Source organism: Leptodactylus fuscus, chromosome 9, assembly GCF_031893055.1.
Source record: "Leptodactylus fuscus isolate aLepFus1 chromosome 9, aLepFus1.hap2, whole genome shotgun sequence".
In the NCBI taxonomy this organism is placed as follows: Eukaryota; Metazoa; Chordata; class Amphibia; order Anura; family Leptodactylidae; genus Leptodactylus; species Leptodactylus fuscus.
In genome coordinates this window covers 23,625,367-23,697,455 of record NC_134273.1, presented here as the reverse complement: position 1 = coordinate 23,697,455, position 72,089 = coordinate 23,625,367, and the positions used below count along the sequence as shown (strand labels likewise).

Sequence of the window (72,089 nt, the reverse complement as noted above, 5' to 3'; positions counted from 1 at the left end):
TACAGGCACAGGTATATACAGACACAGGTATATACAGACACAGGTACATACAGACACAGGTAAATACAGACATAGGTACATACATACACACAGGTATATATAGGCACAGGTACAAACAGACACAGGTAAATAAGACACCGCTACATACAGACACAGGTACATACAGACGCAGATACATACAGACACAGGTACATACAGACACAGGTACATGCAGATACATACAGGCACAGGTACATACAGGCACAGATACATACGGACACAGGTATATACAGACACAGGTAAATAAGACACCGATACATACAGACACAGGTATATACAGACACAGGTAAATACAGACATAGGTACATACATACACACAGGTATATATAGGCACAGGTACAAACAGACACAGGTATATACAGACACAGATACATACAGACACAGGTATATACAGAAACAGATACATACAGATACAGGCACAAGTACATACAGACACAGGTACATAAAGACACAGGTATATACAGACACAGATACATACAGACACAGGTATATACAGAAACAGATACATACAGACACAGATACAGGCACAAGTACATACAGACACAGGTACATACAGGCACAGATACATACAGACACAGGTATATACAGACACAGGTAAATAAGACACCGATACATACAGACACAGGTATATATAGACATAGGTATATACAGACACAGGTACATACAGACACATACAGACACAGGTAAATAAGACACCGGTACATACAGACACAGGTACATACAGACGCAGATACATACAGACACAGGTACATGCAGGTACATACCGACACAGGCACATACAGGCACAAGTACATACAGACACAGGTATATACAGACACAGGTAAATACAGACACATACAGACACAGGTAAATAAGACACCGGTACATACAGACGCAGATACATACAGATACAGGTAAATAAAGACACAGGTAAATAAAGACACAGGTACATACAGGCACAGATACATACAAACACAGGTACATACAGACACAAGTAAATAAAGACACAGGTACATACAGGCACAGATACATACAGACACAGGTACATACAGGCACAGGTACATACGGACACAGGTACATACGGACACAAATACATACAGGCACAGGTACATACAGGTATATACAGGCACAGATACATACAGACACAGGTATATACAGACACAGGTAAATAAATACACACGTACATATAGACACAGGTACATACAGGTACGGATACATACAGGCAAAGATTCCTACAGACATGGGTCCATACAGGCTCAGATACATACAGACACAGGTAAATAAAGACACAGATACATACAGACACAGTTACATACAGGCACAGGTACATTCAGACACAAATACATACAGACACAGGTAAATACAAACACTGATACATACAGACACAGATAAATACAGACACAGGTACATACAGATACAGATATATACAGACACAGGTATATACAGACACAGGTAAATAAGACACCGATACATACAGACACAGGTATATATAGACATAGGTATATACAGACACAGGTAAATACAGACACAGGTAAATACAGACACAGGTACATGCAGATACATACCGACACAGGCACATACAGGCACAGATACATACAGACACAGGTATATACAGACACAGGTAAATAAGACACCGATACATACAGACACAGTTACATACAGGCACAGGTACATTCAGACACAAATACATACAGACACAGGTAAATACAAACACTGATACATACAGACACAGATAAATACAGAAACAGGTACATACAGACACAGATATATACAGACACAGATACATACAGACACTGGTACATACAGACACTGGTACATACACATACAGGTACATACACACACAGGTACATACAGACACAGGTATATACAGGCACAGATAAATACAGACACAGGTAAATACAGACACCGATACATACAGACACAGGTACATACAGACACAGATACATACAGACACAGATACATACAGACACAGGTACATACAAATACCAACTAAGAGGAAGATGAGACTCCATGGACTGTTATACCCCAAATCAACTCAAGGGCCAAAAAATTAAACAGTGCTGCTGCATGGTAGGTGGCAGCACAATGCACCCAATATGAAAAACGTATGTTTTTGGGGGTGTCTGGATACTTTTGATCACATAGTGTAGCTCTCGTTGTTTGTGTCAAATGCGATTTTCTTTTTCCAGGCATGTTGAAAATTGGCAAACTGCCAATTTGGATTAAAGGTCTTTGCCCATGTCAGTTTGTCAGCAGTGCCTGAAGCAGATCAGATAATATGCAAATGTGTGAACACTGAGGGTCAGCATGTGTTTACACAGAGAGATAACTGGCTTTCTCAGAAGCTGAGATAAGAGCAGTGCAATATAGTATGTGAAAATAAATTCATAACAGTTAGAAAGCCATGTCATTTATTGGGATAAAAAGTAGCCTATATTTTAATCGAGGTTACAATCTATGTGTCAAATTTCATTCAAATCCGTTCACCTGTTTTTACGTGATTGGCTAACAAACATCTAAACACACAAACTTTCACATTTATAATATTAGTAGGATAGGATTATAGCAGATATGTAACAAACAAGAAAAATTCTGTAAAAAATACAATAAAAGGTGGTACACAGGTAATCTTCATCCCATGACATACTTGAGAAGGTCATAGTGATTTCAGGATAGGGGTATCAATAATATCATCTTGGGACTCTATTGTAAAGTACAAATATGTATGATAAGTATGATCCCATCTATGGGTATATACAGCATCATAGCATATAGTGTATGTAACATAGGTGTATGTTATGAAAAATATAAGGCATATATAAAATAGTGTCCCAATATGTGGATATATTAGTGTAATCTCAGGTATAAGTGTTGTCAGGGTCTGAGGTTAGTAGGTGGGGTGGCATAGACACACAAGTCCAGATTTTAGTCCAAAAAGTTAGAGTTTTATTTTTACTCCACAAGAAACAGTGCAGCAACCTGCCCGGCTAGGCTCTAACTAAACACATAACTAGGGTACCTCACCTATAATAGCAGATTCAACAGCAAAATTAAACGGTACAAGACACAGCTCCCACAGTGTGACCTTCCAGCTGGCCCTGCAGCCCAAGCTCTGTCCAAAGTCTTGCTGCTGGAGCTGACCTTTTAAACCTCATTGATGAGGACAATCCACAGCAGCTGACACGCTGCAGAAACATCCACAATGTGTGGACTGGAGGGGGTGTGGAATGACAGGTCCCACTGCCATTCCTAAAAAATCCAGCCCAGTACTGAGCATGTAACAAAATGCTCAGCGGACAAAAGCTGTCTGCTGAGAACAAGTCATTCCTGGACTTTCTCTCATCTTGCCCTTCTGAGTAGTCTGGGCGAGATGTACACCCCCTCCATTATTTTGCCGGCCATTGGCTTACAGTGTATATAAAGTGATTAAAGGGATCCTATCATTAAAACACAATTTTTTGTGACTAACACGTAGGAATAGCCTTAAGAAAGGCTATTGGTCTCCTACCTTTAGATGTCTTCTCCAGGCCGCCGTTCAGTATATAATACGGTTTTCGTCGGTGTGCAAATGAGTTCTCTTGCAGCACTGGAGGCATCCCCAATGCTGAGAGAGAAGTCTCTCCAGCGCCGCCTCTATCTTCTTCAGGAACGGCCTCTTCATGCGTCTTTTTCCGGTGCTGGCGGTCAAACTTCTAGGCCTCGGGCAGAGCAGACTGCACATGCCCACGGCCACAAGAAAAATGGCTGCTCCGGATGCTGATGAGTTGAATACATAGGCGATTAAAGCAGGAGCTATCACAGTTCAGTTCCTGCTTTAACGCTGCGCTCCGGCTTCTACATGTGTAGGCGCGATGTGATGATGTCACATCACGCCTAAAACTATGTGAGTCAGTGAGACTGAGGAGAGAGCTGCTGGGGAGTGTTGGAAGGTGAGTATAAGTGTTTTTTGTGCTAAACATTAAGGTGGAACATAATGAAGGGGGCCCATGAAACTGGGGGCAGATGAAGGGGGGGGAGAACGGCATGGAACTGTGGGCAGAGATGGGGGGATATGAAACTGGGGGCAGATGGAAGCAGGGTCGGACTGGCCCACTGGTGTACCGGTGAATCCCCCGGTGGGCCCCAGGCCCCGACTGTTAAATCCTCATTTTACTAATGCAGATACATGGGTCGGGGCCCCCAATCGAGCACCTGACCAATGCATCTGCATTTGCCTCAGAACACAGGGGCCGCCATTAGCTGATGCTGCACATAGTGTCCTCCCGATATATAGGGAAAGTATATACCGGAGGACACGTGTGCAGCTTCAGCCTCAGCTATAATGGCTGCTCGTACTCCTCTCACTGAGCTGCTGCTCTCCTGTGAGGACCTGCTGTGCTGCCCGCACTTCCTGCTTCCCTCCCCCTCCCCCTCACAGTGAGTCGTCTCTCACATCGGATCGTGTGGGGAAGACAGGAGCTGTCTCATGCAATGCTGTGCTCTTCTGGAAAATGTAAGTATATCCTTTTGGTAAAATCTGTCTATGTAATATGTATATATGTGTACATTTGTGTACTGTATGTGTGTTGTATATTGTGTGAGTACTGTATCTTTGTATACAGGTATGTATACTGTATACAGGTATGTATACAGTATACTACAATAATGTTTATGGGTGAGTGTATGTATGTATATATGTGAGTATATATAGTATTCATACATTCATATAAGTATATATATGACATATATGGTATCAGGGGTGTAACTACCATAGAGGCAGCGGAGGCGGCTGCCACAGGGCCCGGGCCATTAGGGGGCCTGGTGACAGCCGCTACCGCTGCGTTTTTTGTTTTTTTTAATTGCCTGTTACGGGCCCTATTCACTTGCCGATCCTGGCTGGGCTGGGATCGGTAAGTGACACTGCGGGTCCCACAAATACCATCATTATACTCGGGGGTCTTTGCAGACCCCCGAGTATAATGATCGGCGGATCGGGAGAGGTAAGGGACATAACAAACAGTGTTACTTACCTCTCCACGATCCTGCCAGGCCTCCTTCCTGACGTCTCTGACGTCACATGAACCCGGTCTGCGTCCCGGGTCATGTGACGTCTGACGTCCTTTCAGAAGGACGGCAGCGGAGAAGACAACGTTGGAGTCGGGGACAGGTAAGAAACAGTAATTTATGTTTTTATTCCCCCGGGTCTCCGATTATTATACTCTGGGGTCTGAAAAGACCCCAGAGTATAATAACTGTTTATGGGTGTCCATAGTGGGACATAATACTGTGTGCAGGGGCCACTATGGGGCATAATACTGTGTGCAGGGACCACTATGGGGGATAATACTGTGTACAGGAGCCACTATGGGGCATAATACTGTGTGCAGGGGTCACTATGGGACATAATACTGTGTGCAGGGGTCACTATGGGACATAATACTGTGTGCAGGGGCCAGTAAGGGACATAATACTGTGTGCCGGGGCCACTATGGGTGATGATACTGTGTGCTGGGGCCAGTAAGGGACATAATACTGTGTGCAGGGGCCACTATGGGACATAATACTGTGTGCAGGGGCCACTAAGGGTCATAATACTGTGTGCAGGGGCCACTATGGGACATAATACTGTGTGCAGGGGCCACTATGGGGGATAATACTGTGTGCAGGAGCCACTATGGGGGATAATACTGTGTGCAGGGGCCACTATGGGGGATAATACTGTGTGTAGGTGCCACTATGGGGGATAATACTGTGTGCAGGGGCCACTATGGGGGATAATACTGTGTGCAGGGGCCACTATGGGGTATAATACTGTGTGCAGGGGCCACTATGGGGTATAATACTGTGTGCAGGGGCCACTAAGGGTCATAATACTGTGTGCAGGGGCCATTATAGGGGAAAATACTGTGTGCCCCCATAGATTAGATTTCCGCGCGGTCTCTGTACGGAACATGTGGACAGGAAAGTAGATCATGAAGTACTTTTCTGTCCGCATGTTCCGTGTGGACACCGCACGGAAAGCACACGGACTCCATTTTAATCTATGGGGTCCATGTGCTTTCACAGCACACCACTTGCTAATGCGTTCAGTAGTCTGTTCGGGGGCCACCATGCGGACTCCCCAAATGGATTACTGAACGCAGATGTGAACCAGGCCTGAGTGTGTAGGTATATATTGTGTGCAATCCCATCCACACATTGCAGAAAAATACATGCAGTAGAGGTGTAAAAATAAAAAAAAAAATAAAAAAGTATACTCACCTGTCCACAGCACCCCGTTGTCCCCGCCTGTGTCTGTTCGGTCTCACGGTCTCATTTCTGGAAATTCTTTACCTAACTAGTCTCAGCGATCACATGAGGTGCAGGACTCCCAGCAAGGAGGCGCCAGTACGAGACTGAATGGACACTGGCAGCGCACAACGGAGCGCCGGGGACAGATGAGTATGCTTTTTTATTTGTTTTTTATTTTACATTTCCCACCCGGGACATGAGTTGCTCCAATTCCTGGACAACCACTTTAAGGGCTAGTTCACACGGGGAAGTTGGCAGCGGATTTTGAGGTGGAATCCGCCTCAAAATCCGCTGCCAAAAATGACTCCCAATGACTTCAATGGGAGCTGCTCGCTTCTTTTTTCCGCTAGCTAGTAGCGGAAAAAAGAAGCGAGCTGCCCTATCTTTTGGGTCTAATCCGGAGCGGAATGCCACGACGGGATGCCTGGCATCTGCGACAGAATGTTCACATGCAGAGTTCATGTATCTCTGTGTGAACTAGCTCTAAAGGATTTATTCATCTTTCTAATATTGATGGTCTGTCCTTAGAATAAGCCATCAATATTACATCCACGATGATACAACAGCCAGGACCTCTGCAGATCAGCTCTTCCAGGACCAAGCAGCTACAGGGAATAGTAGCATTTCTAGGAGCCGCGCTATTCACTTGCCATACAAGGTGTATACATTTAGATAGTGCACATGGTATAGTGGGTGAGCAGCATGGCTCCCGACATGTTATTACTTTTAGAAGTCGTGTTTTGGTACCGCTGATCTGCAGGGTCCTGGGGGTGGGCCCCTAGAAACAATTCCACTGGTGGGCCCTAGACACCCCAGTCCGACCCTGGATGGAAGGGTGACATGAAACTTGGGGCAGAGATGGGGGGACATGAAACTGGGGGCAGATGGAAGGGTGACATGAAACTGGGGACAGAGATGGAGGGCTGGACATGAAACTGGGGGCAGATGAAGGGGTTATATGAAACTGGTGGAGAGATGGAGGGGGACATATAATTTGCGGGTGACTGTAGTAGGATTATACTGTGTGGAAGCACCTGAAAAATGAATGAGAATGGGTGGAGTCAACATAAAAATGGGTGGAGCTAAATTTGCGCGCCGCACATTTTGTCCCTCTTTCTGATCTTCATAAGTTGGTAGGTATGCCGGAGCCATCAGCAAAGGGGGACATGACTTTGGGATGGCTGAACCAATAACTCCTGCAGTTTCTTCTTCGTGCAGTAGTTGTGTAGATTTATACAGGCTGGTTCAGCTTTAGGAGTATATATCGGTGTATATTCAGCTTTAGGAGTATATATCGGTGTATATTCAGCTTTAGGAGTATATATCTGTGTATATTCTGTTTTAGGAGTATATATCGGTGTATATTCAGCTTTAGGAGTATATAGATAGGATAATCCTTTAATAGTCCCACAGTGGGGAAATTTCAGTATGTTTCAGCTGCATAGTAATACAGATACATGGTAATACATAGTAAATATTACAGAAGTAGTAGACACACATATGCTTAGAAAGATATACTAGGAGTCCATAGCAGCTTAGGAACAGAGAAGAAAGAAGGAGGACATTCATAATCATTAGTTCTCTGTGCGGAGTGATCTTCGCTTGGTCTGATGTAGATTATACAGCCTGGCGCGGTTGGAAGGAAGGAATTGTGATAGCGCTCCTTCTCACACTTGAGGTGAAGCAGACGGTCACTTACAGTGTTGCCAAGTCCCATCAGGGTCCCATACATGGGGTGGGATTTGTTCTCCCGCATGGAGGTCACCACAGACAGTATCCTTCTGTCACCCACCACCTGTACTGGGTCCAAGGGGCTCCCCAGGACAGAGCTGGCCCTCCTGATCAGCCTGTCAAGTCTATTTCTGTCCCTGGTTGATATACTGCTCCCCCAGCAGGCTACACCGAAAAAGATGGCAGAGGCAACCACAGAGTTGAAGAAGGCCCTAAGAAGTGTCCCCTGGACTCGAAGGCCCTCAGCCTCCTGAGCAGGTAGAGTCTGCTGTGGCCTTTTCTGTGCAGCGCCTCCAGGTATCAGCCCAGTCTAGTTTATTATTGAGGAGCACACCCAGATACTTATAGGTCCTGACTATCTCAATGCATGTCCCCTGGATCTCCACCGGGGTCGGAGCACCTCTCCGTTTACTAAAGTCCACCACCATCTCCTTGGTCTTCCCAGCATTAATCCTGAGCTGTTTCTGCTGGCACCATTCAACAAAATCCCGATTTAAGTCTCTGTATTCCCTATCGTCGCCATCAGTGATAAGGCCGACTATAGCAGAGTCATCGGAGTACTTCTGTAAGTAACAGCTGGAGGAGTTGTGCCTAAAGTCAGCAGTGTACAGTGTGAAGAGAAATGGGGCAAGAACTGTACCTTGTCGTGCCCCATATCGGTGTATATTCAGCTTTAGGAGTATATATCTGTGTATATTCTGTTTTAGGAGTATATATCTGTGTATATTCAGCTCTAGGAGTATATATCTGTGAATATTCTGCTTTAGGAGTATATATCGGTGTATATTCAGCTTATTCAGCTTTAGGAGTATATATCGGTGTATATTCAGCTTTAGGAGTATATATCGGTGTATATTCAGCTTTAGGAGTATATATCTGTGTATATTCTGCTTTAGGAGTATATATCGGTGTATATTCTGCTTTAGGAGTATATATCTTTGTATATTCTGCTTTAGGAGTATATATCTGTGTATATTCAGCTTTAGGAGTATATATCTGTGTATATTCTGTTTTAGGAGTATATATCTGTGTATATTCAGCTTTAGGAGTATGTAGTGCTTAGTGTGATACTGTAGGGAGGGAGGAGTTTTTTTTAAAACTCGTTTTATTGAAGGAGAAGTAACATAAACAATGCAGTCAGGAAAATACAGGCAAAGAAGTTGAAAAATAAAATACAAAGAAAATTTCAAACAAACAAACAAAGATCTGCCACGCCGCCGACCCACCTCGGTCCGCCATCAGAACACACAGAGGGAAATGCAGCAGTAAGCAAAGCAATACGACAACTCCTACTCAAGGTGCAAAGGCGCCCAGCACTGATCGCATGGAGGGAGGAGAGTACTGGGTAGCAGGAGAAGCACACCATGCACCCCAGACCTTAAAGAATTTCTGGGGGCAGCCCCTACCCTTATATATTACTTGATTAAACGAAAGGATGGAATTGACCAGTCTCCGCCACTGAGACACCGATGGAGACTGCGAGGCCATCCACCGGAGGGCAATGGCCTTCCTGGCATAAAACAGACCCTCCCGAAGGAAGATCCGGACGTGATGTTGCCACAGCTCCTCCTCAAACACACCAAACAGACAGACCTTGGGAGAGAGCGGAACAGGATGGCCCAAAACATCGGCCAGAAGGTCCACCCTCCCCCTCTCCAGAAGGCCTGCACAACTGGGCAACTCCACACCATGTGCCAGAAGTCCGCATGAGGACATGGGCACCTGAGGCAGTTTGGGCCTGGTAGACAACCCATCTTAAAAAGACGGGACAGGGTCAGGTAACACTGATGTAAAATAAATATTTTAATCAGTTTATTATTAGCCGAGGGTGAAACGTACAAAGAAGTTACTGTAGGGAGGAAGGAGTTTAGGAATAGATGTCACTTCATGTCTTATCCAACTTCTCCTTTCTCACCACAGGGACTGGAGGAAACATGTCTGCTGTATCAGGGAGTATAATACTGGGGTTTATCACCTCACACAGCACTGGTGTCACCACATTCACATTACACAGCTCTACTAGTGTAGTATCACCAACTATACTGTATATACTGCAGTATTACCACAAGATGTATGCAGTCACAGAGTCCCCTCATGTATTTACCTCACACACATGACTGATATATCATATATACTACAGTATTACCTCAGGATATATACAGTCACAGAGTCCCCTCATGTATTTACCTCACACACATGACTGATATATCATATATACTACAGTATTACCTCAGGATATATACAGTCACAGAGTCCCCTCATGTATTTACCTCACACATGACTGACATATCATATATACTGCAGTATTACCTCAGGATATACAGTCATATAGTCCCCTTATGTATTTACCTCACACACATGGCTGACATATCATATATACTGCAGTATTACCTCAGAATATATACAGTCACAGAGTCCCCTCATGTATTTACCAGACAGACATGGCTGATATATCATATATATACAATATATATATATATATGTATATATATACTGCAGTATTACCTCAGGTTATATACAGTCACAGGATCCCCTCATGTATTTACTTCACAGACTGCTGATATGGCTGATATATCATATATATACACTGCAGTATTCAGCCACTGAGTCCACTGATAATGAAGGTTGTTCCTGAGTCCTGGGGACTGAGGGTCTCTCTATGGTGGAGCTGAGAGGACACATGTAATGGAGGTCCTGTGGTGAGATAGACAGCATGGTATGGTGTGGTGAGGGTAATGGCGGGCACACTGATACTCCCTGTATAGGCCTACAGCTCTGCTAATACTGATCATGCTGGGGATAAGTTAAAGTTGATCATTTCTATGTAATTTCTCAGGGCTGTATACAGGTCATACTGTATATATTAGCTATACTGTATACAGGTTATTTTTAATTGGTCAGGGGTTCTTGGAGTTAGTCGAAATTGTAAACGGTGGGGAAACATGATGGTTAGTTTCCCCTAGTATTATTTATCTTGGTCTGGCTGGTCTTTGGGCTCCTGCTGGGGGGTGTCCTGGGAAGTGGGTTATTATATATGGAAAACTGCCATTCTGGGTGTTATAGTACCCCTGAGCCCGTGCTTGCGGCTGGGGGTAATTTGGTGTGGTGGAACAGATTGAGGACATTTGGGATATGAAAAGACCAAAGAACGCATTCTACAGCGTTTCTATGGGAGATCTGGGTGGAAGGGGAAATTTTAACCCATAGGGCACAATTTTCTCATCAAAATCTGCTACAGGCAACTGGGTCTAATAGATTGAAATTCCAGTACATAAAATTAATTTTAGTGGCAGACTCACTAAAGTACCCCCACCCCTTAACTCCACACCCAATCTTGTATTCACACCAACACCTAGCTGACTAGTAAAAGACCTGTCTACAACTAGATACCACACACTAGCTAGAGCCTACATTACACTCTCAAAATTCTAACCCCCACATTCACACAAAACGTTAGATTTAAGCCTGACGCGTTTCTGCGTTTATCGGCTCATCTGAGGCAACAGGGAAGTAAACGATAGCGACAGCCTCTATTTTAGATAGTAAAGGTAGTGCCCTAACAAGCAGCAACATTCTCTGCCCGATCAGCCGTGATATCCAGTTCCTTGTCTTATAGTTAAGATGTGCTGAAAATTGTCTTGTGCAACCAATTCAAGAACCAGTAAGTAACAAAAGCTCTCATCTATGTCATGACCTGATTGTTTGTTGGTGTACTGTTCTGTCGGGGATTTGATCCGGGCTTCTGTGATCGGCTGCTGGGTTCCCTACCATTGAGCCATCAGTGCACATAGTGTTCTGGACTTCTGAACACACTTGAGGTTATACGAGTCTAACCTCAGGTGTTATGGGTCGCCATCATCCTATGGGAGGATCTGGGGGCCTTTATTAGGAAGAGGGCTGGCTCCACCAGTTGCCGGTTTTTGTGGTCCCAACCTAGAATTCTTGGCCTTAGGAGGAAGAGGAGTTATTTGCTTGTGCTTACTGACTAAAAGGAGTTTGAGTGTTGTTTGTGTGTGAGTTGGTTTTCCCTCCACACTTCTACTCTGCCCTTCCCTTCACGTCTGTTTGCTTGGCACTATCCGGTTGTTTGAGGTGGGTTCCAGTTTATTTTTCCCCAGTCTCGTGTTTGCCCTTTCCTCACCTCTCCACTGTCCCTCTCCTCATTCCTCTTGTTTTGTACTTTGTTGTGCTGCGTGTCAGTTGTCCAACACCTCCCGTCCTGTTTGTTTGTCTGCAGCTGCACCTTTATTTCTGTAGGGGTCACCACCCTAGAATCCCCAGTCCCTAGCTTTCTTGCAGCTCTTGCCCTGTCTGTCTGTCAGGTCTTCGTGCTAGAGAGCCAGGAGTCGTCGGGGCCAAGGTTAGCTTGGAGACAGCTGACCACCACCCGTAGGCAGGGCCTAGCTAGCCACCGTAGTGCCAGGGATAGTCTCCTTCCCCTGTCTCCTTAGTGGTGCTATCTGCAGCCTGCAATCTGTGTCTGGACTCTGACACGAACGTGACAATCTATTAAACTCTACTAATACAATGAAACACTGCGCATTCACTGCCATTTACCTTGATTAAGGATTAATTATGCCGGAATTTGGAAAGAAGACAGAAATACATTGTAATGGGAGCAAATACAAAGCCTAGGACATATCAGCAGACACTGGGATCCGGCTGACTGGCCCTGAATCCTATAACAAACACAAGGAGATTATTTCTTTAAAAAAAGGTATGTTAGTGCATACATCGCATGATGCCGGGCCCCTTTCCATTAGCAATGCTCTCTACAGGCAGCAAAGATGAGTGCCACTATCATGGTGCTGCAGGGCCCCCCTGGCCATCTCATGCAAGCCCCCTACCCCTCCAAGCCCAATCGCAGTTAGTATGTACTGCTCAAAGAGCTGTAAGAACCAGGTCAGCATAGTCTTCTTTGCTTTTTATAAGTACCGTATGTGTTCTCCATGTTTGTAAGGTGCCATCTAGCGGCTGTTATTGGTAATTTATTATTGCTTAATTCTTTTGTTTCTCCATCCGTCTACACAGAAACAGGTCCTTTTACTTTCTAGTCTATTCCTTTGTAGGAGCATAGTCAATAAGCTGTAATCTAATGGCACATATAGCCTCATCTGTCCCTTGATATCACTGCTGCCACAGAGTGCAGGAAAGGTGAGTAACATTGTTTTTTAATGTTTCATCACCTCCCCTAGGGCTCCAGGGAAATAAGGCTTGGGTGGCACGCATGCTGGGGATTGCTGACCCCTGGTATAGATAGACATATATAGATATATTTAGGAGGTTATTTAGAGTTTTCTGTGTATATTCATTAGATGTACACAAATGGGATAAATTGATTATTTATATTATAAAATTTTGATTTTTTTTTTATTGCCCATTTGTGCTGCATTGTCCTTTGTGTTTTTAATTTATTTTAATTGTTAATTATTTTTTATTTAAATCCCACAACTCAGTTCATTACTAAAGATCAATTAAATTATATTCTTAGGAACCTGATGCAACAACAACGGAGAGTTAGTCCTGGGCAACCAGAATCCTCAAACACCAAGCCAAACAGTCCCGAGTATACAATGCTCTCCTAACCAGAGCAGAACCAGGCCCCAGAGGTCTTCGCCAGAGCTCCTGATGGTGTAGTTGAACTTGGTAAATTCTGGGAACCAAAACCACAACTGCCCAGAGACTGCTGCACACTCAGTGCACCCCTAGTAGCAGAGGACCCAGAAAACCCAGTAAAACTAACTTCAGCAGATGAAGAAATGGGAAGAGCTGGTCAGCAAGGAAAGAGATGTTCTGAAGAACACCAGGAGATAGCGGAAACACTGCAGGAAGGTCGTACAGGCCAAGTCGGTACAGAGGAGGTCTTGGACGTTCCAGGGAAAGCCCAGACGAAGTCAACAAGCCGGGTCAGTACACAGGAGGTCACGAGGTAGCAGGAGGGAGAAGCAAATGCGTAGTTAGGATAGCCGGGTCATACAGAAGAGGTCACAAAGTAGTCAAGGAGAGGTAGTCTGGAAGGTAAGCCGAGGTCAAAAAACAGGAACAGAGAAGGAGGAGCAGGAAGTACAGGGTCAGGAGAAAGCAGAAGCGTAGGGAGAGCTGTCACCAGATGAACTGAATAACTAGTGGTGGACCGGAGCTAAAACGACGCCTAAATAGCTCCGGCTGCTGCTGACCCCCACTGACCCCGAAGGAGACCGGAAACACCGCAGACTATTGTGGAGGTTCCGCCCCTCCTTCACAAGGGACCGGAATCACCGAGCCGGCGCAGAAGACAGAGCGTACCGGCCGGGAATAATTATTGGATATTTGTATTATTTGATTTTGGGTTCCTGTTGTTTGTAATGATTTTTGTACATTAGGAGACTGATTATCCCTTTTTTTTTTTGTTGATTCAGTAATATTTTTAGCCCAGAAAACTCCTTTTAACTGAAATGCAAAAAATTAAATAAAAAGACAAAAAAATCCTATAATTAATAAACAGATCTTTGTATTGATTAAAAATAACCTTTTCTTGGTGCCACATTCGTTTTAAGGGGTTTGATAAATTGTCAGATGCCTATGAGCCCCTTTGAAAACAAAGGCAAATATGTGAAATGCTAAACGCAGTAAGGGTGCATGCACACTACGTAACGCCGGGCGTGTATGAGAGCCGTACACGCCGGCATTACAGCAGACTGCCGAACACTTCCCATTCACTTCAATGGGAGCGCTCGTAACAGCGGCGTTTACGAGCGCTCCCATTGAAGTGAATGGGAAGTGTTCGGCAGTCCTGCTGTAACGCCGGCGTGTACGGCTCTCATACACGCCCGGCGTTACGTAGTGTGCATGCACCCTAATACTGTTTGCGCTTTCCCATGGCCCATTCAACTGCAAATATAATCAGTAGTGTTGAGCGAATAGTACATATGGGAGCGAGGTATTCAATGAATAGTTTCGAATACTATTCGCTCATCTCTAATAATCAGCAAAGAAGCAAATGATCAGTCAGTACAAGCGGAGGGTGAAAGGAAGAGTTTGATATCTAAAGTACCATATAACACTTAAAGGTATAACAGGAATTGCTTCTAGTTTGCTTTTAGTTCCTGATTTCTTGGTTGTTTTTCTTCAGTATTATGAACCGCTTCTTCTTGGCGAGATCTTTATAAGGTACATTCGTGTCCCAGAGATATTCAGGAGAAAGGACCTTGGTAGGTTTATTGTACACTAGATATCTATTGAGATGAGATTCTTCTTGCCACAAAGCTTCAATATTCTTTTTCTTGTCCTCTATAATACCATTCTGGCATGCCACACTGAGTCTTTAAATTTCATCGAGTTTTCCACCATACAGAGCTCCCGCATAATAGAAGTCTCCTTCCCCATCTGGTATATATGCTGCAGATATTGGTCTTCGCTCATAAGTAAAAGACTCTGGTTCAGTAAAGATATACCCTGGATGGATGGTAGCCACCAAGTCTCCGAGTATTTCGACTCCTACACGATCCTTGAATATCATATCTACATCGGCGCACACCAGGTAGTCTATCTCATTTGGCATATACTCCTTGGTGTAGACTGTGAGGATTTCCATTCTTCTCATGGACACGTCCTGCCAGCGTTGGTCAGCAACCACGTTGTGAAGTTGTAGGATGCGACCATCAGCCATTTTGGGTTTAACTACTTCATCGACCTTGTCAGTGAACACATAGTAAGTAACTTTGTGACCGACCATGAAGTAACGCTCTGCAGTTTCCAGGAATGGCTGAAGAAAGCGAATATACCTGAAAGGAGAACATTTACACCATTATTAGTATAATAGACTGTAACCTGAAGCTATTTAGTATTTTCATTTTCCTTTAGCTTATAGAAACATTATGAGATCAAGAATTGAATATAATATTTTTCATTTTGATTAATTCTGTAGGTGGGTGACAGTTTGGGTATGAGTATCGTGAGAATATGTGGATAGAAGGGTGAATTGATGGTTGGGTGAATTTGCTTAAAAGTAAAAAATCTAAATTTTTGGGCGATTTTTGAATTTAATCTCAATTTTCTTGATTTTGCTAAGAGAAACTAAAAAAAAAAAAAGGTTCATTGAGCTGGTGCCAGAATAAGTTGTTGGATATACAGTATTTGATGCAGGCTTCGCTGAGCTGTGTTGGGTTGTCTTCTACTGAACCTCTGGAGCTATTATTGTGATAGAGACTAGGCCCTCTGGAGGATCCTCTGATTCTCGGGTGGGTCAGTCCAATCTTAGATACTAATCTAATCTTTACCAATGACACAAACAGCAATAGTACAACACAAAAGAATATAAATAACCACTAACTATCTATGATCTTATACACAGTTATTTCTGTCTACTGCTAGATTTATCTTGTTTTCACTCCCTTTGTCTCCTGTCTATCTAGGCCATTTTTATCCATACCTATCAAGAGAACAATAGAATTGCCTGTTGTTTATTCCCATCAGCTATATACTATTATAATTACATAACTTTGCAGATAAATTCTCTAAACTGACAGTTGTAATTTGTTGGACCAAACTCAAGTCAAGAAATGGAGGTGAGGTTGAAGGAACAGAGCTTATCCAGGAGAGCATACTATGCTGTGTGACGGCCATTGTGGAGCATATTATACTATGTGGAGGCCACTGTGGAGCATATTATACTATGTGCAAGCCACTGTGGTGCATATTATACTGTGCGGGGCCACTGTGGAGCATATTATATTGTGTGTGTGGGCCACTGTGAATTATTATATAACATGTGGAACATTATATTCTGGGGGTGGAGGGAAGGGGCCGAGCTCAAAATTCTTGCTGACAGCCCTTTGTGCTATGTCTGCATCACAGCTCCCTCACTACAATCTTGCACATATGTGTAGTGCTCCATGGTGTTGTCATTCCCCATACAGTACTGTGCATGAACCACCCATGGAGCTATTGGGGCATGCACACTACTACAGTGGGAATGGAGGCTGAATGCACATTAATGAGAAATAAAATGAACTTTTTTGATTTTAGCAAATGGCTGCAATGAAACAAAGAGTGAAAAATGTAAAGGGGTCTTAATACTTTCCCTCTATACCCACTGGATGACTATCCTGGGAACATACTCAGTAGCGCTGGATATATATATATATATATATCTTACTTATGTAAGATGTCAGAGAAGGAGCTGGGGTGTAGGGTATTAGCAGGAAGCTATTGGGTGGGCCTCCAGAACGAGTTCTGCTGCTGAGCCCTAAGTCCTTCAGGCCAATACTGAATATGAAAGATAAATCTTATGTAAACAACAGTCGGATTGAAGTTATGTACACACTATTGAGAAACTCAATACTGAAATAGTGGACAGGATGTTCTGAATTAAAAAAAAAAAAAATTCATATGTTTTTTAACCATTCCCGTGTACATCCTTTCAGGGTTTTCCTATTTTGTTTGAATGAAAATGATAAAGATAGTCCGCACTCAACCGGAGCTCCTTTAAAATTTAACTTTTAATTCGCCATTGTTACGATATCGTGACAAAAATACAAAAAATACCAAAAAGTCATAGCAGGAAAAAAAAACATACATAGTGATTAAAAACTGCTGACGCGTTTTGAGGTGTTCTGCCTCTTAGTCATAGCGCATCTGACACTTTAGACAAGCCCCTTCTTATAACTCCTCAGACACTTCCCTTTACTCGTGTGTATGTAATTTCTTAATTAGGTATTTCTTCCATTGTTAGTTTCTTACTGATCTCAATAAAGTTGTTTGTAAAATCAGTAGCGCCTTTCTTTTTTCCTATGTTTGACTATCCAAAATGTATTATGCACATTTTAATAATTAATCAATTTACTTATTGGGTCCACAGTTTACATATAAAACAGTTTGCTAAGAAATAACTGCATTAACCCCTTAACACTAAATCACATACATGCACGTCAGGGAATGTGGTTAGTTCCCGCATTCCCACGTGCATGTACGTGATGAAGATCGCACGGGCTCAGAAGCAGAGCCTGTGCGATCACCATGGAAGCCTGGCTGTATCTGATGGCCAGGCTCCCCTGTAGCAGCAGGGATGGTGATTGCACCGACCCCGCTGTTTAACCCTTAAGGTGCCATGATCAATAGCAATCATGGCACCCGAGGGGTTTGACCGTCTATAAAGAATGCTGCCGGCGGCATCAGGAGCCCGTGTTAGCTGTAATTTACAGCTAACACGCTGCTCCATAATCCTCATCGGAGCTCGCTCCGATGGGGGGAGGGTTAACCCCTTGGATGCCGGCGTAATGCATCCAAAGGGTTTCTTTATGTTGCTGCCGGCACCCCCCGCAGCGAGATCGAGGGTGCTGGAAGCTATAATTTGCAGCCTGGGGTCTGTCCAGTGACCCCCAGGATGCTAAGACCCCCAGGTACCTGGTTGATCCTGCCGGGACGAGAGGAAGCTAGTCTATGTGTCTGCATAGCTAGCTTCCTCTATAGACTGCAATACAGTCTATAGTTAGTATAGAACCAGCGATCCACTCTGATCGCTGGTTCTAGTGTGCTTACAGCACAAATAAAAAAATGTAAATGTTTTTTAAAAAAATAATAAAGTGTGTAAAAAAAAAAAACATACAAAACAAACATAGTTATAAAACCCCACAAACTCCCTTTTTCTATACAAAATGAATTACATTAAAAAATATATATATATTAATTAAAACAATACATGTTTGGTATTGCCGTGTCCGTAACCACCTGTACAATAAAAGTGAAACAATATTTAACCTGCTCAGTGAACGTCGGGGAAAAAAAAACGAAAAAAACCCCGCCAGAAATAAAGTTTTTTGCACATTTTGCCTTACAAAAAATGCTAAAAAAAGTGATCAAAAAGTCATACATCCTCAAAACAGTAACAATGGAAAGCACAGGATGTCCCACAAAAAATAAGCCCTCAACCAACTCTGTAAACCGAAAAATAAAAACATTACACATCTCAGAAGATGGCGATGCAAAAATCATTGATTTATGTCCCCAAATGTGTTTTGTTCTGCAGAATTACTAACACATAAAAATATAATATAAATGAGGTATCGCCGTAACCGTACCGACCCGCAGAATAAAAGTCACATGTTACTTATACTGTACGCTGCATGGCACAAAATTTAAAATGTAAAATTCTATGCCAGAATTGTTGGTTTTTTTTTTAATCCACCAAAAAAGAGTTAATAAAATTTATTCTATTTGTAGGCAAATTTATTCATTATTGTAGGCACCCAATAATGGTGTCATTACAAAATACATCTTATTCAGCAAACAAAAAGCCCTTATATGGCCACGTCACCAGAAAATTAAGAAAAATATAGCATCTAGTAATGTGAAGACAAAACCCCCCAAATCATCAAAAATTAGAACACAACTAGCTGCGGCAGGAAGGGAATTTATAAGCTGTGTTAGTGTATATAAGGGGACACCCCAGATTTACAGCTTACAAGGGAAGACACCAGAAGTGACCCACAGAGTGACTCCCCCAATCATAGGAGCTACTGGGGCATAGTAGGGAATTTGGTGTTTGCAATGTCCTCCGCACAGCTTACATATTCACTTTTCACCATCCGCTGTGCATTCCCGCCTGCAATACTAGTACTCACTACACCCACTGGTAAATTCTTTCAGGGGTACAGATTTCAAAATGAGTAACTCTTTGGGAATTCCACTTTTCTGGTACCTTACAGGCTCATGACAAACATGACATGGCGTCCAGATTCAAAACATGTAAATCTCCAAAAGCCAAATAGCTCTCTTTCCATTCCGAGCCCCGCCATGTTCCCATGCAGCAGATTATGGCCATATATGGGGTATTGCCGTGTTCACAAGAAATTGTGTAACAACCTGTGGTGGGCTTTTTCTCCTTTAACCCCTTGTGAAACTGAAAACTTTGGGGATAAAGGGACATTTTCGTAATTTTTCATTGACACATTCCAATGTTAGTAAAATTTGTGAAACTGCAGTAAAGTCAAAATGCTCACTACACCCCTTGTTGAATTCTGTGAGGGGTGTAGTTTCTAAAATGGGGTCACTTTTGGGGGGTTTCCATTGTTTTGGTACTCTAGGAGCTCTGCAAATGAGACATGGCGCATTAAAACTATTCCAGCAAAGTCTGCTTTTCAAATGCCCTGTGTCACTCCTTCCCTTCCATGCACTGCCATGTGCCCAAAAATCAGTTTACACCCACATGTGGGGTATTTCTGTGCACGGGACAAATTGCGTGATAAACTGTCAGATGCATTTTTTAGTTTAACCCTTTGTGAATGTGATTTTAGGTCTAAATGAATGTATTAGTGAAAAAAATGAAATGTCTAAATTTCACCTCCATATTATTTTTATTCTTATGAAAAGCTTAAGGGGTTAACAAACATCCCAAATGCTGTTTTGAATAATTTTAGGGGTGCAGTTTTGAAAATGGGGTGATTGATGGGGGTTTCTATTATATAGGCCTTTATAATTCCTTTCAGAACTGAAGCGGTCCCTAAAAAATGAGCTTGGAGAATTTTCTTGTAAATCTGAACAATCTCTGTTACACTTGTAAGCCTTGTAACGTCCAAAATAAATTAAAATACAATCAAAAGATGATGCCGATATAAAGCAGAGATATGGGAGATAATATTTATTCATGTATTTGGGTGGTATGACTATCTGCCTGAAAAGCAGAGAATTTCACATTTTGAAAATTGCAATTTTTTCCAAATTTCCATCAAATTTCCTAATTTGTTTTATAAGTAAATACAAAACTATTGATTAACCACTTCAGTACCGGGCCAATTTGTGGTCCAGGACCAGACACATTTTAGGTTTATTTTGTATGTGCGGTTTTGAGGGCTGTAACATTTTTCTCGTATGTCTCAGTCAACTAATTTTTGCGTCTTTTTTCGGGGACACATAGGGCTTTATTTTTATGTTATCTTTATTTTCGAATGTGTTTTATTTATTTTTTTATATCTGGGAAAATATAAACAAAATAGGAGGGAAATTGTGTCTGGTTTTCAATTTTTTTTTTTTTTAATTTAATAACACAAAGTGTCACGGAAAAACTTTATAATATAGTTTTTCCTCTCCGTTACGGTAATTTTTATTTTGTATGGTGTTGTCGGGGGTGGGGCTATAACCTTTAATAACGGCGTTTTATTAGCGTATTATTTATTTATTTTTTATTATTATTTTATTTACTTTTTTTTTTTTTTACTTTTTTATTATATTTTTATTTTATTTTATTTCCAGATTGTGTCCCCATAAGGTGATAAGAGACCTCTGGGGACATCTGATCACTTATTTTTTTGTACTGGAGGCTGATTTCTCCTATAACTGGGGCTGCTACATTTAACCTCAGATACAGGAGGAATACAGCCTCCTGCACACTGTATATACAGCTTACTGAGCTGATCTGAGTCCCGTAGGACCCAGCAGCTCTTGTAAGACTCTGCTCCCTGCAGATCACGTGTCCGCCAGGTCAGAGGGCAGCTGAATTATGGCTGCGTCCATAGCTGTGTATACAGCGCTCATTGAGCGCTGTATACACAGCGATGGAGAAGGCAAGGGAGGAAATAAATCTGCCCTGTCTTCTCTCTGGGAGCTCCGGCTGAAGTTACAGCCGGCTCCTAGTGAAAGCAGCTACACGATCTCCGTGCAGCTGCTGTGTTCTGACTTGGACGTACAGGTACGTCCTGGCAGAACTAGACAACCACTTCCCGGACGTATATAGTCTATGGGCGGTCCGGAAGTGGTTAATGTTTACCACTAACATGAAGTATAATGTGTTTGAGAAAACAATCTCAAAATCACTTGTGTAAGTTAAAGCATCTCAAAGTTATTGCCATTTAAAGTGACACATGTCAGTTTTGAAAAAATAGGCCTGGTTCTTAACGTACTTTTGGGCTGTGTCCTTAAGGGGTTAAACATAGATGCTTAAAATCATTCTTCTTATATCAAATGTCGTAAAAGTTATTTTATTGCTATACACTTATTTCCTCAAGCTGTACATTTATCGTCAATAAACAGCCAAAAGAAATTGTATATATGAATCATGTTTTTTTTTGATAACTTTTATACCTCTTTTTGTATATTTTCATTCTCTTTATACTCTGAAAGCATGAATGGCCCTTGATCTATAGTAATAAATCATGTGATACTTTTAAAGAGGACCTTTCATCAGATCGGGCACATGCAGTTCTATATACTGCTGGAAAGCTGACAGTGCGCTGAATTCAGCGCACTGTCGGCTTTCCCGATCTGTGCCCCGGGTAAAGCGCTATCGGTCCCGGGACCGTAGCGCTTTACAGTCAGAAGGGCGTTTCTGACACTTAGCCAGGGACGCCCTTCTGCCCAGCAGTGCCTATCGTGCTGTACTGTGGAGCTGCCTATCGTGCTGTACCCCCTCCCTCTGCTCACACAGCTCGTCCATAGACGAGTATTATCAGGAGCGGGAGGGGGGAGTTCCTCCCCAGTCTTAGAGCACAGTGCGATAGGCGCTGCTGGGCAGAAGGGCATCCCTGGCTAAGTGTCAGAAACGCCCTTCTGACTGTAAATCCCTACGGTACCGGGACCGATAACGCTTTACACCGGGCACAGATCGGGAAAGCTGACAGTGCGCTGAATTCAGCGCACTGTCAGCTTTCCAGCAGTATATAGAACTGCATGTGCCCGATCTGATGAAAGGTCCTCTTTAAGCTAATGAGTCAAATATTATTTTCTTAGAAGTAATAGCAATAGATGATAAAGGTAAATCAAAGATAGGCTTCTACAAGTGCGGAATGATTAAATATAAAACATGTAAATTTGCGGTAAATATAATGGAAATAGCTAACAGTGCATCGGAGTTTAACTCTAAAATATGGAGCTATATTGATTGTAATACGGAATCAGTTATATACTGTATAAGATGTGTTGAATGTAACATAGATTATATATGTTGTACTACGAGAACATTGAAAACACGCTTTGCTGAACATATTAAAGATAAGGGAAGAATATGCAAATCTGTCTTCCATGATGTAAATAGGAAGACAGTGTCTCCGTCATACAGCCCACTAGGGGGCGCTCCCTTTAACATCATGCCCGACCTTCCCAGAGGCCTTTGCTGCAATGATATAAGTCTTCTCTACACCAGTGGTCTCTCCTTAAAGAGGACCTTTCATCAGATTGGGCACAGGCAGTTCCATATACTGCTGGAAAGCCGACAGTGCGCTTTACAGTCAGTAGGGCATAGAACACCTCGAAAGGTGTCAGCGGTTTTTAACCACTATGTATGTTTTTTCCTACTATCACTTTTTTGTATTTTTTGTATTTTTGTAACTATATCTTAACAATGGCGAATTAAAAGTTAATTTCTTAAATAGCTCTGGTTGAGTGCGGACTATCTTCATCATTTTCATTCAAACAACACGCCTCACAAATCCAGAGGAAACAGAGTCATGCACCCCCAGGACTCCTACTTTATATTAACGGTAAGCCACAGTCTATCTTTTTCGTTTGTAGTCATTTCCTATTTTGTGATGTGCACTTATCACTCTAAAAATGTGTCTCAATACTTTTTTTTTAATGCAGATTGTGAGCCCCATATAGCGATCACGATGTACTTTTTTTTCCTATCAGTATGTCTTTGTAGAATGGGAGGAAATCCATGCAGACACGGGTAGAACATACAAACTCCTTGCAGATGTTGTTCCTGGCGGGATTCAAACCCAGGACTCAAGGCTGCAGTGCTAACCACTGAACCACCGTGTTGCCCCCTATGTGTCTCAATACTATGAAAGGCATCTCAAGCAGCTCCATTCTAGAATACTTACTTTTTGACTGCAAATACAAAGAGTCCAATTCTTGTATTATTGTGTTGTTTATCTAAAATGCTCAAGTCATAAGTTCCATCCCAGACGATTCGGGCAAGCCAGGGAGTGAGAGTACTGAGACCCATGTTTCTACAGGAAAAAAAAAGTGTGACCTTCATAACCGCTATTTTCATAACAAATGTTTTTAACATTAAAATTATAAAAATTTGGTATCACCAAAATAGTATTAACCCACAGTATATATTATTATATCAGTCTGTAACTTACCTCTTATTTACCCTTCTCCCAAGCAGCTTCCTCTGGCAGTGCGCCAGCTCTATTGCCCTCTCTGACACTTTCTTTGGGGAATTCATCCTCTCTCCTTGTTTAGCTGGAAATACTGGAACTGTTTTTGATCTGGTTGCAGTAAGACAGAATGAAAGAACAATGCTTTACCTCTTTATGTATGTATTTATACTTTTCACATGTACAAGGAACAATAGATTGTATTATACTTTTCAATAGAAAACAGACCATGCAGAAGTTTTGTGTAGTTCACAGTTGACCTGTTACTGCAGATACACAGTCATAAACCCAGAGTAAGCCGAATACTCTGCAGCCAGGATGACTTCCAGCAATTACTACCTTTTGCCATTCTGCGTCTGCTTGTCCACTTGGCCACTATGCCTCCCCGATGTTCCCCGCTTGATTTTGGCTGCTCTGAATAGAGGCGTGCAAGTACCGCTGTCTGGTCACTGAAGTTGTAGGGGTATATATTGCCCATGCACAGATCAGCGAACGTCTTCAGTGTTTACATACAGTGGGCTCAGGTTTGCAGAATGCCAAAAGCTATAACTTTCTGAGACTCACAAAGCAGGGAAACACAAGGTCTGCTAGTAGCAGCATCACAATGCTGCAGAGGGTGGGGACAATACTATGAGTATACTGGAGATGCTGGGCTTTTCTTCTGTACATTGCAGCACTTCTCTCGCATCTGTGGGCGGCCACTGGAGCAGCGCTGTTGCCGATAGGTGGATGGCTAGGCAGCACTGTCTCCAGGGCCGCCTTAAGATGTTTCCAAGGCAGAGAAGACGCTCTGGAAATATCTTGGGGCGGTCCTGGAGACAGCGCTGCCTCACCACTCACCTATCAGCAGCAGCGCTGCTTCAGCGGCCTCCCACAGATGTCTTTCACTGCGGACCAGTCATGTGACATTTTCTCGACATTGACTTGAGTATAAGCCGAGGCGCACTTTTTCGGCACAAAAACTGTGCTGAAAAACTTGGCTTATTCTCGAGTATATACGGTAGTTTATTATATCAGTTTGTGACTTACTTCTTTTCTACAGTGCTTAAAAGCAGCTTCTTCTCACACTGCTCCAGCTCCTTTGCCTTCTCTTCCACCTTCTTTGACCAGTCAATTGTCTCATTTTTATATGGAAATACAACATTTTCTTGGTGCACTCTGTGAATGAGAAACAAAATGTAAATGTATTATATAGGTGAGAGAACATAAAAACCAGTCTTACTTCTCTGCCAAACCTGAATGAACACCTGTGTGGAGGCCTGGAAAGGGGGCCCAGTCTTTGATAGAGATGCACCTGTCTGTGGACCTTCCAGCCAGTGACAGAACAAACAGCTATAGGGGTCACAGCAGTTGTCCTTGTAACTGGACCCTTAATATTTCTTCTTCCTGTAAAGCTCTGATGTGGCCCTTGGCTGTGCACCTCTTTTAATGTCCTTCCAGCCATGCTGTCTTCCACTCTATGGTATCGGTTGCAGGTGATGGGGTAGCTGGCAGAACAATAGAAGAGTTGCACAGCCGGGCGCCACATCAGCGCTTTGTAGGAAAAAAGTGGCAAGTATGAAATTTACCCGAGTTGTGTGGTCTAGACTGAATGTGATGTAATTTGGTGTGCAAACAACTATTACCTGTGGGGGTCATCAATATCTATGTGGGGGACGAAGTGGACACTATTTCCTATGGGGGGGACAGTTTCGTGTAGAGGGAGATAATCAGGACACTATTACCTATGCCTATCACAGAGGGTATAACCATCCCATCAAAAGAACTTCCCAGAATTGAATGGCTTGAAAAAAATGATAAAACTGAACCTTTATTATGTCAAGTAAAATAATTGTAGAGACAAGAGAAATATAAAAATAGTGACCTGGCGCCCATCTGGTGGAAATAACAGAGTCCAGTCAGGAGCCCACCAGGCCAATTGAAGCTCTTACCCGGACACCGTCCCACACAGTGGGTGGTGTTGCAAAATGGCAAAGATACATAGGAAAACCGGAAAATGATAGAGTGCTAATCAGTAAGATCCGTAATAAACGTAAAAATAAAATGAAAAAACTATGTGAATGGTTAAGATAAATTGGTTCTGTTTATTGTTCCAAGGACATGAACAACAGCATAAAACGGCTACGTGTTTTGTTCAGGCCACTAAAATATACAGTAAGGGTGCATTCACACTATGGATACGCTGACTGATTCTGAACGTTAAAACACGGTCAGAATCAGCGCGTATAAAGCAGATCCCATTCATTTCAATGGGAGCCGGTATACGAGCGCTCCCCATTGAAATGAATGGGCTGCTTTTTTCTCTACGAGCGCTCTCATTGAAGTGAATGGGAAGCGCTCGCGTATACGACTCGGAATGAGCCGAGCGCCAGGCCCCTTCACATGGCGAGCTGTACACGTGAGCGCTTCCCATTCACCTCAATGGGAGCGCTCGTAGAGAAAAAAGCAGCCCATTCATTTCAATGGGAGCCGGGATAGGAGCACTCCCCATTGGGATCTGCTTTATACGCACTGATTCTGACCGTGTTTTAACGTTCAGAATCAGTCAGCATATCCATAATGTGAATGCCCCCTAGCAGACTAATACCAAAATTAAATTCAATAAGCAAAACCTGATAAAACTTAATCGATAAATAAATAAACAAACAGATACATAGATAGATAGACAAAACGGTGGTAATAATCATAATAATAAGTCACATGATAGATATCAAATATCAGGTATAGGGCGGTATGCTTGTCTAATTTGCATATAGAAGAAACCGGGATTTCTACCGAACGGCGGCGCGAAGAAGACAGCTAAAGTGCTGTTTGAGCACTGGGGCCCACCCAAAGTGCTGCGAGTGACCTCATTTGCATACCGACGAAAATTGGGATTTATACCGAACGGCAGCACAGAGAAGACATCTAAAGGTAGGAGAAGAATAGCCTTTCTTAAGGCTATTCCGACATAGTACCCAGAGAAAATTGCATTTTAATGATAGAATCCCTTGTATTTCCTTCCTTATTATATAAATAGTTCCTCTCTTATAAATAATAGCCTGCTTTATACTTGTACTAGCAATACCCACGACTTCGTCCGCGGCCCCCTCACCCTTGCCCAAATCACCTGCAGTGCAGCCTGTGGCCCCCCATGCCCCTTTCCTTGCGGCCACTGCAGTCCCCTCCCACACCATCGTGGGCTGGGACCCCATGGCCCCGCTGCTGCACCCCTGACCCCCTTTCCGCTCCTTGCTGACTCCCTCTACTCTCACTACGGCCCCCTCACCCGCGGCTCTCTTGTATATCAGTCTCCCCCTTATAATAGTCCTAATAGTCCCCTTACACGTAATAATTCTTATATATATATATATATATATATATATATATATATATGACATTTCTTAAAATAAGCCCCTTATAAATAAATAATTGTATTAATCATTAGAGCTCCCTTATATATAACAGTTCCACCTTATAAATAATAGTTCACCCTTACAATAGTCCCCCCTATATTTCATAGCCCTCCCACTATAAATAGCCCCCTATAAATAATAGTTTTCCCCCTTTCCAGAAAACAATAATGCTTTTATTCACCATACTATGAGCCCACAATGAGGCAGTCGAAGTCTCTCTCTGAAGTAATGACACAGGTGGCACGATGTGAGTTACAGTCAGTCCTCTATGGCAGGGCCGGGATTTTTCACCTCCCTGCTCTGTCATAGGATTAATCAGTATACAGAATACAGCTGCGGAGCCCCCCCGGATTCAAGTCTGATGCTCCGCATTCCAGAGGTCGTTTGGCGATGGGGATCCACCCTCCTCCTAATGCCAGCCCTGCTGCTGCCGCATATATACAGTAAGATGCCGCCTTAGTGCTCTATCACACAATATAATGCCCCCTCAGTGCCTCCACACACAGTATAATGCCCCCCACACAATATACTTTCACCTTAGTGATTCCCAACATTGTCACAAGAGCAGCGAGGCCATCGCACTGCAGCACATTATGTCCAGATGCTGAGAGTGTCAGCATATCATGTGCAGGAACACTGCCAGCTGAAGAAGAGGAGCGAAAAGAGAAAATAATCCAAAATGTATTGGCCATTGACATGTGGTCGACTGGCGGCCACCCTGATCCCTGGGGTCCCATGCAATTGCTTGGGTTGTATGGTGGATATCACCGTCCTGATACCAGTGTCAGCTCCCACATGTGCAGGACAAGAATGCTGATCCTAATGCAGCAAAGACCCAGCACTCAGGATACAACATCTCGTCCCGCATTGTCAACTGGTTAAGCTCTATGTGATTAAAAAAAAAAAACAGCTGTCCTTTTTTCAGGACTTCTCTGAACATGTGCTATGAAGTCAGTGTATTGGAATCGGATTGCATTAGAAAACACATTGAAAATAATAAATATAGAAATACAGCAATATAATGCAGAAATAACTTACCAAAGTCCCACAATGCACAGGATAACTACAACCAGGATTCCAGGAATAAAACACCTGAATCTCAGCATGTTCCTCCAGTTTTCTGACATTTGAGTCGGTGTTATATACAGAGAAAGAAGAGGTAGCACTCCGAAGTTATTGAGACAGGTGAGCCTTAGGAAGGACAGATATGGAAAACAATGTGAAACATTATGTGAAACAAAGATGTTCTCCTGAGTTAAACTTGCTATACGCCCAGGGGGAATCTTTCAGTAGCTGAGATAGCGGTGGGGCTGGAGCTTATGTTCCTCCTCCTCCTCCTCTTAGTGTTACAATCACAAGTTATATACACACAGGTACATACAGATATATACAGACACAGGTAAATAAGACACTGATACATACAGACACAGGTACGTACAGACATGGGTACATAAAGAAACTGGTACGTACAGACACGGGTAAATAAGACACCGATACATACAGACACAGCTACATACAGACATAAATACATACAGACACAGGTACATACAGAAACAGATACATACAGACACAGATACATACAGACATAAATACATACAGACACAGGTACATACAGACACAGGTAAATACAGAAACAGATACATACAGACACAGGTACATACAGGCACATGCAGGGCCGGTTTTAGACAAAGTGTGGCCCTGAGCAAAACTAAAAGCGTGGCCCCCATAACCTGACATATCAACACCATCATATTCAGTCATTTCAGAAGTCAGGGCTGCACTTCCAGCAGCATTGATATAGTCTCAAAAGATCAGGAATAAAAAAAAATTGCAAAGATATATATAGTTATAAAACGGCTATGTATGTACCGCTACACTGGGGAGAATTATTACCGCTATACAGACAATTACCAGACAGTACACATCACATATAGCCCAACAACATCTGTATACAAGGCACAGGTAGTAGACGACCTCCACACTGTGACTACCGCCATTACATGACATAGTACATCAAAGACAATAGCCGTGCACTACACAAACTTCTAACCTAATAAACATCACATAAATGAAAGGGTTTTCAGACCCCAAATTGATTCTTTTATAGTGATAACCTATCCACAGGACAGCTCATCGGCATGTCAGGAGCTCCCAGGGAACCCAGAAATTATTCAAAACACTGCTAAAGGTATTTGGTTGCAATTATTAACCTATGGTCTGGGCCTAAAACTACCTTAATGACCAGGCCTCATTTTTCAAAATTGACACGTGTCACTTTATATCGCAATAACTTTAAGACGCCTTAATTTACATAAGTGATTTTGAGATTGTTTTCTCATGACACATTGTGCTTCCTGTTAGTGGCAAACATTGATCAATATTTTTGATCCCCAGGTTTTCCCCCATATGAGTTGGTAGACACCCACGTGGATACCTGGGGACAGGAGCAAACTCCTTACCGGAGTGTAATTGAACATATTACCCTGATGCAGGACAGTGTTGCAGCGGTAAAGCCTTTTGTGAAGGAACATATGGAGCAGCCCAAATGGCTCAGAGCTGTGTCTATAACAGAATGGCTAAACTAAGAACCTTTAATCTAGGTGATCGGGTGTTGGTTTTAGTTCCTACGGTGGAATTCATTCTTGAACAAAACCAAACTAAGTCTAATGAGGCAACGGCAGAGAAGACCGTCGGGTTCATGCTAGAAGCGAAGCGCGCATGATCATTGGAGATGCTGCTGAACTAAGTGTAAGCCTGAGGCAACAGCAGAGAGAGACCGTCATATTGCGCATGCGCGGTGGTGGCTTCATGCTAGAAGCGAAGCATGCAATCAGAGATGATGATGATGCCGCTGCTGCTGCTAGTAGTGCCTTGTTGTGGAGCTGAAGAAGCGAGAACGAAGGTTACTGATTAGTTCATGCTAGAAGCGAAGCGTGCAATCTTCGGAGATGCTGCTGCTGCTAGTGCTAGTGCTTTGCCAAGGAGCCGAAGAAGTGAAGCAAGAACGAAGGTCACCTATTATGTCATACTTTGCCACTTTCTCATTCGGCATTTTATAGATGTGTGAAATGACGAATCATTTCATACATTGCTGGCTAGTTTTAGGCATTCTATAGAATTCCGGATTTCATACATTGCCGGTAAGATAAGATAAGATAATCCTTTAATAGTCCCACAGTGGGGAAATTTCAGTATGTTACAGCAGCATAGTAATACAGATACAGGATAATGCACAGTAATACATTCACCGGCCACTTTATTAGGTACACCTGTCCAACTGCTCGTTAACACTTCATTTCTAATCAGCCAATCACATGGCGGCAACTCAGTGCATTTAGGCATGTAGACATGGTCAAGACAATCTCCTGCAGTTCAAACCGAGCATCAGTATGGGGAAGAAAGGTGATTTGAGTGCCTTTGAACGTGGCATGGTTGTTGGTGCCAGAAGGGCTGGTCTGAGTATTTCAGAAACTGCTGATCTACTGGGATTTTCACGCACAACCATCTCTAGGGTTTACAGAGAATGGTCCGAAAAAGAAAAAACATCCAGTGAGCGGCAGTTCTGTGGGCGGAAATGCGTTGTTGATGCCAGAGGTCAGAGGAGAATGGCCAGACTGGTTCGAGCTGATAGAAAGGCAACAGTGACTCAAATAGCCACCCGTTACAACCAAGGTGGCCAGAAGAGCATCTCTGAACGCACAGTACGTCGAACTTTGAGGCAGATGGGCTACAGCAGCAGAAGACCACACCGGGTGCCACTCCTTTCAGCTAAGAACAGGAAACTGAGGCTACAATTTGCACAAGCTCATCGAAATTGGACAGTTGAAGATTGGAAAAACGTTGCCTGGTCTGATGAGTCTCGATTTCTTCTGTGACATTCGGATGGTAGGGTCAGAATTTGGCGTCAACAACATGAAAGCATGGATCCATCCTTCCTTGTATCAACGGTTCAGGCTGGTGGTGGTGGTGTCATGGTGTGGGGAATATTTTCTTGGCACTCTTTGGGCCCCTTGGTACCAATTGAGCATCGTTGCAACGCCAAAGCCTACCTGAGTATTGTTGCTGACCATGTCCATCCCTTTATGACCACAATGTACCCAACATCTGATGGCTACTTTCAGCAGGATAATGCGCCATGTCATAAAGCTGGAATCATCTCAGACTGGTTTCTTGAACATGACAATGAGTTCACTGTACTCCAATGGCCTCCACAGTCACCAGATCTCAATCCAATAGAGCATCTTTGGGATGTGGTGGAACGGGAGATTCGCATCATGGATGTGCAGCCGACAAATCTGCGGCAACTGTGTGATGCCATCATGTCAATATGGACCAAAATCTCTGAGGAATGCTTCCAGCACCTTGTTGTATCTATGCCACAAAGAATTGAGGCAGTTCTGAAGGCAAAAGGGGGTCTAACCCGTTACTAGAATGGTGTACCTAATAAAGTGGCCGGTGAGTGTATATTACAGATGTAGACACGACATATGCTGAGAAGATAAGATATACTAGGAGTCCATAGCAGCTAAGGAACAGAAGAAAGAAAGAAGGAAGACTTCATAGTCATATTCATTTAGTTTCCTGTGCGGGGTGATCTTCGCTTGGTCTGATGTAGATTATATTGCCTGATCGCGGTTGGAAGGAAGGACTTGCGATAGCTCCTTCTCACACTTGGGGTGAAGAAAGACGGTCGCTTACAGTGCTGCTAAGTGCCATCAAGGTCCAATACATGGGGTGGGACTTGTTTTCCTGCATGGAGGTCACCACGGACAGTATCCTTCTGTCACCCTCCACCTGTACTGGGTCCAGGGGGCTCCCCAGGACAGAGCTGGCCCTTCTGATCAGCCTGTCAAGTCTATTTCTGTCCCTGGTTGATATACTGCTACCCCAGCAGGCCACACCAAAAAAGATGGCTGAAGCAACCACAGAGTTGAAAAAGGCCCTAAGAAGTGGCCCCTGGACTCCAAATGCCCTCAGCCTCCTGAGCAGGTAGAGTCTGCTGTGGCCCTTTCTGTGCAGCGCCTCCAGGTGATCAGCCTAGTCTAGTTTATTATTGAGGAGCGCACCCAGGTACTTATAAGTCCTGACTATCTCAATGCATGTCCCTTGGATCTCCACCGGGGTCAGAGCACTTCTCCGTTTACTAAAGTCCACCACTATCTCCTTGGTCTTCCCAGCATTAATTCTGAGGTGGTTCTGCTGGCACCATTCAACAAAATCCTGGTTTAAGACTCTGTATTCCCTATTATCGCCATCAGTGATAAGGCCTACTATAGCAGAGTCATCGGAGGACTTCTGTAAGTAACAGCTGGATGAATTGTGCCTAAAGTCAGCAGTGTACAGTGTGAAGAGAAATGGGGCAAGAACAGTACCTTGTGGTGCCCCCGTACTACAGATCACAGTGTCAGACACACAGTGTGGAGGATGTCAGCTTGTGTAACCTCCATTATGTATTTGAGATGTGTGCTGACGGCAGCCATTTTGTGAGACCATGCCATGTGCTCACAGACTCCATTTTGGATTTTGAGACATCTTTGTTCAAGACAACTCACATCTTCCTCAGCCCTCAGGGAAGTGTGACCTCTCTCCAGTTTCTTATCCTATAGACATGCATCAGGGCTATTGTTACAACCTCTCCACCAATCATGTTATGCTAATTATCTGTTACATTCGTGTCTGAGTCCAGACCCAGATTCTGGATTGCAGGTTGCACCGCTAAGGAAACAGGGAAGGGAGACTATCCCTGGCACTACGGTTGCTAGCTAGGCCCTGCCTACGGGTGGCGGTCAGCTGTCCCCAAGCTAGTCTTGGCCCCGACAACTCCTGGCTCTCTAGCATGAAGACCTAGCAGACAGATAGGGCAAGAGCTATAGAAGAGCTAGGGACTGGGGTTTCTAAAGTGGTGACCCCTACAGAAATCCAGGTGCAGCTGCAGACAGACAAACGGGCTGGGAGGTGCTGGACAACAGACACTCAGCACAACACAAAACAAGAAAATGAGGAGAGGGACAGTGGAGAGGTGAGGAAAGCGTAAACACAGGACTGGGGAAAACACTGGAACCCAAAACCTCTCAAACCACAAAAAGGTGCCAGGCAAACAGAGCAGAAGGATAGGGTGGAGATGAAGTGTGAGGGAACAAACCAGATACAAACAACAGGCAACTCTCACACCACTTCCTAATCAGTTGGAATCTTCACCAAAACAATCCTCCTCCTAGAGCCAAGAATCCTAAGGTGTAAACCATGAAAACCGGCAACATGTGGAGCCAGCCCTCTTCCTTAAAAAGGCCCCAGAATCCTCCCATAGGATGATGGCAATATTAAACACCTGAGGTTCGATTCCTGGAACCTCAAGTATGAGGACTGACACCAATACCAAACCAGATGGTCCAGTGGCAAAGCATCCACCAGCAGAACACATGAGCCCGGATCAAATCCCCAGCCGAAACACACACACACACACACCAACATATACAAACAACCAGGTCACGACATTATCCTAGCCAAACCTATTCCTGTGTATGTAATGTGTTATATACTGCTTCATTGTCATTATTAAAGCAGAACCACCATTTACACCACAGCTGAGTGTAATTTGTGCGAGTCTCTAGCATATGCTAATATGTCTTTATTAATTTGGACTTCAATACGGTGATACTTAAAGCGAATTGCGCTCACAACAGTAACACATACATTACATGGTGCCGAGCCCCTTTCCATCAGCAATGCTCTCCACAGGCAGCAAAGAAGCGTGCCGCTATCATGGTGCTGCACAGGTTTGCACCACTGTCAGTTTACTGCTCAAAGAGCCGTAACAATCAGGTCAGCATAGTCTTCTTTGCTTTTTCGAAGTGTGTATTCTCCAAGTTCGTAAGGTGCCATCTATTGGCTGTTATTGGTTAATTCTTTTGTTTCTCCTTCCGCCTACACAGAAACAAGTCCCTTTACTTTTCAGTCAATTGCTTTGTAGGGGCATATTCTGTACTCTAATGTCATGTATGGTCTCATCTGTCCCTCAATGTCACTGCCGCCGCAGAGTGCATGAAAGATGAGTAACATTGTTTTTTATGTTTTATCACCTCCCCTAGGGCTCTGAAGAGACCCCAGAGTATAATAATAGCAGATTCATGCTGGCCATGTTTGGTTTGATTGAGACCGCTGGGTGAGGACTTGGGCTGCCATGCCAGGGAAATAAGGCTTGCGTGGCACGCGTGCTTCCGACCCCTGGTATATATATATATATATATATATATATATATATATATATATATATATATATATATTTAGGAGGTTATTTAGATTTTTTGTGTACATTCATTGGTTGGTTTGAATTAGTTGATTATTTATTGTATTTATATTATGAAATTTTGATTTAGTTTTTTTAATGCCCATTTATGCTGCACTGTCCTTCGTGTTTTTAATTTATTTTAATTGTGCTTAATTGTTAATTATTTTGTATTTAAATCCCACTACTCAGTTCATTAATACAGATCAATTAAATTATATTTTGGAGTTATTTATTGATTAATGTTGTATTAGGGAATAATTGTAGTTATTGGATTTTTGAATTATTTGGTTTTGGGCACCCGTTGTTTGTAGCGAAATTTGTATAAGACCAATTATCCTTTTTTTGTTTTGTTTTTTGATTCATCAATATTTTTAGCCCAGGAAACCCCTTTTAACTGAAATATGAAAAAATAAATAAAAAGACTAAAAAACCCTAACATTAATAAACAGTACTTTGTATTCTTGGTGCCACATTCCCTTTAAGGGGCGTTTGATAAATTGTCAGATTCCTGTAAGCCCCTTTGGAATCAGTCAAATATGTACTATGCTATACTCTGTAATACTGTTTGCACTTTCCCATGGCCCGCACCACTGTATATATAATCAGTAGAGATGAGCGAACACTAAAATGTCTGAGGTTCGAAATCCGATTCGAACAGCCGCTCACTGTTCGAACGGATTTTGAACCCTATTATAGTCTATGGGGGGAAATGCTCATTTCAGGGGTACGCAAAATTCGATAAAATTATACTTACCAAGACCACGAGTGACGGTCGGGCTGGATTCTCCTTGAAGTCTTCTCCCGGCGCAGCGTCCCCGCGTCTTCTTCCGGCTGGAATTCACTCTGCCTAGGCATCAGGGCAGGCAGAGTGAATTCCAGCCGGAAAACACCGCGGGGACGCTGCACGGAGAGGACTTCTAAAGGTAAGAGAAGAACCAGCGTTGATTGGCAATGTATAGCATTCTGCCAATCAACGCTGGTTCTGCATTGAACCTTAAACTTCGAACAGCTAGTAGTGTTCGATCGAGTACGAGTATTTCGAATATCGTAGTATTCGATCGAACACCTACTCGATCGAACACTACTCGCTCATCTCTAATGATCAGCAAAGAAGCAAATGATCAGTTAGTACAAGCTGAGGGTGACAGGAAGAGTTTAATGTCTAAAGTACCGTATAACACCACATAAAGGTATAACAAGAATTGTTTCTAGTTTCCTTTCACTAGAAATATAACTTTTATAGATAATATTACAGCATTTTAGTTTCTGATTTCTGTCTTGTTCTTCTTCAGTATTACGAACCGCTTCTTCTTGGCGAGATCTTTATAAGGTACGTTCGTGTCCCAGAGATATTCAGGAGAAAGGACCTTGGTAGGTTTATTGTCCACTAGATATCTATTGAAGTGAGATTCGTCTTGCCACAAAGCTTCAATATTCTTTTTCTTGTCCTCTATAATACCATTCTGGCATGCCACGCTGAGTCTGTAAATTTCATCCACTTTTCCACCATATAAAGCAGCCATGTAATAGAAGTCTCCTTCCCCATCTGGTATATATGCTGCAGATATTGGTTTTCGCTCATAAGTAAAATGCTGTGGTTCACTAAAGAAAAATCCTGGGTGTATTGTAGCTACCAGGTCTCCGAGTATTTCTACTCCTACACTATCATTGAATACCATATCTACATCAGCGCACACCAGGTAGTCTATCTCATTTGGCATATGCTCCTTGGTGAAGACTGTAAGGACTTCCATTCTTCTCATGGACACGTCCTGCCAGCGTTGGTCAGCAACCACGTTGTGAAGTTGTAGGATGCGACCATCAGCCATTTTGGGTTTAACTACTTCATCGACCTTGTCAGTGAACACATAGTAAGTAACTTTGTGACCAACCATGAAGTAACGCTCTGCAGACTCCAGGAATTGCTGAAGAAAGCGAATATACCTGAAAGGAGAACATTTACACCATTATTACTATAATAGACTGTAACCTGAAGCTATTTAGTAATGTTATGTTGTTTTATCTTACAGAAAGATTATGAGATCAAGAATTGTATATAATATTTCTCATTTTGATTATTTCTGGAGCAGTCTTCTGTAGGCGGGTGACAGTTTGGGTATGGGTATCAGGAGAATATGCAGATAGAAGGGTGAATCGGTGGTTGAGTGATTTTGCTTAAAAGTACAAATCTAAGTTTTTTGGGCGATTTTTAAATTTTATCTAAATTTTCTTGATTTTGCTAAGAGAAACTTAAAAAAAAAAGTTCATTGAGCTGACACCAGAATAAGTTGTTGGATATACAGTATTTCATGCCGGTGTCCTCATCCAGTGCTGAGCTGTGTTGGGATGTCTTCTACTGAACCTCTGGGTTTATTATTGTGATAGAGACTAGGTCCTCTGGAAGATCTCCTGGTTCTCCAGTGGGTCAGTCTACTCTTGGATACTAATCTAGTCTTTACCAGTGACACAAGCAGCAATAGTACAACACAAACGAACATAAATAACCACTAACTATCTATGATCTTATACAACAGTTATGTCTGCCTATTGCTAGATCAAACATCAAAATGACCCTGTTAGGGTTGAGCCGATCTTGAGATTTCAGGATCGTTTTTAAAATCCGATTTCCGATCATTTTCCATTCAAACCCGATCCCATTTCTGATCCTCATGCAAGTCAATGGGATTTTTTTAATAATCGAAGATCGGATTTTAAAAACGATCCCATTCACTACACAGCATGGAGTCCAAAAATTTAACGCTTTAATTTTTAGACTCCACGCTGTGTAGTGATTAAAAAAAATCCTCTGGCTACTTAGTCCCCCCTGGTGTCCACTTACCTGCACAGATCACTGCCACTCCCCATTGTTCTCGCTCCTCTTCTCTCTCATTTACAGGCTTTCAGAGCGCCATGCAAGCTCCCCCGCTTCCCTAGGCTAGTGTTAGAGATGCTGGGAGTAGGCGAGGCTTGTTTTAGCTTAGGAAAGTGTGGGCGGGGAGAGGTGAGTACATCAATAACATCTCCCCTCCCAGTACCCACCCACACTCTCCTAAACCATAAGCCCTGCCTTCTTCCTAGGTCTGTTACACTAACCTGGGAGCTAGGGGCGTGCACGGTGCTCTGAAGGCCTGTAAATGAGAGAGAACCAGACTGAGAAGAACGAGGAGTGACAGCAGCAGCGGACCTGTGCAGGTAAGTGGACTATTCTGTTTCTAGTGGACTATACTATTCTGTTTACTCCCTGCTGTGCTATATACTCGGCTCTGCTACATCTCAGATGTAGCAGAGCTAAGTATACGGTAAAACAGGGAAAAAGCAGAAGAGTGGCAGGCTGAGTGGCACTCTGTGCTGCGCTGCTGTGAGATGACCGAGTACTATTCAAAACTGCCGTTTCGAATAGCACGCTCCCATAGGAATGAATGGACGCAGCTGGCACGCAGTGGATTAAGTGGCACAGGCTGTGTGTCGGCTGCATCCATTCATTTCTATGGAGCGTGCTATTTGAAATGGCAGTTTTGAATAGTACTCGGTCATCTCACAGCAGTGCAGCACAGAGTGCCACTCAGCCTGCCACTCTTCTGCTTTGTCCCTGTTTTACATATACTCAGCTCTGCTACAGCCGAGTATACGGCACAGCAGGGAGTAAACAGAATAATATAGTCCACTAGAAACAGAATAGTCCACTTACCTGCACAGATCCGCTGCTGCTGTCGCTCCCCGTTCTTCTCAGTCTGGTTTTCTCTCATTCGCAGTTTCGAATAGTACTTGCTCATCTCTAATTGTTGATGCATTGTTAGCTTTTCCCACAATGCTTGGCCAGTAGCAAAGCATTGTGGGAAATAACCTCCGACCTCGATCCCGCCTAAAAAGATCGCTCATCGGAATCCAATCTTAATCGCTCAACCCTAGACCCTGTTCAAAAATTCACATACCCTGGTGATTTTGGCCTGATACCTTGCTCAGAAGTTGACACAAAGGGGTTTGAATGGCTACTAAAGATAACATTCTCACCTGTGACCTGTGTGCATAAAAGCTGAGTGAGTTTCTGTGATCCACACAGACTGTTGCATCTTTCCTCCAGCCACTGACATGTCTGGATTGTGAGTCAATGGGAAAGGAAAAGAATTGTCCACGGATCTATGGGAAAAGGTAGTTGAACTGTATAAAACAGGAAAGGGATAAAAACAGCTATCCGAGGAATTGATAATGCCGGTCAGCAGAGTTCACACTGTGATTAACAAATGGAAACTCAGTAGCTCTGTAAAAACCAAACCACGGTCAGGTAGACCAACCACAATTTCGGCCACAAGTGCCCAGAAAAATGTTTGGGATGCAAAGAAAACCCCGCACATAACATCAGCTGAAATACAGACTCTCTGAAAACTATCAGTGTGGCAGTTTCAAGATGCACAATAAGAAGGTACTTGAAGAAAAATGGACTGCATGGTCGTATTGCCATAAATTGCGCAAATGCCACAATATGCCTTCAATGCACCAAACAGCGCAAAGACAAGCCTCAAAGCTTCTGGAACAAGGTAATTTGGAGTGATGAGACGAAAATCAAACTTTTTGGGCATTACATTTGGAGAGGTGTCAACAAGACCTATGATGAAAGGAACACCATTCCTACTGTAAAGCACGGAGGAGGATCACTGATGATGTGGAGATGTGTGAGCTTCAAAGGCACAGGAGACTTGGTCAAAGTTGAAGGAAAGATGAATGCAGCACGTTATCAGCAAATACTGGAGGCAAATTTGCACTCATCAGCCAGGAAGCTGCACATGGGACAAACTTGGACTTTCCAACATGACCTCGATCCAAAACACAAGGCCAAGTCGACCTGTCATTGGCTTCAGCAGAAGAAATTGAAAGTTCTGGAGTGGCCATTTCATTCTCCTGACCTCAATATCATTGAGCCTTTCTGGGGAGATCTCAAGCACGCAGGACATGCAAGACAGACCAGAAATTTATAGGAACTGGAGAAGAATGGGAGAAGCATTACCATCTGAGAAAATAAAGAGCCTCATCCACAACTACCGCAAAAGACTTCAAGCTGGGGTATTAAGAACTGGGGTATGTGAACTTTTAAACAGGGTCATTTTGATGTTTTTGGTTGTCATTATGATTTAAAAAGAGAAAACACAGAAGTTTGACAATAAATGGCTTCAACCAACCACTAACCATGAGTGGAGAAAATGTTTTTGAGATATCATTCATATTCTCTGAAAAAAGACCAAAAAAACCCTAAAAAACTACCGGGGTAAGCAAACTTTTTTGCGCAATTCTATGAATACACTAACTCAGAAGAAACTCAAGACTGAAACACTGGACAGGATGTTCTGAATTAGAAAAAAAAAATCAGGTATTTTTCTATCATCTCCATGTACATCCTTTCAGGGTTTCCCTATTATGTGATGTGCACGTATCACTCAAAAAACTTGACTCAGTACTATGAAAGGGATCTCAAGCAGTTACATTCTAGAATACTTACTTTTTGACAGCAAATACAAAGAGTCCAATTCTTGTATTACTGTGTTGTTTATCTAAAATGCTCAAGTCATATGTTCCATCCCAGACGATTGGGGCAAGCCAGGGAGTAAGAGCATTGAGACCCATGCTTCTATAAAAAAAAAAAAAGAGAAAACTTCAAAAGTAGGAGTTGCCTTTTCAAGGGGCGTGACCTTTATAAAGTGGACAGCTAAATATATTAAGAAGCAACGTAATATCTGACCCAGGTTATTACTAGTTAAATAAAGTAAATTAATACACAATTTTTATTTATGCCATTTAGGGATCACTATAAATATTCTGTTAACTGCTTCAGAAGCATGACATTTTTCAGTTTTGAGTTTTCGTTTTTTACTTCCTTCCAAAAGCCTTAACTTACTTTTTCCGTTCACAGAGTTGTAGGATAACTTATTTTTTGCAGGACAAATTGTACTTCCAAATGGCACTATTTACTATACTGTACAATGTCATGGGAAGTTGAAAAAAATTTCACAATGTGGTAAATTTGGGGGAAAAAAACACAGATGACCGATTTCCAAACCCTAGCACAGATCCTTCAACAAAATAAATTAAAAATGTTAATGATCTTAGAATATGGTAACTTACACTATTTGCATAACATTAAAATTATAAAAATTTGGTATCACCATAATAGTATCAACCCACAGGATAAAGTTGCAGGGAATCTGTCACCACAACTCTGCATATCAACCTACCTTTCAGATAGGTTATGGTCACCTGAATCAAACTGAGAGTTTGTAAATCATTGCCTCTGTTGCTGAGATATCGCTGTTTGCCAATATGCAAATGAGCTCTTTGAATCAATGACAGTCTAGCCATTGCTTCAAAAGGCAAGTGGGAACGCCCTGGTTGGGTCAAAGACCTAATTTGGGTTCTGCTGCCAGTTTCCTATCAACACTGTAGAAAAAAAGAAAAACTGGAAAATTCCTGTGTTTACTCATTTCCCACCAGAAAGAGGTGTTAGAAGTTAATTAATAACTTATAAGTACACCAAAATGGCACCATTGAAAAATACATCCTGTCTCGCATTGTGGAAAAACTGAACTTTCCTATTCTATAAACTCTACTTACGGCTAACTACAGTCTGGCACCTAAGGTTACTTAACTTTGGAGTTATCCTTCTTACACAAACAAGATGTATTTTATTATATCAGTCTGTAACTTACCTCTTATTCACATTTTTTACAAGCAGCTTCCTTTGGCAGTGCACCAGTTCTATCCTCTTCTCTACCACTTTCTTTAAGCAACTGATCAACTGTTCTTGTTTGGATGGAAATACTGGATCTGTTTTCTGTAAGCTGTGAATGAAACAAAATTAGAGAATAAAGCTTTACCTCTTTATGTATGTATTTATACTTTTTACATTAACAGGGAACAATAGATTGTATTACACTTCTCAATAGAAAACAGACCATGGGGCAGTTTTGTGTAGTCCACAGTTGACCTGTTACTGCAGATATACAGTTATAAACCTAAAGTAAGCCGAATACTCTGCAGCCAGGATGATTTCCAGTATTTACTACCTTTTTACCATAATCCCCCAGTGGAGTGAAAATGGCTTTGTAAGTCTCCATACACCTGTAAAGGGGCTCACTCATTAAGGAGTGATATTATCCCCGGTACCTTTTGCAAGCCTTTGGCTGCTTGTCCACAGTCATTATGCTCTCTTGTCCACTTGGCCGATGTTCTCTGCCTCTGCTTGATTCTGGCTGCTCTGAATAGAAACATGCAAGCACTGCTTTCTGATCGCTGAAGTTGTAGGGGTATAAATTGCCCATACACAGATCGGAGCACGTCTTCATTGTTTACGTACAGTGGGCTTAAATCTGCAGAATCCTGAAAGCCATAACTCTCTGAGATTCATAAAGCAAGGATGGTAATAGTTGATTATGATGTTAATCTGTTTTCCCTAAGTCCTAACAGCAATACAGTGCAGGGTGTGCTGTGTGCTGGTAGGCCCGGCGGAATATTTAATTAACATAAAATATGCATGACACAACCCTATAAGAGGGCACAGAGACCTCCCCTATGTGTTAGTACAAAAGTAAATTAAAAAAAAAATCTTAGGGAGGGAATCTTGTGCTGCTGTTAGGACTAAGAGAAAACAGATTAACATCATAATCAATGATTTACTTAGGTCCTACCAGCAGCACAATGCAGGGTTGTAGCAAGTAATCCCCTTAGGGAGGGTTTTTTCACCTTACCAAATCCAGGAAGAATCACAAAGAGCAGAAAGAATAAAGGCCAGCTCCCACTGTGGAAGCAGGGTAGAACACACTGGTCTGAGTCTCATGGCCCCTTTAGGAAAATTACTCATTGGGGAGAGTTAAGACAAACTTTTCCCTAAACAGGCGGACAAAGCAGCGACCTATACTAGATGCATTGTGTGATCGGTCATCCTGTTCTCTGATCATCAGTTTGTCCGTGTACCATTTAGAGTAGATATGTTGGACTATTTTTAAGATTTCAATAAAATTACTGAATTCTTAACCTATTGAGGATTTTGCTGAACTCCATCTGTTTTCGTCTTTGCTGCATACACGAGTTCCCGGCTGGAGGAACCAAGGAGGTCTTCATGCGATTCCTCGGACGCCGTGGGTGTGTGAGTGCCAAGATATTACTTACTTACTATTTGAATATATGAGTTGGATTTTTGCTACTCCTATGGATATTATGTTGCGGTCATAAGAGGGCTGTGTTTTATCTTTTCAAAGTTTATATACTTTAAGAGTGGCTGGAGAAAGGCCCTTATCCAAACTACCCTAAAAGAAATCCAAAATCACCCAAACAGGAGGATCTGAAATATCAACCCCACAAACTCCAAGACTTGAAGATATTACCAATTCTATTACCAATTATTGTTAGTATCTGCCATGATGCAGGAAAGAGTCTTTAGGACAGCTTCTGACAGTCCACTAAATCTCCATAGAAACTGGTTAACCTCCATGCTGTCAGGTTGAACTTCCTCAGATCCTGGCACTTCTGAGCTCCTTGAGAAACCAGGTTCTGGGTTGGGGAAGCCTCCAATGCTCGACTCATGAGCATGAGCTAGGAAAACCAAGACCAGGCCAGAATGGAATGATGGCTGTCACAGAGACTTGGTCCTGTCTGACTTTCAGCAATGCCGGGGTATCATGGAAAGTGGAAGGAAGATGTATGCCAGCCTGAACCTCCAAGGGATGAACAAGGCAACCACTGCCAAGGAATTGTACTCCTGGTATAGTGAGCAGAACATCTCTACCTTGGCATTGAGCCTGGTTGCCATGAACTCCACTTCTGGGAGACCCTACTTAAGGGTGATCTGTTGGAAAACCTCTGGATTGAAAGACCATTCGCCTGATATGGTAGAACCCTGACTCAACTGATCCGCTACTATGTTCAGAGAACCCTTAATGTGAGCCGTGGATAGGTGGGACAGAGTCTTCTCTGCCCACAAGAAAATCAAACTCACCTCTCTGAGAGATAGGGACCTGGTTCCTCCTTGTTTATTTAGATACATTACCATTGTCATACTGTCTGAATGGATCTTGACAGCTCTTCCTCTGAGAAGAGGAGAGAGGTGAAGTAATGCCAAGTAGACAACCCTAAGTTTCTTCCAATTGGATGACGTTCCCGACTTTTGTTTGCAACAGCGACCTTGCACGGTCTTGTCGTCTAGATGGGCTCTTCATCCCGACAGGGATGCATCAGCAGTCAACGGGGTTCAACGAGACTGATTCCAACTTAAAGCCTGATTCCTTAAAACCTACATATGGAGGGGACGTAAATTACATAAAGCTTATGGGACTGCCATAGCTGAAGATGACATCAGGCCCAGGACTGTCATCGCAGTCCTGATAGATACCCAGTGGGTCTTGAACAGAAACCAGGCGGCGCCGCTATCTTTTCTTGGAAGGGTTAAGGAGATCTGCATCTTGTCTGAATCTAGGAGGAACCATAGAAACTTCGTCTGGGTAGAAGGCACTACCTCTGACTTCTCCCAATTTATCAGCCATCCCAGATGCTGAAGGAAAGAGATGGTTAACTGAAGGTGCTGGAGCAGACCTGATACTGACTGAGCTTTTATAAGCCAGTAGTCGAGGTAGGGAACACCAAACAGGCCCTGTAGCCTGAAGGCGGCAGCGACCGGAGCCACCATCTTGGTGAAAGTGTGGGGGGTGAAGAAATGCTGAAGAGAACAGTGACAAACCAATAATGCTCCCTCTGACCGGAAGTTTGAAAAGCAATCCTGAGAAACTTTCTGTGAGACAGGTAAATAGGCACATGCAAATAGGCATCCTTTAAGTCCAAGGTGACGAGGACTTCCCCTTGTTGGAGAAAGGATGTTACAGATTTTATGGATTCCATCTTAAAATGCTTTTTCTTTATGAACCGGTTTAGATATCTTAAGTCTAGAATCATCCTCCAGTTCCCTGATGGTTTTGGCACCAGGAAGACTGGAGAATAGACTCCCAAACCTTGTTCCAGAAGGGGAACCCTTTCTAGAGCCCTCTTTTTGATGTCATCCAGAATGGAACCTTCTAGAATGACCTGATGAGTCGCAGGAAGGGAACGGGTCATAATAAAGTGATCCCGAGGAGAATGCAAGAATTCCGTGGCATAGCCTCTCTCCACCACCTGTTTCCCTGCCAAACAGAAAGAAAATGGGAGAGACAACTCCCCACAGGAAAATCGGTCACAGGAAGCACCCCCTCTCAAAAACTGGGCTTTCTTTTTCTGTCTTCCTCCTTGGGAAATCTAGGCCCAGAGCCTCTGGAATGAAATCTAGGGTTTCTTTGAGACTGGGATCTAGACTGGGGTTGATAGCCACGACTCCGACCAGAAGGTCTAGATCTACCCCTAAAGGACTGGAGTAAGCTTTTACCCTTCCTGTCAGCCAGCCCTTCCATCAAATCATCAAGGCCCCTACCAAACACTTCTCCTGGTTCAAAAGGAAGAGGACACAGGACAAATTTAGAGGCGTTATCCGTCCTCCAGCGAGCCAGGAACTCCTAGCATCATAGATACATATGATGCAAGAAGTCCCAATCTAAGGCTCAGAATGAGTTTGGGAAATGGGGGTAATATAAAGTATGGATTTGCCCCTGTGCGAGGTCTTAAAAGTTTTCATAAAACAGACAATAGAGAGAGAAGACATAGTTTTATATCAGTTTGTAACTTACTTCTTTTCTACAGTGTTTAAAAGCAGCTTCTTCTCACACTGCTCCAGCTCCTTTGCCTTCTCTGCCACCTTCTTTGACCAGTCAATCATCTTTTCAATTTTATATTTAAATACATTTTCTTTTTGAACCCTGTGAATGAGAGACAAAATGTAAAGTCCCACTACAGTAGTATATACTGTAGCATACTATGCCTTAGCCCAGGGCCTGCATAAGCACCAGGCAAATCTGGGCAGATGCCAGGGCACATCATTTACTCAATCTCTCTGCTGCGATGTGTCTGCAACCCCCTTCTCCAAGTGATGTATAGTGCTTCTGTAATAGCTGGTATGAGAGTACTCGCAGATAAGTGATAGATAAGCAGTGAAAGTTTTAATCATGTTAATTTGCTGAAGTTTATAAATCAGCCCGCAGTACATATATTCTGCCCTGGGATTTATAGTACCTCTACCTTATTGCAGAGGTGTCAGTGAATGTGTATGTCTTTAGTTGTTATGAGGTATATAACAAATTACACTATTTATGACTTCATATTTTGGATATAATAATAATAATACATTTTATTTATATAGCGCCAACATATTCCGCAGCGCTGTACAATTTGTAGGGTTAAAATACAGACAGATACATTACAAAGAGAATCATTTCACACAATGGAACTGAGGGCCCTGCTCGCAATATATAAAGGTACATGGTTACGATGCAAGGGGAATACAGCTTGTGACATGGTTCGATTGGGCTTCCACATATATTGATCTAAGACAACATGTGGTTACACTGGCAGGCACAGGGGTTATTTTCCCTATGAAAAGTTACATTAATTTCAACAGCATGTGCCGCAACCCAGTGGAAGAGACCAGAGGATGGGAGTAGTAGTGACACTGGCTGTGCCACCTGCTAGGCCGGGCACACTCCTCACACACTCCAATCCCACTGCAGGGCTGGACACAGTCAAGGGGGGTTCTGCAGCACTACCTGATGGAGGTGATAGTGATATTGTTTTCCCCGGGGCACGCCTAGTTGGATAGGGGACCTCTCTACCCTGTGCCGGTGTGGTGTTGCTGAGGAGGGCCCTGATGGTGATGCAGGCAACGACTCCAGAGTCCAGAGTTGCAGTGAAACCAAGAAACTGTTTATTTTTTAACAGAAATCAACTAGTACAACCAGCAACTTAGCAGATGGGGTTAGCAGTTGCAGTTCAGGCCCGCTGCCTTGTTCACAGGAGGCTGTCCAGGGATGTTGCAGGCTCTAACTTGAAAGTCCTCCACTACTACTCCTCTCGTGCCACTCCCAATTTAGCAAGATGGGGAATCTAGTAGGGCAAGGAGTTGCTGACAGGGTTCTGATTACCTGGAAGCTAGGCCCGAATGTATACCTCCTGTCAGTTCCTCCATTGCTCCTCCTGGCATGGCTGGAAAACATCTCTCAGAGATGCTAAAGTATATTCCCATCTCAGGACTGTCTGTAGATGAGTCTGGGGCAATGAAAATTCCTCTTAGAGGTTGTGCTGGTGACAGTTGGAACCCAGTCTTGTACCTCTCCTCTCAGGTCAGGCTACTCACCCCTGAGCTGTGCAAGATGGCTGCAAACACTTGACTGCCTTTCCAACTATAGGGATGGCACCATAGGGATGGCACCATAGGGATGTGGGCCTTGGCGAAAAATAAGCCTGACTCCTCATCCTCTTTATTCCCCAAACATGCATGCACTACTGATCAACTGTATGTAATGTATATATGTAACTTCAGGGGCTGGACAATTGCATTTCTAGTGGATAAGATTTTGCAATTCTGCTGAGGGAAACCCACAGCATATCCACTATGTATGAATATAACCTTATATTTTTTCTTTATGCTGGATCCACTTCTGACTTTGGCATAAAAAAACCTAAACTTACTAAAAATAGAGTCCAATGGAACATTCACTAGATGGTTCTGTGTACCATCCAATCTGATAGCCCCCCCAAATAACACAGAACATACTCAGTTTGAAATACCATCATACAGATTTATTGAACACATTTATATAAAATAGAATAGGTTTTAGACCAACTGTGGGACCCCAAATGCTGATATACCAACAATGCCATCATATTTCCAGTGGCAGACCCTTTAATAAAGCTCCCTTTCTGCCCCCCAAACAGTAAAAACCACCCCCTATTATTCCCACACACAATTCTAATGACCATCTTTGTTCCCCTTCATCAGTTATTAAATCGCCTCCTTATATAATAATATTCCCTGCTTATCCCTGTATCAGTAATAGTCCCCCTTATGAATAATTGTCTTCCCATAAATAATCATTCCCCTATAAATAGTCCACATTATCAATATTAGCCCTCTTATAAATAGCCCTCTTAACAATAACACCCCCTTGTAAATAGTTCCCCCTTATAAATAATAGCCCCTTTAGTAATCCCCTCCCTATAAAGTTTCCCTCTTATAAATAAAAGCTCCCCTATTATAATAGTGGCCTCATATATATTTAATCCCCCCTTAATATATAAATAGTTCCTCTCTTATAAATAAATAGCCTGCTTTATAATATCCCCCTTATATTTAAGCTCTCTTATATATGTCTCCCCATTATAGCAGCCCCCATATAAATACTTTCCTCTTATATACAGTAAGCCCTTTATCTATAAGTTGAAAATAATAAATGTAGAAATGCAGCAATATAATGCAGAAATAACTTACCAAAGCCCCACCATACACAGGATACCTACAACCAGGATTCCAGGAATAAAAGACTTGAATCTCAGCATGTTCCTCCAGTTTTCTGGCATTTCTGTTGGTGAGATAGCGGTGGAGCTGGAGCATAACGTCCTCTTCCTCCTCCTCCTCGTAGTGTTACAATCACAAGTTAAACATACACATGTACATACAGATACAGGTATATAAAGACACAGGTACATGCAGACACACATATATACAGACACAGGTACAGACAGACACAGATACATACAGACACAGGTATATACAGGAACAGATACATACAGACACAGGTACATACAGACACAGATGCATACAGACACAGGTACATACAGACACACATACATACAGGCACAGGTATATACAGACACAGATACATACAGACACAGGTATATACAGACATACATACATACAGACACAGATACATACAGACACAGGTACATACAGACACAGGTATATACAGACACAGGTACATACAAACACAGGTATATACAGACACAGGTACATACAGACACAGGTACATACAAACACAGGTACATACAGGCACAGGTACATACAGACACAGCTACATACAGGCACAGGTACATACAGACACAGCTACATACAGGCACAGGTACATACAGACACAGGTATATACAGACAAACATACATACAGGCACAGGTACATACAGACACAGGTATATACAGACACACATACATACAGGCACAGGACAGACACAGGTACATACAGACACACATACATACAGACACAGGTACATACAGACACAGGTACATACAGACACACATACATACAGGCACAGGTACATACAGGCACACATACATACAGATACAGGTACATACAGACACACATACATACAGACACAGGTACATACAGACACAGGTACATACAGACACACATACATACAGGCACAGGTACATACAGGCACACATACATACAGATACAGGTACATACAGACACACATACATACAGACACAGGTACATACAGACACAGGTACATACAGACACACATACATACAGGCACAGGTACATACAGACACAGGTACATACAGACACAGATACATACAGACACAGGTACATACAGACACACATACATACAGATACAGGTATATACAGACACAGATACATACAGACACAGGTATATACAGACATACATACAGACACAGATACATACAGACACAGGTACATACAGACACACATACATACAGACACAGGTACATACAGACACAGGTACATACAGACACAGGTACATACAGACACACATACATACAGGCACAGGTATATACAGACACAGATACATACAGACACAGGTATATACAGACATACATACATACAGACACAGATACATACAGACACAGGTACATACAGACACACATACATACAGACACAGGTACATACAGACACACATACATACAGATACAGGTACATACAGACACACATACATACAGACACAGGTACATACAGACACAGGTACATACAGACACACATACATACAGGCACAGGTACATACAGACACAGGTACATACAGACACACATACAGACAGACACACATACATACAGGCACAGGTACATACAGACACACATACATACAATCACAGGTACATACAGACAAAGGTACATACAGACAAAAGTACATACAGACACAGGTACATACAGACACATACATACAGACACAGGTACATACAGACACATACATACAGACACAGGTACATACAGACACATACATACAGACACAGGTACATACAGACACAGGTACATACAGACACACATACATACAGACACAGATACATACAGACACACATACAGGCACAGGTACATACAGGCACAGATACATACAGATACAGGTACATACAGACACAGATACATACAGACACACATACATACAATCACAGGTACATAAAGACAAAGGTACATACAGACACACATATATACAGACACAGGTACATTATCTCTCCGCTCTCTGAGCTATATGAGGTCTTAATGTTTGTGGGACAAATTTTTCTTCATGGTGCTACCATTAATTATTCTGTACAATATCTTGGGAATCTGGAAAAAAATTCAGAATACAATGGAATTGAAATAGAAGTGCATTTGTGTGACTTTCTTACGGGCTTCGTTTTTACGGCGTTCACTGTGCAGCCAAAATGACATACTGTATCACCTGTATTCTATGTTTTGGTACAATTCTGAGGATACCAAATTTATATTGTTTTATTTACATTTTATCCCCTTAACAAAAAAACAAAACTGTGCCAAAAATTTTTTTTCTAAAAGTCGCCATATTCTGACACCTGTAACTTTTTTCATACTTCCATGTAGAGGGATGTATAGGGCGTCTTTTTTTGCAGGACCAGGTGTTTTTAGTGTTACCATTGTGGGGAATTGCTTTTTTCTTTGATCACTTTTTCTTCATATTTTTATCAGAGGCAAAACAGTGAAAAAATGTCGGTTTGGCACTTTTAATTTCTTTTCCCCACTACGGCGTTTACTGTACAGGAAAAATATTTTTATAGATTTGTAGACCGGGCATTTTCGGACACCAGGGATACCTAATGTGTATATGTTTCACAGTATTTAAGTACTTTGTGTAATATGTGTTGTAGGGAAAAGGAGGTGATTTCAACTTTTTAATTTTTTTATTTTGTTTTTTGCTTTTTTTCAAAAAAATTTCATGCATTTATTAAACCCCCTAGGGGTCTTGATCCCCACCGGGTCTGATCACAAATGCAATGCATTACATTGCTAATGAATTGCAATGCATTGAAAAATACCAGCATTTCTATTGCAGGCTGCATATTGCAGGCAACCCCTTAGTGACATAGGACATACTATTATACACTAGGTCACTGAGCCAGGGTATAATAGCAAGGTTACTACTGAAAGGGTAAATACTCCTCGTAAAGCTTCACCTGAGGTGCAAATATCAGAGCGCCTGTCTAAGGCACAGAAACAGGAGATAAAGGAATTTGTACAGAAAAATAATGATGTGCCGCAGGTACGGTTTAATCTAAAACCGTACCGGGTAACTGAAGCTTGTAGACAAGCCATATATCAGGAGGTCAAAGATATGTTGGCACATAGGGTAATTGAGGAGTCCAAGATTGAATGGTTGAATCCCATTGTTTTGATTTCTAAGCCAGATGGTTCCATAAGGTTTTGTAATGATTTTCGTAAGCTGAATGAAGTGTCAAAGTTTGATGTCTACCTTATGCGCAGAGTCGATAAGTTAATCAAGAGGTTGGGACATGCCAGGTATTTCTCCACCTTTAACTTTACCAAAGGGTACTGGCAGGTGCAGCTTACTAAAAAGGCCTATTCCAACATGTGACTATGCCGTTTGGTTTGCCTGGGGCTCCAGCAACCTTCCAGAGGTTGATGCACAGAGACCTTAAGCCCCATTGAAGCTTCTCTTCAGCTTACTTAGATGGCATTGTCATCTTTAATATGGACTGGGAAAGTCTCTTGCCTAAAGTTCAAGTCATATTATGTTAGTCAATTATCTGTAAATATACAGTTTTGGTCACACCTGACCTTAAAAAAGAATATGTGGCTCAGACTGATATCTCTTATGTGGGGTTAGGCATTGTGGTGTCCCAAATGGTGGGTGGTGAAGAACACCCAGTCACCTACCTCAGTAGAACATTTGCATCACCTGAGTGAAATTACACCATTGTGGAGAGGGAATGCTTAGCCATTAAGTGGTCCCTGGACGAACAGACGCTCGTGTAAGAAGCCACAGGTAAATGGCTGAACGGACATGCACAGCTCTGCTGGCTGATGACGCGACAGAGAAGCGTTGGCAGAAGAAGACAGAGGCGTCACTGGAGCATCTTCGGTGAGCACAGGGGAAAGTTTTCTGAAATGGCGGTGCGGATCAGAAAAAGAAAGGTAGGAGAAGAGTAACCTTTCTAAAGACTATTCTGACATGGTGTTTGTAGAAACAGGGATTCTAATGATAGAATCCCTTTAAGGATGAATTATGCCGACATTTGGAAAGAAGACAGAAATACATTGTAATGGGAGCAAATACAAAGCCTAGGATGTAGACTGGAAAGTACAAGGACTTGTTTCTGTGTAGGCAGATGGAGAAACAAAAGAATGAAGCAACCTGATCATTGTGACCTCAAAGTGTGACTCTAAGTGTGCAGATCAGAAGATAACAAAAACCCACTAAACAAAATACAGTATCTATTGTCTAACAGAATCGCTTCTCACTATAATCACTGTTGTTCTTCCCATACTTGTAAAAAACACTTTTCCACTCGAAACCAGCATGGTCAGCAAGAAAATCTTTCTCTCTCCATCTATTCTATCCCATCATCTGATCTTCTCTGCACATCTGCTCACAAACCTACAAGCTTTCCGCCCCAGACACACACAACCTCCCCACACTCTCTTCTACTTACACCTGCTGTCCCTCTCACTGCTACTCCTTACTTCTGGTGACATATCTCCAAATCCTGGACCACCCAAGCAAATCCTTAAAGTCAGTACTTTTCCTACGACTAGCATCAGCACACGGAACCCCCTAAATTTTAAACCTATTCAGCCTGCTCCTTCCTCCCTCCCCGTCCTCTTCATTGCACTATGGAACGCTTGCTCTGTACGCAATAAACTTGACTACATCCATGACCTCTTCATCTCTAGGGAATTTTCATTTCTTGGTATAACAGAAACATGGCTGACACCCTCAGACACCGCCTCCCCTGCTGCCCTCTCCTATGGAGGTCTGCAATTCTCGCACACTCCTCGCTACAACAATAAACCTGACAATTGTTCTTTCACCCCAATCCAACCGCTACCTACTCCCACCCTCCTCTCCTTTGAAGTGCACTCTGTTCGCATCTACTCACCCTCCAGCCGGCCATCATATATCGACTGCCAGGACCTACTGCTGCCTTCATCGACCACTTCACCACCTGGCTAATACACTTCCTATCCACAGACATCTCCACCATCATCATGGGTAATTTCAACATCCCCATTAACACAGACCACTCCCCCCCCCACCCGCTTCCAGTCTCCTTTCCTACACCACCTCCTTTGGTCTCTCTCAATGGTCCTCCTCTGCCACCCACACAAAGGGGCACACACTAGACCTCATATTCACCTGCCTCATTTGCTCTGATCACTTTTATACAAATTTATTAGAGACCGAAAATGGCGGTTTGACTCTTTTGAATTTTTTTTCTGATAAGTTTGTATACCAGGCATTTTTGGAAATGGGAATACTTAATGTGTATGTGTTTCACAGTAATTTCTTACCTTTATAGATATTCTATGGATAGGGTGGTGATTTAAACTTTAATTCTTTTTTGTAATTTTTTTTATTTTATTTATTTTTTATTTTTCTTATACTTTATTTATTAGGAGTCTTGAACCCCAGGGAGTCTGATATTACAATGCATAACAATGCTATTGTATTGCAACGTATTGCAAGATTCCAGCATTTGTATGACAGTCTGCATAAAACAGCCTGCCATACAAATGAAAAGCAGACAAGCCTGTGAGCCTTCAATACGTCTTGGCATGGCAATGGATTGCCGGCCCGGATCTTGTTCTGGGTGCTGGCAAACCTTGCCAAAATCCGACTGATGCAGCGGGTGCGTTAATGCCTACTTTTGGATATTGAGAAGGGGTTAAAGAGGTTTCTTGGGCTAAAAATGTCATTGTAATTGAGCATGGTCTGACAACTACCACTGACGTCTATCAGCTGTTTTCACCAGTCCCTGCCCAGCTAATGCAGCAGGAGAATGGAGCAGGAAGAAAACAATGCAAATATGTATAATGCTAAAAGCTGTAATACTGTTTGCTCTTTCCCATGGCCCGCACCACTGTATATATAATCAACAGAGAAGCAAATGATCAGTCAGTACAAACTGAGGATGAAAGGAAGAGTTTGATATCTAAGGTACCATATAACAACACTTAAAGGTATAACAGGAATTGTTTCTAGTTTTGCTTTTTTTTTTTTTCTTTTACTAGAAAAATAGTTTTTATAGATAATATTACAGCATTTTAGTTCCTGATTTCTTGGTTGTTTTTGTTCAGTATTACGAACCGCTTCTTCTTGACAAGATCTCCATAAGGTACGTTCGTGTCCCAGAGATATTCAGGAGAAAGGACCTTGGTAGGTTTATTGTACACTAGATATCTATTGAGATGAGATTCTTCTTGCCACACAGCCTCAATATTCTTTTTCTTGTCCTCTATAATACCATTCTGGCATGCCACGCTGAGTTTGTAAATTTCATCCACTTTTCCACCATAAAAAGCAGCCATGTAATAGAAGTCTCCTTCCCCATCTGGTATATATGCTGCAGATATTGGTCTTCGCTCATAAGTAAAAGACTCTGGTTCAGAAAGGAAATATCCTGGATGGATGGTAGCCACCAAGTCTCCGAGTATTTCGACTCCTACGTGATCAGTGAATACCATATCTACATCGGCGCACACCAGGTAGTCTATCTCACTTGGCATATACTCCTTAGTGTAGACTGTGAGGATTTCCATTCTTCTCATGGACACGTCCTGCCAGCGTTGGTCAGCAACCACATTGTGAAGTTGTAGGATGCGACCATCAGCCATTTTGGGCTTAACTACTTCATCGACCTTGTCAGTGAACACATAGTAAGTAACTTTGTGACCGACCATGAAGTAACGCTCTGCAGACTCCAGGAATAGCTGAAGAAAGCGAATATACCTGAAAGGAGAACATTTACACCTTTATTACTATAATAGACTGTAACCTGAAGCTATTTAGTAAGTTTATGTTCTTTTTGCTTACAAAAACATTAGGAAATCAAGAATTGTGTATAACACTGTAGTTCATATTTTGATTCATATTTTGATTCAGTTTTTGCAGTTTTCTGCAGGCCAGAGACAGTTTGGGTATGGGTATTGTTATGGTTCGATACAAGGCTACAATAAAAGCAACAGCGAGAATTTGGCTGATAACTGTGAGCAGTATAGATAGCTATCTACAACTTAGCACACTTCTGCGAGGCAAGACAGACCATAAGACACCTTCACCAGAGCTTGCTGCAAGGAGAGATGGGCTTTGCTTTATCTGGGGATCTGAATTGTCACCAAACAGATAAATGTACTAATAATAAATGCATTGCTGCAAAAACCACCAACAAAAAGTCCGGAAACTTACAGAGACGTGGATGCAGAAAAGTTGGACTTGGCAGAGTCAAAAGCAGGAGAGCACGTATTAAGCAGAGATGAGAGACAAAAGCAACTAGCCAAGGGTCACCAATCCAGGGGGATCAAGAGAATCAAGAGTGGAATCCAAGGAGCAAACCAGTAGTCAGAGATCAAGCAGGTATACACAGTCATAGCCAAACTAGTAATCAATGAAAATTAGTTGGCACCTGAATCAAAAAGGAGTGATCATATAAAGGCCTCTTCAGCTGCTGATTGGTCGAGGCATAGAAGTATACAACCAAAAAGCTTCCCTAAGTTGTCACAGAAACCTTAAAGAAGCAGTAGCTGAAGAGACACTCCTGACAGGTATCATGAGAATTTGTGGATGCGAGGCTTAATCTATGGTTGGGTGATTTTGCCTAAAAGTAAAAATTTTAATTTTGGGGGTGATTTTCGGAATTTAATCCCAATTTTATTGAACTAATAAAAGGTTCCTTGAGCTGGCACCAGAAGAAGTTGGCTATTAAATGTTTGATGCATCCACCACTGAGTTGTCTTTTACTGAACCATTATTGTGATAGTGATTAGGTTCTCTGGAGCATTATCTGGTTCTTGTGTGGACCGGTCCAAACCTGGATATTAATATAATCTTTACCAGTGAGGCAACCAGCAATATTACAATACAAATGAACATAATCACTATCTATGATTTTACAAAACAATTATATCTGTCTACTGGTAGAATTATCTAGCCCATCTTGGCCATTTTTATCCTTACATATGAAGAGAACAATATAATTGTCTTTCCCATTGTAGGTCCATCCCATCAGCTATCTACTATTATAATGACATGACTTTGCAGATAAATTCTCTACACTGATATTAGTCTGTCCTACCATTCAGGGGTGTGAATTCATGTGAATAAACTAAATGTATTTGTCTAAACAAAATTCTTTCCAAGGAAACCATAACTATGTTTTCTTTACCAGTTTTCAGGCAGAGTTACATTTTCCATATTAGTCTATTTAGAGAGGTAGGGTGAGGCTTCTAGGAAAGAAACTCAAATAATGGCTGCTGCTAAACTCTTTTAACACTTCTAGGTTTGTAGATAAGAGGCTAGCAGTGCACAGAATGAGGAAATAAATCAATTAGCCAACCCCATATAGCTGTGTGTGAGGCTGAATATGGAGATAAATCTTATGTAAATTAAAAAACACTACACTTTTCCCATAGACTTTTATGGGAGAAGCAAAAATGTAAATAGAGCAGATGATCAGTGAAAAAGAAAAATGCTTTTTTGCAGAGTTTGTTCCACAGCATTTTTTATGCTGTGATTTGCTATGTGTGTGTAAAGAACAGCTTGTCCACAGTCACAGCAGCGAAACAAATATTCATGTGTTTTTTTTATCATCCCCATGTACATCCTTTCAGGGTTTGCCTATTATGTGATGTGCACTTAACACTCTAAAAAGTTGTCTCAAAAGAAAACTATAAAAGGCATCTCAAGCAGTTACATTCTAGAATACTTACTTTTTGACTGCAAATACAAAGAGTCCAATTCTTGTACCGCTGTGTTGTTTATCTAAAATGCTCAAGTCATATGTTCCATCCCAGACGATTGGGGCAAGCCAGGGAGTTAGAGTATTGAGACCCATGCTTCTATAAAAAAAAAAAAGAAGCAAACTTCAAAAGTGGAAATCACTAGAGATGAGCGAACAGTGAAATATTCGATATTCGATATTCATTTCGAATAGCCCCTCAATATTCAACTATTCAAACGAATAATGAACCCCATCATAGTCTATGGGGAAAAATGCTACTATCACACCTCAGCAAATGAGGACAACACCTCTTGAATGCATCTGGGACAGCAGGGGAAGCATGCCTGGGGGCATCTAACAAGCCCAAGTCCCTGTATTATCCTACTATCTCGTCAGGATCTCTGTCAGCTTGCGATATGTGGGAGCTGACTTTTTCCCAGAGTACAGCATTCGGCCAATCAATGCTGGTTCTGCCGGAGGCTCGTCTGTGAGGAGGCAGAGTCTAAGATTGGTCCACAGCAGTCTCCATTGTGGTCCGATCTCAGGTATAGCAGAGTTGACACAGCTCTGCTCCATATGAGATGCAGCAGAGCTGACTGTGTGCTGAACCCTGCTCCATCTGAGATGCACACAGTCAGTCTCACAGTGACATAATTCACAGTCTCATATGACCCAGATCTGAAATCCACTATTCGTATAAATTGGAGGTCACTAGAGATGAGCGAACAGTGTTCTATCGAACACATGTTCGATCGGATATCAGGGTGTTCGCCATGTTCGAATCGAATCGAACACCACGTGGTAAAGTGCGCCAAAATTCGATTCCCCTCCCACCTTCCCTGGCGCCTTTTTTGCACCAATAACAGCGCAGGGGAGGTGGGACAGGAACTACGACACCGGGGGCATTGAAAAAAATTGGAAAAAGTCATTGGCTGCCGAAATCAGGTGACCTCCATTTTAGACGAATAGTGGATTTCAAATCCGGGTCATATGAGAATGTGAACTTTGTGACTATGAGACAGGGATAGCTGTACAGGCAGGGATAGCTAGGGATAACCTTTATTTAGGGGGGAATGTTATTAAAAATAACTTTTTGGGGCTCTATCGGGTGTGTAATTGTGATTTTTGTGAGATAAACTTTTTCCCATAGGGATGCATTGGCCAGCGCTGATTGGCCGAATTCCGTACTCTGGCCAATCAGTGCTGGCCAATGCATTCTATTAGCTTGATGAAGCAGAGTGTGCACAAGGGTTCAAGCGCACCCTCGGCTCTGATGTAGCAGAGCCGAGGCTGCACAAGGGTTCAAGCGCACCCTCGGCTCTGATGTAGGAGAGCCGAGGGTGCACTTGAACCCTTGTGCACCCTCAGCTCTGCTACATCAGAGCCGAGGGTGCGCTTGAACCCTTGTGCACACTCTGCTTCATCAAGCTAATAGAATGCATTGGCCAGCGCTGATTGGCCAATGTATTCTATTAGCCTGATGAAGTAGAGCTGAATGTGTGTGCTAAGCACACACATTCAGCACTGCTTCATCACGCCAATACAATGCATTAGCCAGTGCTGATTGGCCAGAGTACGGAATTCGGCCAATCAGCGCTGGCTCTGCTGGAGGAGGCGGAGTCTAAGATCGCTCCACACCAGTCTCCATTCAGGTCCGACCTTAGACTCCGCCTCCTCCGGCAGAGCCAGCGCTGATTGGCCGAAGGCTGGCCAATGCATTCCTATGCGAATGCAGACTTAGCAGTGCTGAGTCAGTTTTGCTCAACTACACATCTGATGCACACTCGGCACTGCTACATCAGATGTAGCAATCTGATGTAGCAGAGCCGAGGGTGCACTAGAACCCCTGTGCAAACTCAGTTCACGCTAATAGAATGCATTGGCCAGCGCTGATTGGCCAATGCATTCTATTAGCCCGATGAAGTAGAGCTGAATGTGTGTGCTAAGCACACACATTCAGCACTGCTTCATCACGCCAATACAATGCATTAGCCAGTGCTGATTGGCCAATTCGGCCAATCAGCGCTGGCTCTGCTGGAGGAGGCGGAGTCTAAGGTCGGACCTGAATGGAGACTGGTGTGGAGCGATCTTAGACTCCGCCTCCTCCAGCAGAGCCAGCGCTGATTGGTCGAGTTCCGTACTCTGGCCAATCAGCGCTGGCCAATGCATTCTATTAGCCCGATGAAGTAGAGCTGAATGTGTGTGCTTAGCACACACATTCAGCTCTACTTCATCAGGCTAATAGAATACATTGGCCAATCAGCGCTGGCCAATGCATTCTATTAGCTTGATGAAGCAGAGTGTGCACAAGGGTTCAAGCGCACCCTCGGCTCTGATGTAGCAGAGCTGAGGGTGCACAAGGGTTCAAGTGCACCCTCGGCTCTCCTACATCAGAGCCGAGGGTGCGCTTGAACCCTTGTGCAGCCTCGGCTCTGCTACATCAGAGCCGAGGGTGCGCTTGAACCCTTGTGCACACTCTGCTTCATCAAGCTAATAGAATGCATTGGCCAGCGCTGATTGGCCAGAGTACGGAATTCGGCCAATCAGCGCTGGCTCTGCTGGAGGAGGCGGAGTCTAAGATCGCTCCACACCAGTCTCCATTCAGGTCCGACCTTAGACTCCGCCTCCTCCAGCAGAGCCAGCGCTGATTGGCCGAATTCCGTACTCTGGCCAATCAGCACTGGCTAATGCATTGTATTGGCGTGATGAAGCAGTGCTGAATGTGTGTGCTTAGCACACACATTCAGCTCTACTTCATCGGGCTAATAGAATGCATTGGCCAGCGCTGATTGGCCGAATTCCGTACTCTGGCCAATCAGCACTGGCTAATGCATTGTATTGGCGTGATGAAGCAGTGCTGAATGAGTGTGCTTAGCACACACATTCAGCTCTACTTCATCGGGCTAATAGAATGCATTGGCCAATCAGCGCTGGCCAATGCATTCTATTAGCGTGAACTGAGTTTGCACAGGGGTTCTAGTGCACCCTCGGCTCTGCTACATCAGATTGCTACATCTGATGTAGCAGTGCCGAGTGTGCATCAGATGTGTAGTTGAGCAAAACTGACTCAGCACTGCTAAGTCTGCATTCGCATAGGAATGCATTGGCCAGCCTTCGGCCAATCAGCGCTGGCTCTGCCGGAGGAGGCGGAGTCTAAGGTCGGACCTGAATGGAGACTGGTGTGGAGCTATCTTAGACTCCGCCTCCTCCAGCAGAGCCAGCGCTGATTGGTCGAGTTCCGTACTCTGGCCAATCAGCACTGGCCAATGCATTTCTATGGGGAAAAGTTAGCTTGCGAAAATCGCAAACTGACAGGGATTTCCATGAAATAAAGTGACTTTTATGCCCCCAGACATGCTTCCCCTGCTGTCCCAGTGTCATTCCAGGGTGTTGGTATCATTTCCTGGGGTGTCATAGTGGACTTGGTGACCCTCCAGACACGAATTTGGGTTTCCCCCTTAACGAGTTTATGTTCCCCATAGACTATAATGGGGTTCGAAACCCATTCGAACACTCGAACAGTGAGCGGCTGTTCGAATCGAATTTCGAACCTCGAACATTTTAGTGTTCGCTCATCTCTAGAGGTCACCTGATTTAGCCAGCCAATTACTTTTTCAGATTTTTTTTCGATGCCTCCATTGTCGTAGTTCCTGTCCCATCTCCCCTGCACAGTTATTGGTGCAAAAAAAGCGCATGGGAAGGTGGGAGGGGATACAAATTTTTAGTGCGTTTGCTGCATGGTATTCAATTGGAATCGAATATCTCGAGCAACCTGATATTCGATCAAATATCAATTCGATCGAACGCCGTTCGCTCATCTCTAGAAATCACCTTTTCAAGGGGCATGATCATTGTAAAAGAGGTCAGCTAAATATATTCAGATCCTACATAATATCTGACCCAGATTATTACTAGTTCAATAAAATAAACTAATGCACAATTTTTATTTATGCCGTTTGGAGATCACTATAAATATTCTGTTAACCCATTGAGGATCATGACATTTTTCATTTTTTTGTTTTTGTCTTTTACTTCCTTCCTTCCAAAGGATGTATGGGTTGTAAAATTGAAGGTGATGCCATGTGTAGCTATGTTGCTTGCTATATTTAGTGCTGTTCATGTAATTGCTGTTCATGTAATCACATTGGTGTTTACTATTGCCTTGTGCGTGCTGGTTTTTACTCTTGCTGTTTGTAAACCGTACTCATATTCCTGACCTCTGGCTTTACTTTTGACTATTCTCTTGGATTCCGATTCTCTACTGTGTTGCTCGACTGTTACTGACCCCTTGGCTAGCTGATCTCCCTTTTGTTGTTGTTTGCCTTGTCTGCGTCTGTATCATTACTTATATCTAGGAAGAGATTTGTTGCCCAGTTGTCACCTGTCACCTAGGACAGTTCTGGCAATTAGGCAGGGATGAGGGGAAAGGGGTTAGGCTTAGGGCTCACTGTCCCTCCCAGGGTTCATCAACAGTTACTGGGGAATTGCTCCTTTAGCAATTCGCTTACACTGAGCGCTGTTATATTGGTTTCACTAAACTGTCTTGGGAAGAGACTCTACTAATGCCACTCTATGGTCACCCACCTAAGGTTTCTTAACTTAGGAGTTAATCCTACACCTTCTTACACAGACAAGACATATTTTATTATATCAGTTTGTATCTTACCTCCTATATACACTTCTCCCAAGCAGCCTCCTCTGGCAGTGCGCCAGCTCTATCATCTTCTCTGCCAATTTATTTAAGCAATTAATCCTCTTTTCTTGGTTGAATGGAAATAATGGACCTGTATTCGGTAAGCTGTAAATGAAACAAAATTAAAGAATAATGCTTTACCTCTTTATATATGTATTTATACTTGTCACATATACAAGGAACAATAGCTTGTATTACACTTCTCAATAGAAAACAGACCATGGGGCAGTTTGGTTTAGTCCACAGTTGCCCTGTTACTGCAGATACACAATCATAAAGCTAAAGTTAGCCAAATACTCTGCAGCCAGGATGATTTCCAGCATTTACTACCTTTTACAAGTCTACGGCTGCTTGTCCACTTGGCCACTAAGATTCTGGCTGCTCTGAATAGAAGTGTGCAACACCAATGTCTGATCACTGAAGTTGAGGGGGTATAAACTGGCCATATTCAGACTGACGCATGTCTTCAGTGTTTACATACACTGGTGTCTAAGGGTCCATTCACACAGAGGAATTTGATGCTGATTCTGGCACGGAATCCACATCAGAATCAGATTCTGAAAAAAAGACTCCCATTGACTTCAATGGGTTCCGTTTTCCGTGCGGAACCATTAAAATCAATAGGAGGATATTTTACCCATTGATTTCAATGGGTTCCGCACGGAAAGCAGAACCCATTGAAGTCAATGGGATTCTTTTTTTTCAGCGCTGATTCTGACGCGGATTCTGCGCCAGAACTTCCTCCATGTGAATGGACCCTAAGACTGACAAAGCAGGGATGATGATAACTCAAGTTCTGTACTGATTCCCTGCTAGTAGCAGCGTTGCAAGGATTAGGGACAATACTGTGAATATACTGGAGATGTCGGGGTTTTCTTTGGCGCGTTTGCCTGATAAAATGGAATCGAATGATTCTGTGAATAAAACATAATCGTGATGGGCACAGATGGTGGATTAATTTAGAGAATTTGATTAATCGCCCAGCCCTGGGTGAATTTCAGAAAGTTCAAAAAGAGTCATAAAAGTTTTCATAAAACAGACATGAGAAGACATAGTTTATTATATCAGTTTGTAACTTACTTATTTTCTGCAGTGTTTGAAAGCAGCTTCTTCTCACACTGCTCCAGCTCCTTTGACTTCTCTGCCACCGTCTTTGACCAGTCAATCGTCTGTTCATTTTTATATGGAAATACAACATTTTCTTTTTGCACCCTATGAATGAGAGACAAAACGTAAAGTCTCACTTCAGCAGTATATAGCGTACTATGTCTTAGCCCAGGGGTTGTGTCAACACCCGGCAAACCTGTGCAGATGCCAGGACCCATCAGTCTCTTTTACTTTCATCTGTCTTCAACTCCCTGTGTCCTAAAGATTCCCCATTCTGACTTCTGACCCCTCTGTAGCTGCTATATTCTCCAAGTGATGTATAGTGCTTCTGTAATAGCTGATATATGAGTGATCACAGATACAGTAAGTTATAGATAAAGCAGTGAAAGTTTTAATCAGGTTAATTTGCTGAAGTTTATAAGTCATCCCATGGTTTATTTATTCTGCCCTGGAATTTGTAGTCCCGCCACCTTATTGCATATGTGTCAGTGAATGTGTATGTCTGTAGTTGTTATGAGGGACATACAGTATACTACTATTGGTAGCATAGTCTCCCCTAATTCATACCCTTCAGACGTATATCAGGGTACATGGTTGCGACACAAGGCAAATACAACTTGCAGCATGGTTCGATATGGTGTATGTCGATATATGCGGAAGACCAATGTGCTTACATTGACAGTCACAGGGGCTACTTTTTTGCTATTGTTTTAAACAGATAAAATCAGAGCACAAAAAGTAGAGATGATATTCTGTATAAATGACTGGGTTCATGGATTGTGCCTCTTACCATGACTAACAGGAGGCCCACTGACACTCACACTGTCGCTCAGAGGCTGAATAAAGTGAAGGACGCCCCTGGTGAGTACGGGCATTATTCACTTTACAGTAGTATGTGCTGAACTACAGGGCTAAGACATAATACAGTCAAACTCTCCAAAAGCACCTCTTTGAAAAGACTATCCCCTTATGCAGGGCACATTTTCTGCGATGGATCTTCAGTTTTCCAACAATATTTGAGAACACCCCATTCCATCCCTCATTCTGTTTCAAAAATAAGGAGCGAAAGGTCCTGCAAGTCTATGGGGTCCATGGGTTTCCACGAGTAATTGCTTTTTAAGTGGATTGGGATTCCATTTTTCACATCTTTCAGGTCCCCAAGTGGATCCAAAAAATGGAAACCACAACACAGGTGTGAACCTAGCGTTACATGGCAGGAATGCTCCAAGCACATATTGGCAAATTGGTTTTAAAAATCCATTGAAATCAAATAAATCACCAAAAACTGATCAGTGGATCACAGAAACTGATTAGGTGCTTAGACACCAATGTAGATGTGAACCCAGCCATAGACCTAGGTTTTTAGGACACCGAATAGGTGACTCTTCACCCATCCCTACACGAATGCAATATAAAATAAAATGCATATTAAAATGTAATAGGCATTAATGCAAACAGCACTGTGTAAACACAGTCTAAATGCTCTTACTACACAGTTAAAGGGAGTTTATCACCTGCCCAAACATATTCAACTTCCAGCATTGCATGACAGAACACAGTACAGTGATAGACAAACACTCCTTTATTATGTAGGCCACTTTGGTAGACTTAGAAGAAAACAACTTTGAAGTCTTATGAAAATGAGGCAATTGGTGCACTGGGGGCGGGGCTGAATCAGCAATGAGGCCACATCTCGCCGCAGACGGCAGGATCCAGTATCTTAGTTGGTTGGCACTGCAAGATACGTGCACTTTCCCTGTTATTAGTAGCTGCAGCACCTGTCACCACCTCACCCCTATGCCTTCCTTTCTTTCTTGTCACCTGATCTACCAGTCTGTACAACAGGGAGGGGGTAGGGCATCTATATTGTAGCGCTGAGAGCAAGTCCTGCTGTGCACCGAGGTCTTCTGTCTCCTATTTCCTTGCGAAGTGCACTGCTTGATAAAGAGCCATTTCGCGTCCTGAGTGTATGTATGTGTTCAAAGTATTAATGCACAGGTGTCAAACACAAGACCCATGACAGCAATGAAGGAATCTGAGGTGGTAACCTCAGGCGCTGTTCGTTGCATTTACTAGGAGGTGGTAGTCTTTTTTAATCAGCCTCTACCTACTAGTATAATAGTCAGTGACCATTAATTTTCTCACCTATCCACGCTCCTATAACCCTTATACACAGTATAATTCCCTCTTAGTGCACTATCACATAGTATAATACCCACTTACTGCCTCCACAGACAGTATAATGCTCCCTTAAGGGTCTCCTCTCATAGTATGATGCCCCTTAGTGCCCTACCGCACAGTATAGCACACCCTTAATGACTGCACACACTGTATAATACCCACACACAATACACAGTATATTGCCTTCTTAGGCATTCCCAAACTTGTTTGGCATTGCTGCACATAATTGCAGCATATCATGTGCAGGAACCATACTACATGGTTGGTATGTGGTCAATTGGAGCCCCCCGATCCCTGGGGCCCCGTGCCGTTGCTTGGGTTGCATGGTGTATATCACCACACTGATACTAGTGTCGGCTCCTACATGTTTACGTGAGGTGATGCTTTAAAGTGCAGGAGAAGAATAAATATAGAAATAATAAATGTAGAAATGCAGCAAAATAATCAGAAATAACTTACCAAAATCCCATCATTAACAGCATAAATATGACCAGGATTCCAAAAACAGAAGACCTGAAAATCAGCATGTACCTCCAGTTTTCTAGCATTTTTTTGTGTCGGTGTTATGGCTTTCTATATACAGAGAAAGAAACAGTAGCACTCCTAAGTTATTGAGACAGATGAGCCTTAGGAAGGACAGGTATGGACGCACATTATGTAAAATGAAGATGTTCTCTTGAGCGAAAATTGCTATATGTCTAAGAAGCCCAAAGGGGAATCTTTCAGTTGGTGAGATAGCGGTGGGGCTGGAGCATAACTTCCTCCTCCTCCCCATGGTGTTATAATCACTCGTTAAATACACACAAGTACATACAGACACGCACACTTAGAACCTCCCTCTATCAAACTGTTCCTCTTGAACAGGATAAAGGTTCCTAAATTTCCTGGATATAGTAAAGGGTTTCTCTGGGTTTTTCCATAATTGCCTTCAAAAAATCTAATCTGACCAGCAGCTGTGAGGAGAAGCAACCCCTCCCCTCTGCATTTAATGTATAAGACAGAACAGAACTTCCCCCTTGACTCACTAAAGATGTCTTGTTTTTGGATTGTATCTATGGATGGACCTTCCCTAGCAATTCGGAGTGAACTACAATTAGCTGGAAGGGAAACACCAGGAGAGTTTTTCAGGCAGAAAACAGCCACATTATTAATTAAAGTTAATAATCAGACTCACTCCCATGTGCCTGAAAAAGGAGGATCAATATAGTTTATTAATATATATTCACAATATCAGTAACTAATATTAATCTCCTTTTCCCTCATATTAGTGATTAACTATTACCTGTATAGTCAGTGTAGGATAATAAAATACACGGCAGCCCAACCGCATTGGTCATACCATTAGATAATTGGACTTTTCTGTTGCAATGTTGTTGTATATTTCCAGATAAGGAAAGTTGAAACATATCATCCTTTTATGAGAACATTTATGGTTTGTTCCAAGGTCTATGTTATTTTTATAAATAAAAGAACTGGTTTTGTGGCTGATAATGATCAGTTTACTCTATTCCATTAACACACAGCCATGTTGTTACTGCAGGTTATGTGACCCTTGTGCACACATACATCCCTACTGGGTGAGCACAGAAATTTCACAAGTATCTGATATTTCTTGGGCATATCCAGGTGGGGTAAGTCGATATACCCACTTTAATGGAAACTTCATATTCACTGCTTTACATCCCAACTGCCCACCATATCTGGAATACCTTGTAATCTTATGTATGTATACGGGAAGTAGATGGAAATCACAAAAATATATATACTATAGTCCTGAGTTCCTGGACAATATCGGCATCATAAAGCAAAAACAAATACCAAGCAGCATATAGCGTAATACTGTGATAGGCACACAACTTTACACGGTAGATAATAGTAAAGATTAATGGTGACCAGATGGCCTCTCACCGTTGGTGGTTGTGAGATAGGTCATAACATCCAAACCAGCTTATAAACACCTCAAACATGGGTGGCAGCAGAAGACCATACGTCTAGGAGGACCATGTATCACAAGAAATTGAGGAACAGCGTAGGACAGTATATACAGTACTCCAAATAGGTACTCTGCGCACTCCAAGAGTTCAGGTCACAAAAGCGTTTATTTAAGCATATACATGATACAGCCCAACAAGTTTCAAGGTTACATACCACATTCTCAAGTACAAAAGAATATATGGAGCGTAAGGAAACATGAAAATGATGTCACACCCCTAAAGGGAGTCTCTGAAATCTGTGGCAAGAACATTAATGAAAGATGGTAAATAGTTGTCCAAATCCACTTACTAATAGCAGGAATAGAAGAAAACACTCGTTAGAAATATAAACTTACTTTTCGGTCGCGAAGTGACCTCAGAGTCTTGTAAGATACACTGGTGCACTCAAAGAAGGGAGGAGTTGTGTGTTCGAAAATACACAAGCATTCTCTTGAGTGAAGTGAAGACCGGAGCTGGAGAATTGCACATGCTTGTGTGTTACAATAACATTGCTTGTTGTAACATATTATTATGCCCCATAGTGGCCCCTAAACACAGTATTATGCCCCATAGTGGGTGACCAATGACACCCATGAACTATTATTATACTCTGGGGTCTTTTCAGACCTCTGAATCTAATGATCAGAGATTTTGGGAGGTGACAAACATAACAATCAGTGTTACCTCGCTGCTTTCGGCCCTCTTCAATGTCAGTACAGACATAATATGGGCCAGACCGGCATCGTGACGCATCATGAGGCCAACCGGGACCACGTGACGTCTGGGACATCATCAAAGAGGGCTGAAGACTTCCGGAGAATGCCAGAGCACAGGAGAGGCAAGTAACAGTGTTTTTTTATGTTTTTTTTTATGTTTGCTCATCTTCCCTGGACCACCGATCTTTATACCCTGGGGTTTGATAATAATATCAGTATTTGTTGGAGTTTGTTCAAAGCCTCACTTTCCAATTCCCGCACCTACTCACAGCCTCCTCCTCTTCCTCTTCTGCTCTACAAGGGGCCCCAGCGACATGATATGGGGCGCAAAAGGGGAAGCAGAGGCGGCCATGAGCAGGAGCGGGAATTGGAAAGTGAATTAATATAAATAAATAAAACAGCAACCACTCACTAAAAGATAATCCAGAAACTGATTAAAAAAATGATTGGAAATTATTTTTTAAAATCCTCAAGAACCTCATTGAGCCCCGTAGGTATTAACCTATCGAGTTTATATATCCAGAACATTTCTTGTTTTTTTAAGGGCATTAAATAAATACAGAGCTCAGGATATGACCTATAGGAGGTTATTTCAAAACCCACAAAGCTACGATTATGGTAAATAGCTGCCTACCTAGATACACTGTGTTTACTGTATCCATTAAGAACATGTGGACAATGTGTAAGTGCATTGTTGTTTTTCCAACGTCTTGTAACCCACAAGGGTATACTAATAGGTAGATTACATAAGAGGATGAACAGTTGAGAAAAAACTTGATTGGGAATTTTTCTCCAGTGGAATTGCTGGTAATTTATTTAACATCATGCATGATTCAGTTAAAAAGCCTACTGACATGATGCGGAGTTTATTGCCAAATTAGTATTTCTATTCCAAAAGGAACCTTCTCAGCATAGTGCAGGGATACTGATTAGGCAGAGTGAGAGACTATAGAACGAAACAGCGCTGTCCATAGCTGGGAATCTGTTGCTTTTGGAATAGAAATACTAATTTGGCAATAAACTCTGCATCATGTCAGTAGGCTTTTTAACTGAGTCATGCATGATGCTAAGGGGGCTGTCCCTAGAGGGCAGCATACAGAGGCACTGTTCTCCTAATTACATCCTGGAGAATAGATTTGCATATTTTTTACCCAGAATCCCTAGCGGAGCAGGAATGACTTATAAGTCTCTGTACGCATATGTAGGCACACACTCTCCCTAATTATTTCCCATCTTTCAACAATGTTTTGGCCTCAGGGTTCAGGGGTTTTGGCCTCTAGGGTGGGACATCAGTTAGGCTCTCTATATATACTGGCATGTTTCTTTATGCTCCTATATATTCTTTTGTACTTGAAAAAGGGGTATGTACCCTGAAACGTTGTTACCTGACCACTTGAAGTGCGCAGAGTACCTATTTGGGACATATATTCTCCTACGCTGTTCCTCAATATCTGCATAATGTCAGTAATCCATGCACTTGTGATGCTCAGCCCAATCTCTTTGCTTTCGGGCTAACCAGTCACATGGTTCTTCCATAAATCAAGGATTGTCCCATGTGTATAACAAGGTGGAACACGAATGACAATAACCAAGGAATGCTCTACAAAGAAGTCTTACAACCACTTTTATCACCGCATACATTGAACATATATACACTGGGCCTCAGATGTGTATGTACTGTCTGTCATAACTGCAAGTTCTAGACATCCTGTGTACCTAGGTTACCTATCTACTCCTCCCCACTTATCTGGGTTCATCATATAACAAACCAATATATTACTATATCTAAAATGCATATACTAGGCCTCAGATGTATATTTGCTATCTTTTCAAACTGTATATAGTATAACACAATACTATTCTGTTTACCTATGTTACATGTCCATGCCTCTCCAGTATAACATTACTCTACTCCTTATGGAGTGTGCACCTCTACAGGCATATGGAAACTTACAAGCCTTTTTTGCTCCACTGGGGGATTATGGGAAAAATATGCAAATCTGTTTTCCAAGATCTAAACAGGAAAATAGTGCCTCTGCTTGGCAGAGTGAGAGACTATAGACCAGGATCTGGGGATAATAACACTCCTTATGGAGTGTGCACCTTCACAGGAGTATGGAGACTTACAAGCCTTTTTCACTCCACTGGGGCATTATGGGAAAAATATGCAAATATGTTTTCCAAGATGTAAATATGAAAACAGTGCCTCTGCATGTATGGCTAGCTCTGCTCATGCCGAGCCGTACACACGAGCACATCCCATTCACTTCAATGGGAGTGCTCGTAGTGAAAAAAGCAGCCCATTCATTTCCATGGGGAGCGCTCGTATGCCGGCTTCCATAGAAATGAATGGGAACTGCTTCATACGCCGCTGATTCTGAACGTGTTTTACGTTCAGAATAAGCTGCCGTTTACGTAGTGTGAATTCACCCTTAATGCTATGATGCGAGGTTTAGCCAAACTAGTTCTCAGCTGTGGACAGCGCTGTTTCAATCTGTTGGATCTCTTCAGCATAGCATAGAAATACTAGTTTGGCAGGACGAGAGATGCCTGTGAAGATGCACACTCCATAAGGAGTGTTATTGTCCATTGATCCTGGTCTATAGTCTATCACTTTGCCAAACTAGTATCCCTACGTTGTGCTGAAGAGATCCAATAGATCTGGATGATGTTCCGGGTGCCAGCAATCCTCGTCAAAATGGTGGAGTTTATGCCCCTGAGAAAATGGCACCAGGGGCCTTAAACACCGTGATCAGTGTATAATTCAGTGGAGACCCGGCAGTAATTATAAAGGACAATTTGTCCTGCAAACAGGGGCAACACGGTGGCTCAGTGGTTAGCACTGCAGTACAGTGCTGGAGTCCTGGGTTTGAATCCTGCCACGAACAACATCTGCAAGGCGTTTGTATGTTCTCCCCGTGTTTGCATGGATTTCCTCCCATTCTACAAAGACATACTGATAGGAAGAAAAATCTACATTGTGATCTCTATATGGGGCTCACATTCTACATAAAAAAAATTAAATAAATAAATTATCCTGCAAACATTAAAGAGGACCTTTCATCAGATTGGGCACAGGCAGTTCTATATACTGCTGGAAAGCCGACAGTGCGCTGAATTCAGCGCACTGTCGGCTTTCCCGATCTGTGCCCCGGGTGAAGAGCCATCGGTGCCGGGACTGTAGTTCTTCACCGTCTGTCAGGAACGTCCTTCTCCATAGCAGAGCCTATCGCGCTGTACAGTGTGAGCGGGTAGGAACTCCTCCTGATAATACTCGTCTATGGGCGAGCACTGTGAGCAGAGGGAGGGGGCGTTCCTCCCCGCTCACACTGTACAGCACGATAGACACTGCTGTGGAGAAGGACGTCCTGACAGACTGTCAGAAACGCCCTTCTGACTGTAAAGCGCTACGGTACCGGGACCGATAGCGCTTTACCCGGGGCACAGATCGGGAAAGCCGACAGTGCGCTGAATTCAGCGCACTGTCGGCTTTCCAGCAGTATATAGAACTGCCTGTGCCCAAACCCATGAAAGGTCCTCTTTAAGTCTAGCTTTAGTGAAATTTAATTTTCCACCTAAAGGAGGATCACGTTGAAGTTTGCAGATCTCCAGCTATAAGTGGACTGTTAGGGGAAGTGAACAGGTCTGTGTGCAGAATTCTTCACATGGGAGACATAAAACCAGGTATTTTTTTTGTTTTTCTTCCTCATAGCAGTATCTTTTCTTTACTGTTGATCTATAACTGAATCAGAAAGAAAAACCTGATCATCAGAACAAAGTTTAAGTTTGACCCCTTTCTGCTGGTGACATTTTTCAATTTTCATTTTTGACTTCCTGCCATAACTTTTTATATTTTTCTGTTCACAGAAAAATTTGCAGGACAAATTGTTCTTCATACTGGTACCATGTATTATTCTGTAAAATGTACTGGGAAGCTGGAATAAATTCAGAGTTGGGTGGAATTGGAGAAAAATTACATTTCTGAGACTTTCTTACGGGCTTTCTTTTTACGACGTTCACTGTGCAGCCGAAATGACATGTTACCTGTGCTATATGTTTTGGTCCAATTCTGGGGATACCAAATTTATATAGTTTTATTTACATTTTAACCCCTTAACAAAAATCTAAATTTTAAATTTTTTCTCTAAAAGTTGCCATATTCTGACACCTATAGCTTTTTTATATTTCTGTGTACAGGGATGCATAGCCATCTTTATTTTTTTATTTTTTGCAGGAACAGGTGTACTTTTTAGTTATACCAGTGTTTGATCACTTTTTATTCAAATTTTTATCAGAGGCGAAACAGCAAGAAATTATGGTTTGGCACTTTAGATTTTTTTTTTCCTGCTGTGACGTTCATCTGTTGTATCATGGGGCCTCAGCCTAAAATTATTTTTCATATCCGTTACAGTAATTTTTATTTTGTGCTGTGTCATCATGGGTGGGGTTAGAACCTGTGATGTGGGCATGGTATTGGTGTATTATCTTATTTATTTTTTAAATTATTTTACCTTAATTTTTTTTTTTAAATTTCTATTTATTTTATTTATGTAT

At 42.5% G+C, this 72,089-nt stretch overlaps 2 protein-coding genes and 1 pseudogene across 2 annotated transcripts; all 3 read right to left on the bottom strand.

The window, feature by feature from the left end:
- Positions 1-15,097: 15,097 nt before the first annotated feature.
- On the bottom strand, positions 15,098-24,184 carry LOC142218616 (histo-blood group ABO system transferase 2-like; annotated as a pseudogene).
- Positions 24,185-36,037: 11,853 nt separating this feature from the next.
- Positions 36,038-48,251, bottom strand: LOC142218629 (histo-blood group ABO system transferase 2-like). Its single transcript, XM_075287460.1, has 4 exons — positions 48,163-48,251; positions 45,470-45,598; positions 40,270-40,398; positions 36,038-36,722 (listed from the first exon to the last, which is right to left on the bottom strand). The coding sequence occupies exons 1-4, from the start codon at positions 48,249-48,251 to the stop codon at positions 36,038-36,040; spliced, it is 1,032 nt and encodes a 343-aa protein (XP_075143561.1).
- Positions 48,252-54,193: 5,942 nt separating this feature from the next.
- LOC142218628 (histo-blood group ABO system transferase 2-like) lies at positions 54,194-65,394 on the bottom strand. The gene is made up of 4 exons (XM_075287458.1): positions 65,306-65,394; positions 62,639-62,770; positions 56,855-56,983; positions 54,194-54,878 (listed from the first exon to the last, which is right to left on the bottom strand). Exons 1-4 carry the CDS (start codon positions 65,392-65,394, stop codon positions 54,194-54,196), a joined length of 1,035 nt encoding a protein of 344 aa, XP_075143559.1.
- Positions 65,395-72,089: the final 6,695 nt, after the last annotated feature.

Coding starts and splice junctions, on each gene's coding strand:
- LOC142218629 (XM_075287460.1), bottom strand. CDS start 48,251: ATGCCAGAAAACTGGAGGAACATGCTGAGATTCAAGTCTTTTATTCCT. Junction 45,599..48,162: donor CTGTGTATGGTGGGGCTTTG/GTAAGTTATTTC, acceptor TCTCATTCACAG/GGTTCAAAAAGAAAATGTAT. Junction 36,723..40,269: donor TTTGTATTTGCTGTCAAAAA/GTAAGTATTCTA, acceptor TTCTCCTTTCAG/GTATATTCGCTTTCTTCAGC.
- LOC142218628 (XM_075287458.1), bottom strand. CDS start 65,394: ATGCTAGAAAACTGGAGGTACATGCTGATTTTCAGGTCTTCTGTTTTT. Junction 62,771..65,305: donor CTGTTAATGATGGGATTTTG/GTAAGTTATTTC, acceptor TCTCATTCATAG/GGTGCAAAAAGAAAATGTTG. Junction 56,984..62,638: donor TCAAACACTGCAGAAAATAA/GTAAGTTACAAA, acceptor TTTTTTTTATAG/AAGCATGGGTCTCAATACTC.